The sequence below is a fragment of the Cucurbita pepo genome, chromosome 10 (genome assembly GCF_057944985.1).
Source record: "Cucurbita pepo subsp. pepo isolate OVF chromosome 10, ASM5794498v1, whole genome shotgun sequence".
NCBI classification, from domain to species: Eukaryota; Viridiplantae; Streptophyta; class Magnoliopsida; order Cucurbitales; family Cucurbitaceae; genus Cucurbita; species Cucurbita pepo.
The window spans coordinates 6,483,576-6,555,664 of record NC_141807.1 but is presented as its reverse complement, the minus strand read 5'-3'; the positions used below and the strand labels follow the sequence as shown (position 1 = coordinate 6,555,664).

At 37.7% G+C, this 72,089-nt stretch overlaps 5 protein-coding genes across 7 annotated transcripts; 3 read left to right on the top strand and 2 right to left on the bottom strand.

The window, feature by feature from the left end:
- The first annotated feature begins 31,234 nt into the window (after positions 1 to 31,234).
- Positions 31,235 to 32,982, top strand: LOC111803335 (Presenilin-1). The gene has a single exon (XM_023687687.2). It carries the CDS (start codon positions 31,350 to 31,352, stop codon positions 32,718 to 32,720), a length of 1,371 nt encoding a protein of 456 aa, XP_023543455.2. The 5' UTR covers positions 31,235 to 31,349; the 3' UTR covers positions 32,721 to 32,982.
- A 7,124-nt stretch (positions 32,983 to 40,106) lies between these two features.
- LOC111803356 (F-box family protein) lies at positions 40,107 to 42,900 on the top strand. Of its 2 annotated transcripts, none has more exons than XM_023687718.2 (5): positions 40,107 to 40,389; positions 40,614 to 40,787; positions 41,061 to 41,229; positions 41,308 to 41,448; positions 42,517 to 42,900. In XM_023687718.2, the coding sequence occupies exons 1-5, from the start codon at positions 40,163 to 40,165 to the stop codon at positions 42,544 to 42,546; spliced, it is 741 nt and encodes a 246-aa protein (XP_023543486.2). In that variant the 5' UTR covers positions 40,107 to 40,162; the 3' UTR covers positions 42,547 to 42,900. The 2 variants fall into 2 exon arrangements, with proteins under 2 accessions (XP_023543486.2, XP_023543487.2); XM_023687719.2 differs by having other exon boundaries at positions 40,108 to 40,389; positions 41,067 to 41,229.
- Positions 42,901 to 43,942: 1,042 nt separating this feature from the next.
- Positions 43,943 to 45,315, top strand: LOC111803350 (transcription factor MYB60). Of its 2 annotated transcripts, none has more exons than XM_023687711.2 (3): positions 43,943 to 44,223; positions 44,365 to 44,494; positions 44,585 to 45,315. In XM_023687711.2, exons 1-3 carry the CDS (start codon positions 44,091 to 44,093, stop codon positions 45,222 to 45,224), a joined length of 903 nt encoding a protein of 300 aa, XP_023543479.2. In that variant the 5' UTR covers positions 43,943 to 44,090; the 3' UTR covers positions 45,225 to 45,315. The 2 variants fall into 2 exon arrangements, with proteins under 2 accessions (XP_023543479.2, XP_023543480.2); XM_023687712.2 differs by having other exon boundaries at positions 44,084 to 44,223; positions 44,365 to 44,487.
- Positions 45,316 to 52,768: 7,453 nt separating this feature from the next.
- LOC111803323 (ABC transporter F family member 4-like) lies at positions 52,769 to 56,467 on the bottom strand. Its single transcript, XM_023687670.2, has 2 exons — positions 56,310 to 56,467; positions 52,769 to 55,222 (listed from the first exon to the last, which is right to left on the bottom strand). The coding sequence occupies exon 2, from the start codon at positions 55,186 to 55,188 to the stop codon at positions 53,005 to 53,007; it is 2,184 nt and encodes a 727-aa protein (XP_023543438.2). The 5' UTR covers positions 55,189 to 55,222; positions 56,310 to 56,467; the 3' UTR covers positions 52,769 to 53,004.
- Positions 56,468 to 58,947: 2,480 nt separating this feature from the next.
- On the bottom strand, positions 58,948 to 64,305 carry LOC111803352 (NADH--cytochrome b5 reductase 1). The gene is made up of 9 exons (XM_023687713.2): positions 63,917 to 64,305; positions 62,811 to 62,952; positions 61,629 to 61,719; positions 61,464 to 61,541; positions 61,115 to 61,195; positions 60,916 to 61,005; positions 60,347 to 60,412; positions 59,692 to 59,778; positions 58,948 to 59,303 (listed from the first exon to the last, which is right to left on the bottom strand). The coding sequence occupies exons 1-9, from the start codon at positions 64,032 to 64,034 to the stop codon at positions 59,211 to 59,213; spliced, it is 846 nt and encodes a 281-aa protein (XP_023543481.2). The 5' UTR covers positions 64,035 to 64,305; the 3' UTR covers positions 58,948 to 59,210.
- Positions 64,306 to 72,089: the final 7,784 nt, after the last annotated feature.

The window sequence follows — 72,089 nt, the reverse complement described above, 5'->3', positions numbered from 1 at the left end:
ATGGAGAGAGAACGGTTCCATTTCCCTCGATCTCAATGAATCTTTTGAGACTCTAGTTAGTTCTTGCAATAAAAAAAAAAAGAAAGAAATAGGTGGAGATGGATTTGTGTCATATTGCAGATCTCTTATTCTTTTATTCTAATTTCATTTTTAGGAAATTAGACACATTAGATCTTCTCTAAATTGTTGCAATTATTTAGTGCGTAAATAATTTTATACTAATTCTAGTAAATCACATTAATCAATCAGTAATGTCAGCCAAATGATCAATAATATTAGATCTGACCAAATGAATCGATTAAATTGGCTAAGATTAGATCTGACCAAATGAATCGATTAAATTGGCTAAGAATATCTATGAACATAATAACAGTGAATAATGGATTAAATTGGCCAACAATATCAGTAAACAATAAAAGATAATAAAATGGAAGATTTGGAAGAAATAATAAATTAAAATTGGCACCCAATACTATTAACAAAATTAAAGAAAAAAAAAATACAGATAGAATGCCAATATTAAAATCAAAAGAAGAAAAGAAAAAAAAAAAAGAAAGAAGATTTGAGAGTAAGACTTATTAAAAATTGTTCTAAGCAGACAAAATGTAAACACAACAGAGAATGAAATAAAAACACGAGAACAGGTAGAGAAAGTACGTAGAATTAAAAACACATAGTGAACAGACACAACAAGAAACAGAATATCTAAAAAGTATTAAATTGTTGATCCTACTGAATATAATAACAAAAATATATCTTCATTTATGAAGTAATTATAAAATATATTATGAAATTATTGTATGTTAGCAAACATTGTATTATTATACATATTTATATCCCAAGAAACATTAAATCTAAATGGAAAGATTAAGAATTTGTTAAATACTTAATAAAATTTGGTAAACATCTTTAATAGGGGAGGTGCCTTGACATAAGTGAGAACGAATTCGAGGGACGAAAGCAAGCTAATTTGGAGTTAAATAGAACTTCAGGTAAGACTATCCAAGTAAGTGGCCTTACTATCGACATAGTTATATTTGATATTTACACGTGCCCTTTGGTTCTGCACGTGTCATAGTGAATTGTTTATGGATCGATATGCTTATGATTTGATATGTGTATGTTATAATATGTGAATTGTATGATAATATTTATGCTACGACGTGTTTAATGATATGTTTGAGATAAGATACGAGAAGGATGCACTGAACGTAATGTAATGATAGGAATAAGATACGTTCATAAAACGTTAAGGTTAGGTTACGTATTGAAGTGCAATGGATATGAGAGATTGACAAAAACGATATGATCATGATCGATTGATAAAAGAATATGAAGGTTATGAGTAGAAAGGGATAGGATTATGATAGATTGATAGACCGATAGCATTAGGATACGTTCCTATAATGATATGACTAAGGTACGTTCATGTAACGTTATGACTGTGATACATATAAGAATGTTAAGGCTATGATAAGTTAGGGAATAATATGACCACAAAGTGTTTATGATATGATATGATTATGATACAACATGTGAATGACAGATATATATATGATATGATATGATATGAAACATGTTATGGTACGAGATATGTGATAATTGACATGTTTATGATATGATATATTGTGATGCAATATGTTATGGTATGATATGTATATGATGAAAATTGCTGTCTCAAAGCATGGAATGTTATGATATGATATAGTTATGCAATTTGAATGGTATAATGTGATTGACATGCAAAATGTCGAACTAGCATGAAATACACCCCCGACGAATGCATGAAAGATATGATAAACGATATGTAAAATGATATGAAAAACGATATAATCTGTACGAAACGCTAGTGGGGTTGTATTAAATGATAATTAAAATGGAAAAAATGTTGGGGTATCATGCATTATTGTGCGCTCATACATTCGGGGATACCCCTTACCCTTCACAATATTACAGACACGTACGTTACGAGGCAGAAAAACGATCATTATGGTTATCATAATGCTGTGATAACCAAGCAGGAGAACGATCATTATGTTTAACCTAATGCTTCCATGAGGGTTACTAGTTCTAACGGGTGTCCGGTCTAAGGAGCTCCCAAAGTATACTCGCCCAACAAGGAAAATGGCTAAGCAGTGTGCGAACTAACTGGTGAGTCCATACTTGCACGTATGGGTTGTGTGTAGAGTATATGGTATACATCCAAGTTACCCGTTAAGATAGTGCCGTAGGAAAATAAACTGATATGATAGGTCTTGTCATTGCATTCGCATGTTCTTGCATTTAACCCCAATAGTGGGTCACTTATTGAGTATTTCTTTAAATACTCAAGCCAAGTGTTGCTTTTATTTTAAGTTAAGGCAAGACATTCCTGTACGACTAACGACGGTATCGAAACTCGAGACCATGACACATATATATGTATAGGGTAGTCGTATTTATTTTCTTAGATTTAGGCTAGAATATGATGTTTTTAATTTAAACGTCTATTTATTTTATTTAGTCTTTTGTTGTGTCGTTTTTTAAAGTGTTTTCAAAACAAGTAAGTCTATGACTGTGTTTTAAGATAAAGGTGACGTTTTATGAAAGTTTAAATGAAGTATTTCCGCATTCAATGTTCATGATATGTATACAGTAACGACCTTAAATTAAGTAGAAAATTTGAGGTCGTTACAAAATTAATCGATTCATTTATTTAAAAACAACTAGCTTCTATATCTTGAATGAACTTTCTACAATCACAATAAAGTAGCTTGAAATGTTGGGGTAATGTCATAACATGCTTTATGAGGCTTCAAATCTCGAACTAAAAAGACGAAAAAGAAAGTTTGTCAAATAAAAATGAAATATGACAATTCGATAAACTTTAAATCAAAATAAAGAATGACAAACACCACAATTAAATATAAAACAATTTCAAATTAAGACGGTGCTACTCAAATTTGTCACAGAGGAGAAGACAAGATCGAAATACAATATGACATAGATCCAGTCAGTAAAAGAGGGATCGTTGTTAGAAGAGACCATTCTTGCAAGTAAGATTTCTAAATTTCTTTAATTTCATTAATTTTCGTTATGATTATTTTGATTTGGGTTGGAGAAATAGATACCAAAAATTCTATACGTGTTTTAGGTCATCTTTGTGATGATACATAGTAAAAAATTGGACAAAAGTCTATCAAAATTGGGCAACAAGTAAATAGGGCCCAAATAATAGGTTTGAAGTTGAACCTTCTTCACCTTTAGAACAACCCCGCACAAACTCGACCCACGTCCACTGCTTAGCCCAAAGTCCACTCCTACGTGCCCGACCCATCCTTCCTCGGCCTAGGCCCAACTCAACACCCAGTCGACAAGAAAATCAAAGAGAACTCCGACAAGAAAACCCACGACTTTTCGTTCATGAAATGGTAGCCACCATGCTCAAATTAATGTAAATGAAGTGCCTAAAACTTGGTCTGATATTAATGGATGGTGTTAATATAATACATGCGGAAGCAATTTGGATCTTAGATACTCTAAGACATCAATTATAGTAAATTAGGTAGCATATTAAAAAAATTAAAACTTAAAAGGAGCTTGAGTACTAACCTTTTATAGTTTAAATTTCTTTCTCGTTCTTCTATCATTTTCCTCACGAACTGATTTCAAACCACCACTAGATCTTCCCTACTATTCTCCGGCCTTAGAACGAAATTGTAGAATCTGGTGAGTGACTAAACGTGGAAGGAATTTAGTATATGTGAAGAGAGAGTTTTTTAGAGATTTTCTCAAAGTTTTTGTAAGAGTATTTACATGTACCTTGATTACTCCATTTACAGTCATATTTGCATGCTGATACAAATTTGAGATTACCAAATTTTGATACTCAAAATTCCACTCAAATATGTGGTTGCAAACTGTTAAACCATATATTCAATGTTCTACTCACTCAAAGTGAAGTCTAACATTTTTACTGTTTTGATTCAACAATTAATTTTAAATTAAAATAATATTAAAGGATTAATTAAATAATTTAATTAATATTTAATATTAAGTCAAATGTTAATCTCAACGAATTCCGATACATATTAATTATGAATCCGTATTCATACTTACAATATTTAAATAACCAATTCTCTCATCTTGTTTAATTCATAATTAAAACAAAATGTGGTTAAATATATCATACATATTTAGCGCATATTCCCTAATTTGAATTCAAACACTTCGAACTCACTTGTCACACTGTTCTATGGTTTAGTCCGATTTGAGCTAGTAGGGAGACCTAATGGACCAACAGATCATGTGCTCAAACGATCTGAGATTAATTTGTTAAACTCATTAACCAATATTCGTTAACTACCAGGACACTCCACTATAGCCTAGTAGTTGCACTCCCCTCAGTATAGATATATTTCTGTCCATTTGATATAACCATGATTAGTAAGTCGATCCTTCACAGGTTGTTCGTAACTAGAGCTGGGTCAATTTACCATTTTACCCCTGAAGTTACTTAGTGCTAAATTATAGTTTACCATATACATCATTTTTGATATTTTATTATAAGGAAAATATCTTACCATACCATCTTTCCATTCATTGTTATTTCCATTTATTACTCTCTCCCTATCCTTGTAATTTATTTGATTATAAATAGATAACTTTCACACCATTTACGTGTGGTGGATTAAGCAAACATTCTCATTTATGACGAGCATCCTCCTAACTTTTACAAATTTTAAAACTTTATTGGAGGTCTTAGAGAGTGATTTTCCAACTATTGTAAAGAAAAAAAAAATGCTCGGAACACGTAAGGAGCTTGAAAAAATTAAAAAACAAACCGGTGATTTATTGAAAAATTTGGGTCAAAGTCAACCTGGGCAAAGAGGTAATTTTTCCTCACCCCCACTTTGGGATCTTCAAAGACTTGCAAGGAACAGAAAAGAAAAGAGAGAGAAAGAGAATAGAGGAGTTACGGTTCTTAAGAAGAAGATGAAGGAGGGTCCTATTCTCAAATCTAAATATCAAAGCACTTTTAAGGACTCCCTCCAGATCTACTCAAAGGATCTAGAGGAGCGATCTAAGCGTTTGGATCGTTCGTTTTCGACAAGAAACTAACAAGAAAGAGAGGTAAGACTGTGACCTCTTTCGTTACAAGATTTCACTTAGATTTGTGAGTTTTTGATGATTTAGGTCTTAATAATCAATTATAATACTTTAGGTGAAAATTCTTCAAATTTTGGAAGGAAACTCGACCAAAACTCGTGTAGAAAATTTAAACTGATAATCATCCAACCTGAGTAAGAAACTGAGTCATCAAGTTAATTCGAGTCATGGATTAGAAGATATAAAAAATCTAAAAATAAATAGGTTGATATGTAATTTTACCAGAATCTTGAAACCTGCACGTCACGTGTTATGCCTAGAAAATTTGAAGGGTAAGTCTACGTCCGTTGGGGTTCGAAGCACGCCACTCCCCGCACGCTTTCCGCGTTAATCTCACGTGTGCCCTGTGTGTGGAGCCCCCTATTCTCACAATTTTTTTGGTCGATTTGCCATTTTTTTTTTGTCCCGATTCCAATATTAATCCTATCTTACTTGAAAATAGGTGCCCATAGAGAGAATTCATATTTTTTGGACTCATGTATGCCTATAAATCAATTTCAGGAAAGCACGCGACAAACTTGGGTGCTTTAAGTTTTGCATGCATTTTAGAGAAAATTACTTCTAGGTGGCTAAATCTGATAGCCCTTGCACATAGGAAGCTAATTATATATTTGATTAATTATATATTTGATAGACTTGCTACATTAGTGGAATTTCATATACTTTTTGGAATGTCCTACATGCTATATTGGTAGACGGGGGGGGGGGGGGGGGGGTATTTATGTATCTGTGCTCCGGTTGCTGATGGATGTTACTGCCTCGTTGAGCTTATGTGACTGCATGCATAGTTAATCATATATAAACTACTGTTGAATGATTATGTGAATTTATTATTGAATGATTATGTGAATTTATTATATGAATGATAAGCAGTAGTGTTGAGTGTTGAGTGTTGAGTTATGCATAGGGTGTACACTTGGGATTGAGTTGGATTTAGATAGGGGACCCTCCTAATTTGGTATCATGAGGGACGATTAGAGGGTTAGGCCCTTTAACCTTGGACCATTACAGACTTGGAAGTCTTGAATGAGTGAATCTGGAAGTCAAGACTCCTAACTCAACCATCTAACTACCCTTGATACTTGGAGAACCACTTTAGAACTCCGGGAAGAAGGGAAAAGGCCTCTTAGCCAATAGGAGTTGGGATAGCGTTCGAGGATCCTCCACTTCTCTTTCTAGTCCAGTGTGATACTGTTGAGCTAGGCGAGACGCTGGTTATGGTGGTATTACTAAGTGGGAGATTGATTACTCTACATGGTGAATCCGTCTTACATTACACATAATAGTATGATAATTTCAATCACAAGAACAAGTGTGATAATTTCAATCACAAGAAAAAGTATGGTAATTTCAATAATTTTACATTACACATAATAGTAGTCATATATACATGTTAATTTTAGACCACAACCTATACATCACCATGAAAAAATAAAACTAAAAAAATTTTAAACTAGTAACTTCATACGTACATCTAGATCTTATACGAAAGAGCATGATGTTAAAGTTTTTTCAAATTTAGGATTTTGAACGTAATAGAATTTGTTAAAATTTTGGAACAAAGTCTATGCATTATTCAAAGTAAAATTTATACTTTGAAGAAAACACTTTTATTTGACCAACACTTTACTTAACCAAATAATTCTTTTAATTTCTTTTATATTCGAAATTATCTATTAAGCTGATAGTTTGAGACATCTATGAAAACACTATTTCCGTATGTTTGAGTTTAAGAGGAAGAAGGAGGGGTACCATAAGTCTATATAAAGGTGAATGTAGTAGATAGCTTGTCCAAAGCAAAGAGTTACTTCATCCATCCGAGCTAAAGATGAGTGTTTTGGGTGAAGAGCTAGACTATTGTGACCTTGGAGATTACAAACCATGTGAGAATGAAGAAGTAGATGATTGTAACCTTCAAGTTTTCAAATAAGGTGAGAATTTAGTCGACGAACTTTTGCAGAGAATTGCACGATTTGTAGTGCAATCAATTGCAAGGTTGAAAAAGCTCGAGATGAAGTTCAAGGCTTTGGTCTCTGCTGGAATGAATCCGACTCGTCCTGTGGTCCGCTATCGCATTAGAGTGGAGTTGGAGGCTAAAATCGATGGCATATGGGTAGATCAAATCTATGATGCAATGGTTTTTGTTCCACGTGTTGGCCGTTGGGAATTAAGATCTTACAAGCTTGTCCAACCCCATCAACTTCCTCTCCCTACTTGAAAAATAGCTTGAAAAGTTGGGGTAATGATATGATTTTCGAGACTTCCAATCTCGAACCATGAATAAAAAGAGAACACGAAAGTTAATGAAATAAAAATAAAAGATGTCAATTCCATAAATTTTAAGTCAAATTAAAGATGTCAATGCCAAAAGAAGAGAAAATGCAAAAGGAAATAAGGGAAGAAATTAAAAAATTAACAATAAAAAAAATAATAATAATTGCTTCGAAATCAAAGTCTATGCTCGAACCTAAAATTCGGAAGGAATTAGGCCCAAACAATAGGTTTGGAGTTGAACCTTCCTCATCTTCGGAACAACCCTCACATACCCACAAACCCGACCCATGTCCACTAGCCCATATGCCACTCCTACATAGTTTGATGTGCGTCAAGCCCAAACCCATCCTCACTCGGCTCGTACCCAACCCCAACACTCAATCAATGACTTGATTCATTATCCAAGCTGACTCGATCCACGATTAAAACTTACTTGATCCACAACTCAAATAGACCTAATCCATGGCCTAACCCATAATTAAACTCGAACATGACCCATGTCTCGACCCCACCTACAACCTTCACCCTTCTTGAATGTTGACTCCTTTTGGCTTATATGGTTCGAATTATATAATTTGGACACCATTGAACCATTTCAGACCCTTTCTACCATTTTGGCTAATTCTAAAGTTGTTTTTGATACTTTCGAAGGCGTTGAGGTTAGCAGATCACTGTTTGGCCAATTTTTATTACTCGTTAGCAAAAAGTAGATTTTATTAATATCATTAGAGGAATTAAATCATTTATTATGCCTTAACCTAATTTCATATGCCCGTGTAGGTTTAATTGGTTTGCAAAGGACATATAAGAACTAGCACTAAGGATAAATTAGTGATTCTAGTTTAGACCAACCATATAAGTGGCTTTACTATTGGCTTGGTTGGATGAGTTGTGTGATATATGAATGACACGGGCTTGTCATGTTTTATGATTGTTTGGTGTATGTGTGTTAATACTATGCTATAAGTTTTGATACAATACAAGCTATGCTATGTTATGAGTTGTTTTAGGATATCATTGTGCTATGTTATTGAACTATATTGTGATATCAATATTGTATGATGCATGTTTCTCCATATACCACCCCATGTAAACTATGTTAACATATTCCCTCTATACTTTTGAAACATTGGTAAACAATGTATATTAATCATCAAAGGAATGACAAGTATTCTTTATGTACCCTGATGCATATGACACACAAAAATGCTTGAGATCGTCATAATTAATAATCATGGCATAAATTTATGATGCAAGTCGAACCTCCATCCATCTATAGCATAAGGAGTACGTGATTTATGCATACAATTTTTTTTTTCAAATCTAGCATAACATAACATAAAAATCCTATTTATGGCATAGAGTAAAATTACATAACAATCCTATATTTATGAAAGTTTTTTTTAGGGGTATATACTTTAACCTCCCTTTTATGTGAAAAAGAAAAAAGAATAACGAGAGCATCGATCACCGGTAGATGCGAGATTTTTGGAGAATGGCAGAATTCTAGCCCACTAGTTAAGGACACACTCCCCGTTTCTCATAGTGTGCCCCACGATCCTCCAAACGACATAGCCTCTAGCCATACACACCTCGAGCACTTGCAACATAGAACGAAAGAGAAAAACCATAGAGAGAAATCGTGAGTTTTCTAGCGAGTTTGAACCACGTACCTCGATGCCTAAAATGACTGACTCATAGCGCGAAAGAAATCCCCGACAACTGGACGACTACCTAAAGTACGTTTGCGCGCCTCACTAACATCCATTGTCGTCAGTAGCAAGAGATGAAGTTTGATTGATAGAAATCTCATCGATCTTTTGTCTTAGACATCTACAAGCCATGAGACTCCATGGAAGAGGATCCGAGGGTGCAATAGAGAGCTAGAGGAGGAAAATGACGAAGAAGAACTTTGGAAACAGACGCAGAAAGAAGAGAGAAAGAAATAAGAAAATCGAGCCGAGTTAGGCAAAGAAGACGAATCCGACAGATCTAAATCTGGGTCAGACTCAACCCGTAATCCACTGCCCATCCGTTATTCTCCTCCTAGTGTTGCACTACCAACCCAGGCATGCAACCAGAATCCTAAACCAAGCTCTCAACAGCAACCCACGCCTGCAGCACCTACATACCCGATCTTCCTGACGCCAACCGACACCTCGACCTGTGAAGATTATTGCAACGCATCACTCTCTTTGGCGACAAATGTCACGCCTACAGAAAAACACTTCTTGGCTTCACAACTCGGCTTCGTGTAATCCTTCGACTAAAAAATTGCTTAGAAGGTTTTACAAATTGGACACCAATCCCTACATTTTTTTACCCTTTCTGACCTAAGTTTGATCCTTATTAAGGTAATGGATGTCAGGATGATGCCTTATTTCACAATTATAAGTTAAATTTTGTTACAATTGTGAATACTAACAAAATGCGATGAATAACCTAATAGGAAACAAACAACGACAACACTTGGAGCAGCTTTTAAGGAACGAGAGCTTGCTATCAGGAAGGAGCTAGCTCGACTATGATGGTTCTAGGGGTGCAAACTGCCTGAGAATTCATGCTCGCACATGTGGTTCGTATGTAGGGAAGTACTACACATCCAAAGACCCCGAGGGTGATCTCGATATTGAGAACTAGAAAGATGACTCAGTTGACCAAAAAGGGGAAGCCATTTATGTGGACTCCAACTTGTGAAGAGAGCTTCCAAGAGTTGAAAAGGAGGTTTGACTGCACCAGTCCTCACATTGCACGATGGAACATGCAACCTTATTATGTACAGTAACGCCGCAACGATGTGCTTGGGTTGTGTGCAAAATGGGAATGTAATTGTGTATGCCTAAAGACAATTGAAGGACTATGAGCAAAATTATCGTAAAGTTAGCTTTTGTGGTGTTCCCACTGAAGACATGGCGACATTATCTTTATGGTGGAGAAAAATCAAAGTGTACACATACCATAAGAGCCTTATATATTTGTCAACTAGAAGGAGTTGAATATGAGACAAAGGAGGTGGCTCGAGCTAGTGAAAGATTATGCTGTTGAGATCCTTTATCATCCTGGCATGCCTAATGTGGTATTGATATTGTGGTTAAGAACATTACTATATCACTAGCTTAATTGACACTACATTCCACACTCCGTAAAGGCATCATCGATGCACATTCTACAGATTCGCTGCTCTGAAAAGTTTGTGACACCCAAGAGGCTGAGTGAGTAGAAGAATTCTCAATTTCGTTGGAGGGTGGGCTCTTATGGCAGGGACGTTTGTGTTTTCCCAAAGATGAGGAAATTCTTAAGGAGATTATGTCTGAAGCAAGATGAGGCATACCGCCTAAGTTTTCGAAGAAATACTGAGTAAGTGACCCCACCATTTGATAAGGCAACCCTAATCCTCAGCCCAACGATCCAAGCTTTTGTTTTAGCAAGAACCCTTGAATCAAAGTAATTAACACCTTCTTATACGAAATTTGGATCAACCATGTGATGTCCCACATTGGTTGGGGAGGAGAACAAATCACCCTTTATAAGGGTGTGGAAACCTTCCCCTAGCAGACGCGTTTTAAAGTCTTGAGGGGAAGCCCGAAAGGGAAAGCCCAAAGAGAACAATATCTGCTAGCGGTGGATCTGGGTCGTCTAATGTAACGAAACCGAAAAAAAAGTTGAATTTCTTCTTCGATAGTCTTTCTTGACAGGGGTCATCGGTAGAACCGAAAACTCCGGCGAACGCAGGAGTTTTTGCTCGCACGACCCACAAAGGGTAGCCGAAGGCTAGGATGCCACAGAACTCGACCCCGACCTTCAGCCACCCCAAAACGACCTGCAAAGAACAAAAACAGTGAAAAAACGAGAAGGAAAGGAAACCCCAACGAAACTCCAGCGAAGACGAACATACGAGATCGACGTCAAAACCTCTATTTTACTCCACAAAAGTAATCCGAGAACCTTTTACACACACATCAGGTGTAGATCTAGATGAATCCTTTACGTTGAACACCGTCGACAAGGAAGACGGAACGTCAGACTTTCGAACTTCTCCAGATCTGGGATTGTGAGGCCCTTACAAACTAAATCTATACCAAAAACGGGGTTAGGGGGAAGAAGAGACTCGGGAATGGAGAAAAAAGGAGAGAAAAAGGACTTCGAGACGACGTTAACGAGGAGATAGAAAGGTCGCCGACAAAACGTGCAGGCAATCAGGCGAAGAGGATGAAGTTCGACCCGAGGGACGGATCCCGCAACCTGAACCGAACCCAGTCCCCTTAGGTCAGCCGAGTACCCAACGGTTCCCACGGCCCAAACGCTTCAGCCCAAAACTCATAAGCCCAGACCGCCTGCATTTTTCCTTCACCCGCGAACGGCCCGACACCCGTAAACGACCTGTCATCTGCGAACAGCCCATCAGCCACGAATGCTCGAGACCGGCGAGCGATCCGATAACCTGCGCCTCGACCCGAGACCCTTGCACACGCGCCACTCTCTTATTGTGCCACGTGGCACGTCTGCAGTGTGGCTCCCCTCGGCTCCGGCGGCTCAATCAGCTTGGCGGCGACTTCTCGGCTCCGACGGTTTATTCGGCTCAGGAAACCTATTTCCAGCCCGTTTGTCACCGTTTCGACCCTCCCGGACTTAGTTTTGGCCCTGTTTAAGGTAAAATAGAACATTTTAAGGTCATATTTCATAAATTCAAGTTGGGAATTAATTATATTTGTGAAATACTAACGAAAGTGACGAATGAACGAATAGGAACCAACCACCAACGGAAGTGTAGAACGTTCACGAGGAGCAAGGAGCTTACATTATATTCTAGGGAATACTTCGGCTAAGGCTTACCAAGTAAGTGGCTCACCCGTTGTAGGTTACGCGTATTTTGCTGTATGCTGGCACGTGCCCGTGGATTTGCACGTGACATTAAAATTGTATGCTAGTTTAGTGTGCTTAAGTACGAATGCATGTGTACGTAAATGTATGCTATGTATGCTGCTTAGTTTGATGTGATATGTTATGCATTTGACGATATATGTCTATGAATGATTATGGCATGATTGTATGGAAATTGTGAATGTGAACAACATGAATTGTATGACATGAAACACGGTAAACTGTCTGGAATCATAACCCTGATAGAAATGTGTATGAAATGTGAATTGAAAATGAGAATGACATGAAGCATGGAACGTGACAGGGGGGTTATGGTCATTAATGATAAATGTAGAAGTAGGGGGACCTCATGAATTATGTGTGTTCATGCATCTGGGGGGATACCCCTATCCCATCACGAGGGTACGGACGCATACATCCAATGGCAGGACAACGATCGTTATGCATTGCATAGCGCTGCTGTGACGATTCTAGTTTTAACGGGTCCCGGCATAAGGGGCTCCCAGAGTATGCCCACCAGTGTGCGAACTAGCTGGTGAGACCATACTCGCACGTATGGACTGTGTGTAGAGTATATGGTAAACGTCCACGATTACCTGTTAGGATTGCACTGTAGGGAAAACGAAACGAAACGAAACGATAGGTCCCATCATTTCATTGCATGTGATTGTCGCATAACCCCGATAGGGGGTCACTTACTGAGTATTCTAGAAATACTCAAGCCTCGTGCTACTTTACTTTTGCAGATAAGGGCAAGGCACCCATGTGACAACGACGGCGGCATCGTACTCCTCGAGACCGTGGCACATGCATAAGGTAGTTGTTTGTTTTTTTTTTCCATTTCGTAGTCTAGGCTGAATTGGGTTTGCATCATTAGTATAGGTTAGTATAGGTTGAAATATATTTGCATAATAAACCATAGGGTAGAATAAAACATTCATTTTGATTTTGTTACTTTTCCTTTATTTCAATAACGTTCTTTTTTTTTCCTTGTAATCATTTTCTCTTTCACGAGGTAATAAAAGGCGAGAGTAAGTCGCATTTATGAATAGGGCCCATTTAATGTATATTCCGCATTTCAAGGTATAGTAATGACCTCAGATTAATTAGGTAAAATATTAGGGTCGTTACAGTTGGTATTAGAGCTCTAGGTTATATATCTTGTAGACTAGCCTACAGAGTAGGCTTGACATGTTCCACGGTCCAATTACCTATGCCCCGTCGTTGCCAGGTATACCTCATGTAGAATAAGGGATGTATGATATTTGTGATATATTTAATGTGGTTGGCTTTAAATGATGCATGACATGATACTGTATGAAAATGTGTTGAGATGTGATATGATGTAATGCATGTCTTTACGTTATAATATTTATGTTTTCTTCTATATGAATTATATGGTAGGATGTAGGGAATGTTATAAGTAAATCATAAACTTAGTTAGAACCCTTAATGCACCTATTGTCGGTCGGTACCACAGCAGGGGTAGACCTAGTTACGAAAAATAGAGTAAAAGACAGACAAGTGGTAATAGCTGGACAAACCATCCACGTAGACTTTGGAATAGATCTGGAACCAGGAACAGGACCCATCTCTAAGGCCCCGTACAGCATGGCACCAGCAGAACTAAAAGAACTTAAATCACAACTGCAAGACCTATTAGATAAAGGCTTCATTCGACCTAGCGTGTCCCCTTAGGGTGCGCCAGTGTTGTTTGTCAAAAAGAAAGACGGCTCAATGCGTTTATGCATTGATTATAGGGAATTGAACAAGAGGACGGTAAAGAACAAATACCTGTTACCCCATATCGAGGACCTATTTGACCAACTGCGAGGGGCGACAGTGTTTTCTAAAATAGATCTTCGATCAGGATATCATCAAATTAAGATTAAAAATGAAGACATATCGAAAACAGCCTTTCGAACCAGATATGGCCACTACGAGTTTATGGTGATGTCTTTTGGTCTCACCAATGCCCCAGCGGTATGTATAGAATTAATGAACCAAGTATTTAAGGAGTGCTTAGACTCGTCTGTGATCGTTTTCATAGACGACATCTTGATCTACTCGAAAACAGACTTAGAACACCAAGAGCACCTTTGCAAAGCCTTAACTATCCTAAGGGAGAACAAGTTGTATGCCAAATTCTCCAAGTGCGAATTTTGGCTAGGACAGGTTTCGTTTCTGGGGCACGTAGTGTCTAAAGACGGAATTTTCGTGGACCCCAATAAGATAGAAGCTGTCACAAAGTAGAAACGCCCAACAACAATCACCGAGATACGAAGTTTCTTGGGATTGGTGGGTTACTATCGAAGGTTTGTCCAGGACTTCGACAAAAAAAGTGTACCTTTCGTTTGGGATGATACTTATGAGGCCAGCTTTCAAGAGCTAAAACAAAGACTAGTACCCGCCCCAGTTCTCACAGTTCCAGAGAGTTCTGTGGGATACGTGATTTATAGTGATGCATCCAAAAAGGGGTTAGGTTGTGTACTGATGCAACATGGCAAGGTTGTTGCGTATGCATCACACCAACTAAAGGATTATGAGAAAAACTATCCTACACATGATTTGGAGCTGGCAGCGGTGGTGTTCACGTTAAAAATTTGGCGACACTACCTGTATGGCGAAAAGACCCAAATCTATACGGACCATAAAAGCCTAAAATACTTGTTCACACAAAAAGAATTGAACATGAGGCAACATAGATGGTTAGAGCTGGTAAAAGATTACGACATAGATATCCAGTACCACTCTGGAAAAGCAAACGTAGTCGCTGATGCACTGAGTCGAAAAGCAGTACACTCGTCCGCCCTCATCACAAGGGAGCCACTTGTGCAAACTGATTTCGAGCGAGCTAACATAGCGGTAGTAACCGAAGAAATGGCAGCCCAAATAACCCGACTGACAGTGCGTCCCACGCCTAGACAAAGGATCATAGACTCACAACATGGGGATCCAAGCCTAAGCAAAATCCTAGACCAATTGAAAGTAGGCCCAGTGGACGGATTCTCTAAGTCAACAGACGACGGATTGTTATGTCAAGAACGTTTATGTGTGCCACCCATGAGCAAAAATGAAGAAGGAAATCCTAACTGAGGCACAAAACTCACCCTTGTCGATACATCCAGGATGAAAAAAGATGTATCAAGATTTGAAACAACACTTCTGGTGGCAAAGTATGAAAAAGGATATCGCGGAATACGTGAGTAAGTGTCTGGTGTGCCAACAAGTAAAAGCCCCTAGGCAGAAAACCGCCGGGCTACTACAACCGCTAAGTATACCGAAATGGAAATGGGAAAACATTGCCATGGATTTCATAATAGGCCTACCCAAAATATTAAAGGGCTATACGGTAATCTGGGTGGTCGTGGATCGTCTAACAAAGTCGGCCCACTTCCTACAGGGTAAGGCAACAGTCACCGGACGATGTGCCGGCCTTCTCGCTGTTCCCCGAAGGGGGGTAGACACGAGGCGGTGTGTCAGTAAGGACGCTGGGTCCCAAAGGGGGGTGGATTTGGGGGCGGTCCCACATCGATTGGATAAAGGAACGAGTGCCAGCGAGGACGCTGGGCCCCGAAGGGGGGTGGATTGTGATGTCCCACATTGGTTGGACAGGAGAACAAATCGTTCTTTATAAGGGTGTGGAAATCTTCCCCTAGCAGACGCGTTTTAAAGCCTTGAGGGGAAGCCCGAAAGGGAACGCCCAAAGAGGACAATAGCTGCTAGCGGTTTATCTCTTAGGATTGAAAATCTAGAAGAAAGATTTGGAACCTTGTTCTAAATTGAGTCACTCCACAATCTAACTTGATCAAGGCTATCTGAATTACATTCATCCACGAATCTGAATTTTACATAACATATGAAATTGAAAATAGTTCTTTCTAACAAATGTTGATGTGCATGAGTGCCTAATGTGAAATTGAAAATAGCTCTTTCTAACAAATGTTGATGTGCATGAGTGGCTAATGCGACAAGTTTGAAATCAATTGAGTTCTTTGTTCTTTGCGCGTAGGTTCTAATTTCGTTGTTGACATATTTTTTGAATATTCTATTTCTATCTCATACTAGGGGTGGCCTCTAGTCCAAACTAAATATGTATGTGTAGTACTTCCTTAAAAACGACCCACATGAGAATGTGAATCTCCTGGTGGTTCGCTCACCCTTACCCTCTCTGGTCAAGCTCGCTTTCTGTAACGATGTCCAAAGGTCAGTGGACCCCAGGTGTCATGCTCACCATTAACACCCTCTTCATCATACTGTGCGCGTTCGCACTCAGCGTCATATAGGAGACATGCTCAGGGCATGAAGTAAGTGACCCCACTGTAGGGTCCATACTACATGCAAACACGTGCAAATATCCTCTAGAGACCTATCTCTATCTCATACTAGGAGTGACCTCCAGTCCAGACTAAATATGGATGTGTAGCACTTCCCTACACACTATCTACACGTGCGAGTGTGAGTCTCTAGGCAGTTCATACACCCCCTGGACCCTTTCTATTCAAGTTAGCTATCTGTAGCGACGTCTTAAGGTCAGTGGACCCCTCATGTCATGCTCACCATGAACACCCTCCTTATCATACTGTTTGCAGTCACAGCCATTTGAATCAAGTATTAAAGGACTTGCTTAGGACGTGTGTAATGGATTTTGTTGGTTCTTTGGATTAACACCTACCCCTCATGGAGTTTGCTTATAACAACAATTATCAGGCAATGATTCAGATGACTTTGTTTGAGGCCCTGTATGGAAGGAGGTTTCAGACACTAGTGTTTTAGGAAGAGGTTGGAACTCAACAACTTATGAGACTGGAATTGGTTCAGGCCACCAACTCAACAGTCCAGAAAATTATATCAAAGATACTAACTGCAAAGAGCCGACAAAAGAGTTACTTAGACACTCGAAGAAGGGATCTCAAGTTTGCAGTGGGCGAACATGTTTTCTTGAATGTAGCACCCATGAGATGGGTGTTGATGTTTGGGAAAAAGAGTAAGCTTAGCCCCAGGTTCACAGGTCCCTTCGAGATCCTTGAGAGGATTGGTTTTGTGGCGTACAGGTGGCGTTTCCACCCACTCTTGCCGTTTTGCACAACGTTTTACATGTATCCATGTTGAGGAAATACACATCGGACCCCACCCACATCATAAAGCAAGAAACACTTCCACTAGAGGATCTATCATACGAAAAGGCCTCAATCTGAATTTTAGCTTGAGATTTTAAGTGATTGTGAAACAAGGAGATTCCCCTTGTCAAATCATGTGGGGTAACCATCTAGATAGCGATGCTACATGGGAACGTGTTGATGACGTTAGGAAGTCTTACCTCGAACTTTTTCAGGAACATCTAACTTTCAAAGTCTTACAAACTCACACTTCCTTGTGACAAGCATCCTCCTAAAATTTACAAGCTCCTGAAATTTATTGGAGGTCTTAGCGCATGATTTTCAAACTAGCGCTGAAGGAAAAAATGCTCGGGACGCCTCAAGGAGCTTAGAAAAATTAAAAATAAAATTGGCGATTTGATGAAAATTTTGGGTCAAAGTCAACTGGGTAAAAAGGTAATTTTACCGCACACACTACTTTCATGAGATCTGGAGAGATCGAGAGAAAAAAAAAAAAAAAAAAAAAAGGAGAGAGAGGCAGAGAAAAGAGGAGTTAGGGTTTTTAAGAATAAGAACAAGAGGAAGGAAGGTACTATGCTCAAATTTGAACATCGAAGCACTTTCAATCTAAGGACTCCCTCCAGATCTACTCAAAGGATCAAGAGGAGCGGTCTAAGTATTTGGATCGTTCGTTTTCAGCAAGAAACGGGCAAAAACACGAGGTAAGTCTACAACCTCTTTTGTTTGAGTTTTTCGCCCTAGATCCGTGAGTTTTTTATGATTAGATCTTAAGAATCAATTACAATACTTTAGATGAGAATTCTTGCAAATTTTGGGAGGAAACTTGGCAAAAATCGTGTAGGAAATCGAAACCAAGAATCGTCCAACTTCGGTAAGAAACTTAGTTTTTCTAATTTTCAAACTCATTTCTTAAAGTCTATAAGTATAAAAAACAAAATGCAATAAAAATATATCTGGATAGGTGGATTTGAAGTCTTAAATTTTCGTAAAGGAATCTAGTTAATTCGAGTTTCAGATTGGAAGATAGAAAAAAAAAAGTTGATATGTGATTTGACCAGAATCTTGAAATTATTGAATTCAAAATATTGGCAACGGGCACGCGGCAGCTAGAGGGGGAGGGGGGGGGGGGGGGGGGGGGGAGACGCGTCTACCAACTAGAAGGACACGTGTTGTGCACGCATTGACGGAACACGCTCGACATCGTGTGCTGACACGCGTCCAACAACTGTCCTAGAGTCTCCATACATCTGAAATTTTCCCACGCGCCGCGATTTATTGGCGACCCACGGTCCAACCCAAATCCTACTTGTCAATCCTTGCATGCCGCATGTCATGCCTAGAAAATTCGAAGGATACCAATACTTGCATGCCACATGTCATGCCTAGAAAGTTCGAAGGGTAAGTCTACTTCCGTTGGGGTTCGAAGCACGCCACTGCCCGCGCGCTTTCTGCATTAATCGCGTGTGTGCCCTGCATGTGGAGCCCCCTATTCTCACCAATTTTTTGGTCGATTTGCCATTTTTTTTGTCCCGGTTCCAATATTAATCCTATTTTCGTTGAAATTAGATGCCCATATCGAGAATTCATAATTTTTGGACTCATCTATGCCTATAAATCAATTTCAGGAAGGCACAGGAAAGACCGGTAAGTAACCTTACGAAATTAAGAAATAATACTTGTTGGATGCACCTAGTTTTGCATGAATTTTAGAGAAAATTACTCCCAGAAAGAGTGGAACGCAAATAAAATTCAAATGGTTTTATCACAATCTATAACGCAATTAGAAAGAGTGGAACAATGAAATTCACCTTTCAAAACTTTTCTTTTTCTTTTTTATTGAATTTGTATATTTCTAATAATAATAAATTTAATTTTATCATCTAACCAAAAATAGATTTGATTAAAAAATTAATTACATTTAAATTATTTTAAATTTTACTTAAAATATTAGCTCCCAAATATTTAATATATATATATATAGGTTAATTAAACCATATATAAAGCATGATATTGATTTTTATTTTATGAAGGTAGAAAAGGTGGTTTACTTAAAATTCACTCCAGGCATCTTTATTTTTTTTTTTATATTTATTTAAAAAAAAATTAACCAAAAAAATTAAAAGATAATGTATTTACATCAATTATATGGGTAGCTCAAATCTATGAGGTAGTGGTTTTTGTTCCATTTATTGGCCATTGGGAATTTTAAGATCTTACAAGGTTGTCCAACCCAATTAAATGCCTCTCCCTACTTACTCTAATACGAAATAGATGAGGCATACTTCTATATGCTCTCTCATCAAGCAATGAAATAAACTTAGTTACCTATATCTATTTTCCAATCCATTCTGTCTATCCTTAGGTCATTTCTTACCAAAAATAATAATAATAAAATTTAAAAAAAAATTATCAATTCATATATTTAAAAACAACTAGTATCTATATCTTGAATAATCTTTCTCCAATCACAAAAGTAGCTTGAAAAGTTGGGGTAATGATACGATATGATTTTCGAGACTTCCAATCTCGAACCATGAATAAAAAGAGAACACGAAAGTTAATGAAATAAAAATAAAAGATGTCAATTCCATAAATTTTAAGTCAAATTAAAGATGTCAATGCCAAAAGAAGAGAAAATGCAAAAGGAAATAAGGGAAGAAATTAAAAAATTAACAATAAAAAAAAAAATAATAATTGCTTCGAAATCAAAGTCTATGCTCGAACCTAAAATTCGGAAGGAATTAGGCCCAAACAATAGGTTTGGAGTTGAACCTTCCTCATCTTTAGAACAACGCTTATACCATCAAACCCGACCCACGTCCACCACTCAGCCCATAGTCCACTCCTACGCAGTTTGATGTTTCATACCCAATCAATGACCTGATTCATTATCCAAGGTGACTTGGTCCACGACCAAAAACTTACTCAATCACAACTCAAATAGACCGTAATTCGACTCGAACATGACTCATGCCTCAACCCCTCCTACAACCTATACCCTTCTTGAATGTCGGCTCCTTTTGGCATATCTGGCTCAAATTACATAATTTGGACCTTGATGAACCATTTCAAACCCTTTCTATCATTTTGGATAATTCTAAAGTTGTTTTTGACACTTTCGAAGGCATTGAGATTAGCATGATCACTATTTGGTCAATTTTTATTACTCTTTAATAAAAAGTAGATATCATTAATATCATTAGAGGAATTACATCATTTATTATGTCTTAACCTAATTTCATGTGCCCGTGTAGGTTTAATTGGATTGTAAAGGACAGATAAGAACTAGCACTAAAGATAAATTAGTGATTCTAGCTTAGACCAACCATATAAGTGGTTTTACTATTAGCTTTGTTGGAGAGTTGTGTAATATATGAATGACACAGGCTCTATGGCCCCTATACGTGTCATGTTTTATGATTGTTAGGTATATGTGTGTTAATACTATGCTATAAGTTATGCTATAATACAAGCTATGCTATGTTATGAGTTGTTTTAGGATATTATTGTGCTATGTTATTGAACTATATTGTGATATTAATATTGTATGATGCATGTTTCACCATATGTCACCCCGTGTAAACTATGTTAGCATATTCACTCTATACTTTTAAAACATTGGTAAACAATGTATATTGATCATCAAAGGGGTATATTTTAACATGCCTTTTATGTAAAAAAGAAAAAAGAAAAAAGCGAGCATCGATCTTCAGTAGATGCGATTTTTGGCGCATGGCAGAATTCTAGCCCACTAGTTAAGGACACACTCCCCGCTTCTCTCAGTGTGCCCCGCCATCCTCCAAACGGCATAGCCTCTAGCCATACACACCTCGAGCACTTGCAACATAGAACGAAAGAGAAAAACCATAGAGAGAGATCGAGAGTTTTCTAGCGAGTTTTAACCACGTACCTCGATGCCTAAAATGACTGACTCATAGCGCAAAAGAAATCCCCCACAACTGGACGACCACCTAAGGTACGTTTGCGCGCCTCACTAACATCCATTGTCGTTAGTAGCAAGAGATGAAGTTTGATTGTTAGAAATCTCATCGATCTTTCGTCTTAGACATCTACAAGCCACGAGACTCTATAAAAGAGTTTCAGAGTGTGCGCAACAGAAAGCTAGAGGAAGAAAATGACGAAAAAGAACTTTGGAAACAGACGCAGGAAGGAGAGAGAAAGAAATAAGAAAATCACGTAGAGTCAGGTAAAGAAGACGAATCCAACAGATCTAAATCTGGGTCAGACTCAACCCGTAATCCACTGCCCATCTGTTAGTCTCATCCTAGTGTCGCACTACCAACCCAAACATGCATCCTACTAACCAGAATCCCAAACCATGCTCTCGGCCAAATCCAATTGCAGCAGCCCACGCCTGCAGCACCTACATACCCGATCTTTTTTACCTTTTCTGACCTAAGTTGGACCCTTCTTTTAAGGTAATGGATGTCATGATGATACCTTATTTCACAATTATAACTTAAATTTTGTTACAATTGCGAATAGTAACAAAAGGCGATGAATAACCTAATAGGAAACAAACAACGACAACACTTGGAGCAACTTTTAAGGAACGAGAGCTAGCTATCAGGAAGAAGCTAGCTCGACTATGATGGTTCTAGGGGTGCAAACTTCCTGAGAATTCATGCTCGCACATGTGGTTCGTGTATAGGGAAGTACTACACATCCAAAGACCTCGAGGGTGATCTCGATATTGAGAACTAGAAAGATGACTCAGTTGACCAAAAAGGGGAAGCCATTTATGTGGACTCCAACTTGTGAAGAGAGCTTCCAAGAATTGAAAATGAGGTTTGACTGCACCAGTCCTCACAGTGCACGATGGAACAGGCAACCTTATTATGTACAATAACGCCGCAACGATGTGCTTGGGTTGTGTGCAAAATGGGAATGTAATTGTGTATGCCTATAGACAATTGAAGAACTACGAGCAAAATTATCCTATCCATGACTTGGAGTTAGCTGTTGTGGTGTTCCCACTGAAGACATGTCGACATTATCTTTATGGTGGAGAAAAATCCAAGTGTACACATACCATAAGAGCCTTATATATTTGTCAACCAGAAGGAGTTGAATATGAGACAAAGGAGGTGGCTCGAGCTAGTGAAAGATTATGATGTTGAGATCCTTTATCATCCTGGCATGCCTAATGTGGTATTGATATAGTGGTTAAAAACATTACTATATCACTAGCTCAATTGACACTACAATCTACACTCCATAAACACATCATTGATGCACAGTCTACAGATTCGCTGCTCTGAAAAGTTTGTGACACCCAAGAGGTTGAGTGAGTAGAGGAATTCTCAATTTCATTGGAGGGTGGGCTCTTATGGCAAGGACGTCTGTGTTTACCCAAAGATGAGGAAATTCTTAAGGAGATTATGTCTAAAGCACACGACACGTTCAACATATTTCACCCCGGTAGTACGAAAATGTATCAGGATCTGAAGATCAGTTATTGGTGGCCAAGCATGAAAAAGGATGTCACAAATTTTGTGGGACGTCGTCTAACATGTCAGCAAGTCAGAGCCCCCAGACAATGCCCTGCAAGGTTGCTACAACTCTTACACATACCCCATTGGAAGTGAGAGAACGTGAGCATGGATTTCATATTAGGTTTACCTAAGACTCGACGAGGTTTTGATGTGATCTGAGTCATTGTTGATAGACTCATCAAGAAGAAAATGGCAAGAGACATGGTCCTGAAAAAACCTTGAGTCAAGGATGAGAGGAGAGTTGCGAATACAGCCATTGGGCAATACTATGCACAGTAATGTTCTTAGTTGTGTCAATTTCTTTTAAGTTGCCGAGTTCACTACGAATTCTATCTTTGTACATTACCCACCTATTTTCTCTGACTTTTCCTTTGTTCCAGTGATGTCTTGTTTAACGACCCTAAACTTATACTTACTTAGAGTCGCTACTAACATCTCATGTTCAACTCATATGCAGAATATAACTCTTAAAGGAAACATCATATTATAGCATAAATGTCGAAAACATTAAAAACAACTTCATCAATGAAAAATATTGTCATGGTCTTACGTGTATCATACGAAATACTAGAAAACAATTAAAATAAATACTAAATAAATAAAAATAACATTAAATGCAAGACAACTTATTCTATCCTAATTCTAGAAATTTAAATATGCATCTACCCTATGCACGTATCATGGTCTCTACTTTCGATGTCGTCATCATTCGTACATGGGCATCTTGTCTTTACTTGAAAAAAGATGTGGCATACGGCCTAAGTATTTCGAAGAAATACTGAGTAAGTGACCCCACCATAGGGGTCATGCTAAATGCAAACACATGCAAATATGCAATAGAAACCTATCTCTATCTCATACTAGGGGTGGCCTCCGGTCAAGACTAAATATGTATGTGTAGTACTTCCTTACAAACGACCCACACGTGAGAGTGTGAATCTCTAGGCGGTTCGCACACCCCTAGACCCTCTCTAGTCAAGGCGCTGTCTGTAGCAACGTCCGAAGGTCGGTGGACCTCCGGTGTCATGCTCACCACTAACACCCTCTTCATCATACTATGCGCGTTCGCACTCATCGTCATATAGAAGACATGCTCGGGGCGTGAAGTATGTGACCCCACTATAGGGGCCATACTAAATGCAAACACGTGCAAATATGCTCTAGAGACCTATCTCTATCTCATACTAGAAGTGACCTCCAGTCTGGACTAAATATGGATGTGTAGTACTTCCCTATACACAACCCACACGTGCGAGTGTGAGTCTCGAGGCGATTCACACACCCCCTCGACCCTTTCTGTTCAAGTTAGCTATCTGTAGCGACGTCCGAAGGTCAGTGGACCCTTGGTGTCATGCTCACCACGAACACCCTCATTATCATACTGTGTGCATTCACAGCCATCTAAATCAAGTATTAAAGGACATGATCAGGGCGTGTGTGATGGATTTTGTTAGTTTTTTGGATGAACACCTACCCCTCATGTAGTTTGCTTATAACAACAATTATCAGGCAACGATTCAGATGAGTCTGTTTAAGACCCTGTATGGAAGGAGGTTTTGTTGGCAGACAGGGATATTTGTGTATCTACGCTCCGGTTGTTGATGGATGTTACTGCCCCGTTGAGCTTGTGTGACTGCATGAATAGTTAATCATACATAAACTACTGTTGAATGATTATGTGAATTTATTATATGAATGATAAGCAATAGTGTTTAGTTATGCCTAGGGTGTACACTTGGGATTGAGTTGGGTTCAGATAGGGGACCCTCCTAATGTTGCATTCAGGGGTATCGTGAGGGACGATTAGAGGGTTAGACCCTTTACCCGTGGACCGTTACAGACTTAGAAGTCTTGAATGAGTAAATCTGGAAGCCAAGACTCCTAACTCAACCATCTAACTACTCTTGATACCTGGAAAACCACTTTAGAACTCCGGGAAGAAGGGAAAATGCCTCTTAGCCAATAGGAGTTGGGATAGCGTTCGAGGATCCTCCACTTCTCTTTCTAGTCCGATGTGATACTGTTGAGCTAGGCGAGACACTGGTTATGGTAGTGTTACTAAGTGGTAGATTGACTACTCTACATGGTGGATCCGTCTTCCATTACACATAATAATAATCACATACATATTAATTTTAGTCCACAGTCTATGCATCACCTAAAAAAAAAAAACAAAAACAAAAAATAAATAAATAAATTCAAATTTTTTTGAAAGTTAAGCTAAATGTTTTTTTTTTTTTTGTTCATCCAAATTATTTTGTCACCATCTATAACGTAAATAAAATAATGAAATTCACCAAACTAAAATAGATTTAATTAAAAAATTTAATTACATTTAAATTATTTTAAATTTTACTTAAAATATTAGCTCCCAAATATTTAATATATATATTAATTAAATCATATATAAAACATGCAATTAATTTTTACCAAGGTAGAAAATTGAAAATGTGGTTTACTTAAAATTCACATCATGTCATTTTTTTTAACTCTGTGTTTGGTTGGAAAAAAATTAAGTGGTAAATTTTTTTATGAAAGTGTTCATTTACATAATTTATATGATATATATATTACAATATAATTTAAAATTACATGTTCCAAAGACTAATTTTAACCGAGCTCACTCCAAACATCAAGTTATAAAATTTATTTAGATTTAAACTAGCAACTTCATACGTACATTTAGATCTTATTCGAAAGAGCGTGATGTTAAAGTGTTTTCAAATTTAGGGTTTTGAACGTAATAGAATTTGTTAAAGTTTTGGAACAAAGTCTATGCATTATTCAAAGTAAAATTTATACTTTGAAGAAAACACTTTTATTTGACCAACACTTTACTTAACCAAATAATTCTTTTAATTTCTTTTATATTCGAAATTATCTATTAAACTGATATTTTGAGACAGCTATGAAAGCACTATTCCCGTATCTTAGAGTTTAAGAGGAAGAAAGAGGAGTCCCATAAGTCAGTGAAGGTAGTAGATAGTTTATTCGAAGCAAAGCATAACAACTCGTTCTCTTACCTCATTAGAGTGGAGGTGTGGTCCAAAATCAATGACATATGGGTTCTTCAAACCTATGAAGCGCACGTTTTCATTCCACGTGATGGCCCTTGGGAATGCAGATCTCTCGAGCTTATCCAACCTAATTAACTCTCCCTCCCTACTTACTCTAATACGAAATGGATGATGCATAATTCTATATGCTCTCTCATCAATTAATAAAATAAACTTAGTTACCTATATCTCTTTTCCAACTGAGTCTGTCTATCCTTTTGTCATCTCTAACTTCTGTATATATATATTAGTTATAGAATATATCTTCGATATTATATCTTAATATTTTTTTTTTTATGATTTCATTTATAGTATATTTTATTTTATTCTCGTTATTTAATTAGTTTATATTTTCGGGAGGTATTAGTTGCTAGCTTGTATCCTATTCAAAGCTGATGAATATCAATGAGAACACACCTTCAACCCAATGCTACTCCTCATTCTTAACTATATATATATACATAAAAACATAATAGAATTAAAAACACTTATGGAGAACCGAGAGAAAGAAAAGGGAAGATCAAGTATTAAAAATTGTTGATCTCAGTGAATATAATAACAAAAATATCTCATCATTTATGAAGTAATTATCAAATATATTATGAAATTATAGTATCTAATAAATCGTATGTTAGTAGACATTGTATTGTTAGATATATTTATATCCCAAGAAACATTAAATCTAAATGGAAAGATTAAGATTTTGTTAAATACTTAACAAAATTTAGGAATTAGAATTACAAAAAAAATTTGGTGAACATCTTTAACAGTGGAAGTGCCTTGGCATAAGTGGGAACGAATTCGAGGGACAAAAGCAAGCTAATTTGGAGTTAGATAGAACTTCAGCTGAGGGTATCCAAGTAAGTGTTCTTACTATTGGCATAGTTATATTTGATGTTGACACGTGTCTTGTGATTCTGCACGTGTTATATATATTGATATGTGAATTGTTTATGGATCGATATGCTTATGATATGATATGTGTATGTTATAAGATGTGAATTGTATGATAATATTTATAGTACGATGTGTTCAATGATATGTTTGAGATAGGATATGAGAATGATGCACTAAACATAATGTAAGGATAGGAGTAAGATACGTTCATGAAACGTTAAGGTTTGGTTACGTATCGAAGTGCTATGAATACGAGAGATTGATAAAAACAATATGACCACGATTGATTGATAAAAGAATATGGTTAGATTATGGGTAGAAAGGGATAAGATTATGATAGATTGATAGAACGATCACGTTAGGATACATTCTTGTAATGATATGACTAAGGTACATTCATGTAACGTTATGACTCTGCTAGATATAAGAATGTTATGGCTATGATAAGTTAGGGAACGATATGACCACAGAGTGTCTATGATATGATATGATTATGATACGACATGTGAATGACAGATATATATATATATATATATATATATGATATGAAACATGTTATGGTACGAGATATGTGATAATTGACTTGTTTATGATATGATATATTTTGATGCGATATGTTATGATATGATATGTATATGATGAAAATTGTTATGTCGGAAGTTTGAAATGTTATGATATGATATAGTTATGCAATTTGAATAATATAATGTGATTGACATCAAAATGGCGAACTAGCATGAAATACAACCCCGACGTATGCATGAAAGATATGATAAACGAAATGTGAAATGATATGAAAAACGATATCATATGTACGAAACGCTGGCAGGGTTGTATTAAATGATACTGAAAATGTAAAAAATGTTGAGACCTCATGCATTATTGTGTGCTCATGCATTGGGAGATACCCCTTACCCTTCACAATAGTACAGACGCGTACGTTACGAGGCAGAAAAACAATCATTATGGTTATCATAATGTTGCAATGACGAAGCAGGAGAACGATCATTATGTTTATCATAATGTTGCAATGATCAGGCAGGAGAATGATCATTATATTTAACCTAATGCTGTCGTGACGGTTACTAGTTTTAATGGGTGACTGGTATAAGGAGATCCCAAAGTATGCTCACCCGACAAGGAAAATGGCCCAGCGGTGTGCGAACTGACTGGTGAGCCCCATACTCACATGTATGGGCTGTGTGTGGAATATATGGTACACATCCAAGTTACCCGTTAAGATAGTACCGTAGGAAAATAGACTGATATGATAGGTCCCGTCATTGCATTCGCATGATCTTGTATTTAACCCCCAACAGTGGGGTCACTTATTAAGTATTTCTTTAAATACTCAAGTCAAGTGCTGCTTTTATTTCAAGTTAAGGCAAGACATTTCTATATAGCTAACGACAGCATCGCAACTCGAGACCATGACACATATATAGGGCAGTCGTATTTATTTTCTTAGACTTAGGCTAGAATATGATGTTTTTAATTTAAACGTGTATTTATTTTATTTAGTCTTTTGTTGTGTCGTTTTTAAAGGTGTTTTTAAAACACGTAAGTCCATGGCTATGTTTTAAGATGAAGGTGACGTTTTATGAAAGTTTAAATGAAATACATTCAATGTTCATGATATATATACAGTAACGACCTTAAATTAAGTAGAAAATTTCGGGTCATTACAAAATTAATTCATTCATTTATTTAAAAACAACTAGCTATCTTGAATGAACTTTCTCCAATCACAAAAGTAGTTTGAAATGTCGGGGTAATGTCACGACATGATTTACGAGGCTTCGAATCTCGAACCATGAATAAAAACACGAAAAAGAAAGTTAGTCAAATAAAAATAAAAGAATGACAAACACCACAATTAAATATAAAACAATTTCAAACTACAAGAGAGTGCTCTTCAAATTTGTTACAAAGGAGAAGAAGAGATCGGAATACAATATTACATAGATCCAGTCAGTAAAAGAGGGATCGTTTGAAGAGACCATTCTTGTAAGTCAGATTTCTAAATTTCTAGTTGTTGTCTAATTTTATTAATTTTCGTTCCGATTATTTTGATTTGGGTTGGAGAAATATGTTTTAGGTCATTTTTGTGACGATCCATCGTAAAATTTTGGACAAAAATCTACCAAAATTGGGCAACAAGTAAATAGCGCCCAAACAATAGGTTCGAAGTTGAACCTTCTTCAGCTTTGGAACAACCCTACCGTACGCACAAACTCGACCCATGTCCACCGCTTATCCCAACGTCCACTCCTACATAGTTCAATGCGTGTGAAGCCCAGGTCCATCCTCCCTCGGCCTAACCCCAACTCCAACACCTAATCGACAATCCGATTCACGATCCAAGCTGTCCATGACCAAAACTGACTCGATCCCCAACCCAAATAGACCTAATTCACTACCTTACCGATAATCCAACTCAACCCATGACCCATGCCTCGACCCAACTCATGATCCGCACCCTTCTCTAGTGTCTCATTTTGACTTGTTTGGCTTGGATTGCATAATTTTTACCCCGCTCGACCCTTTCCGACCATTTCTATCATTTTTTATTCTTTTTATACTTTCAGAGGTGTTGAGGTTAGTATGAACATTCTTCGGTCAACTTGAATTACTATTTAGTTAAAAGTAGATTTAATTGATACCATTAGATAAATTAAATAATTTATTATCCCTTAACTTGATGTTGTGTGCCCATGTAGGTTGAATTGGATTGCAAACGACAAATATGAGCTAGCACTAAGGATAAATTAGTTACTCTGGCTTAGGCCAACGATGTAAGTGACTATTCGTTTGGTTGAATGAATTGTATAATGTATGAACGATGCAGACTTTATGGCCCCGGTACATGTCATGTTTATGCATTGTTTGATGTTTGTTATGCTAATACTGTAACGACACCAAAAAAATAATAATAAAAATAAATAAATTAAATTTGGTCATCGAAGACTCGTGAGAATTCTTGCGACACCAAAATTCTCGTTCCCACCTTGACCACGCCTTCCCTCGACTCCTCGACACGCCAAACATGAAGATAAACGACCTCCTGTCCCACTCCAGAAGCTCACCTGCAAGGAAAAGAGAAGGAACGAGAGAGAGAAATAGAACGAGAAAGAGAGAGAGGGTCTAAATTTTTCCAATGAGATAATCGAGGAGATTTGACGTCGAAAAGACCGGTGCACACTATGAAAAGGACCACCGACAACTACACGTACACAAATTGTAAGTTCCCACGCTTTAACAACGTCGCTCTTTGTTGGAAATGAGATTTGGGTTTGGATTTTTGGAGCCTTATACATCTACGTGTTATAGGTGCTTACAAGCCATGAAATGTTGTGGACCGAAGAAAGGGGACAAACATAAAAGAATCGAAGGAAAACGACAAGAAACAGACGGTGTAGTACAGTTTACATTAGAGAGTAAACGTTCAGAGTTTTTAGCGTGAACCGTGTAAGAAAGACAAGTCTTGTAATTCAGCATTCATCATGATCCATGCATAAGCGTTTTACCTTTACCTGAACAATATAAGGGTAGCATGTGACTAGAGTATTTTAAGAAATATTCAGTCAGTCACCCCACTGTTGGGGTTAGTAATGCAATCACACACATAACATGATTGAGACCTATTCTTTAAAATCATATTATGACCTTAGGCTCCTTCCAATTCCGGGCAGGATTGAATGTGCAATACTTCCCCACACACGACCCACGTACATGCATGCACGTGGACCCACTAGGCAAGCTTGTATACATACCCTCTAGGCCTAACTTGATCGGGCACAACGCGTTAACGCATCATCGAACACCGTAAAAAAGGAAAGACCCAACAATATCATGGTGAACATAAATATCGAAGGTATATGCGTCCGTACTAGCATAACATAAAAGTATTGCGATGCACATGACATACATGCATGTATGAGGTCCCTATGATTTTCATTCATAACATAACATTAACATCATTCTCTTTTTCCTTTTCTGGTACATATATGCATCATGTATACATGACAGTCATCACATGATCCATCACATAGCTTTACATGGCAATATATAACATGATGTAACATGCATACATATCATAGCATCATATGTCATTACATAGAACACATACACATAACATAAATTATATAGTGCATGCAGGGGCCACGGGTATGCACCATCATACATATATATGTATGTGCCTATATATATATATATATATATATATATATATATATATATATATATATAAAATAAAAAGAAATTTAAAAAAATTAAAAAAAAAAAAAAAAAAAAAAAAAAAAGGAAATAAATTAAAATTTAATTTTCCAACAAGTCTACACCCTACAGACAGAAATTTCCCCTTTCTTCCTCCCTCCTCGGAAGGCGTTGAAATGGCACTGGAAACTCAGAATCTCTGATTTTATCCCAACTGCTCGGCGTCGCCGGAATCCACCGTCATGGAATCTAGCGTACTGGAGACGATCGGTGTCGAGATCATCGGTGTCATGTCTCCGGTTTCAATCTGTATGCTTCTCGTCGTTTTATTGGTCTATTCCCTATCTTCCGCTGACCCTCTCGCCTCCGCTCCGATTCGCACCGCCGCGAATCTCGTCTACCTCGAGAGCCCTTCCGATTCCGCCGCTCAGAAGCTAGAAGGTGCCCTTCTCAATGCTTTGGTCTTCGTCATTCTCATCGCTATTGTTACTTTCCTTCTCGTTGTTCTTTATTACTACAACTTTACCAATTTCTTGAAGAATTACATGCGATTTTCTGCGTTTTTCGTGCTTGGTTCCATGGGAGGCTCCATCTTCTTGTCTATTATCCAACATTATTCTATACCGGTTGATTCGATTACTTGTTTGATTTTACTGTTCAACTTTACGGTGGTGGGAGTGCTCGCGGTTTTCTCAGGAGGAATCCCTATCATCATGAGGCAATCGTACATGGTGTTTTTGGGTATAATTGTGGCTGCTTGGTTCACGAAGCTGCCTGAGTGGACTACTTGGAGTTTGCTCGTAGCCTTGGCTCTGTATGATTTGGTGGCTGTTTTGGCACCTGGTGGACCTCTTAAGCTGCTGGTGGAGTTGGCCTCGAGCAGGGACGAAGAGCTTCCAGCTCTGGTTTATGAGGCTCGGCCTACAGTCTCGAGGGGTCCAGAGAATCGGGGGGGATTGGGACTGTTGGTTGCTGGAGTCTCAGATTCTGGATCAATAGAGCTTCAGGCACCTCCTGATAACAATTTGAACCGTACTGGGAATGAAAACCGACATAATTCTGATCGCCCTGCTGCAGACTATCAGAATTTTCAGAATGAAGAGGTTGAAAGAAATGGAGATGAAGGGGAGAGGTCGCCGTTAGTAAGTTACTTGCGAGAAAGACAATCATCAGAGAGCGGATCATCTGGTTATTCAACTGAAGTTCTTACTCCAGATATGCGTCGACACTTTGGCAACAGAGAAACTGAAATCCTTATAGCTGAGGAATTGTCTCCTCTGGTTGAATTGCCACCATCGCGAAACCAGAGAGAAACGGCAAGGGCTGCCCATACTGAGGTTATGAGTAGAGGTATTAGGCTTGGTCTTGGGGACTTCGTGTTCTACAGCGTCCTCGTGGGTAGAGCTGCAATGTATGATCTGATGACAGTCTATGCTTGTTATCTTGCTATCATCTCAGGACTTGGATGCACTCTCATTTTGCTATCCGTTTGCCATCGAGCTCTGCCTGCACTTCCCATATCCATCACTTTGGGTGTCATGTTTTACTTCTTGACTCGGTTAGTTATGGAGCCGTTTGTTGTAGGGACTGCCACAAATTTAATGATGTTCTGATTCTACCTTTTTTTCGAGAGTTTAAATACCATAGTAGAGAAATGTGATGATTTAATAGGCACTGGATTGAATGACAGTGGAAGTGCATATATTCGTATAGAGTCCCTTTTCTCCTTGTGCATCTGCAAGTGTTTCAATGGTAGATTTTAAGCTCAGCAATGCTCACAGGTCACCATTTCTAAACTGTTTAGAGAAACTATTATATGTCATCATAGTGATTTTTCAAATTCTCGATTTGATTTCAGTTACTCTTTCTTCGTTACTTGTATTCTTCGTATATTTGCATTTCATTCTCTGTTCATACAAAATTGAGACGGTGCTGAATCTAAATTTCACATACTACTTTTATGTTTGACTGAACGAAAAGTGCAGGAGTAGAAAATAATGGGGAATGGGGTGAGTCTTTCGAACTTTCGTTCGAATATGCCTATGCAGGAAAATTACATGACTGACTTCCATCTTGGAGCTATATTGTTATTTATTTATTATTGTTGTTGTTATTATTATTGTTTATTTAACATTTTTTTGTTTATTTTGTTGATGAAAAACAAATGTTTCATTGATATGATGAACTATTCAAAAGGGGAGAGTTACAAAAAGGTCCTCCAACTCATCAAGAGATCATTTAGACTATAATTTGTAGAAGGGGTGAAAAATATTCCTGTTCTTCCTTATCTCCAAATACACCAAAGGGAGGCTCTAATGAGTAGGGCCAGAGAATTTCCTTTTCCTTCTTGAAAGGCTGCCTCCGATAGCTCTTGTAGAAGGTCGTTAGTGTCCCGTCGAATAGGAGTTGCCATTCAATTATTCCAACATTATGGCTCCAGAATTTGCTAGCAAATTCGCATGAGATAAACAAGTGTCCCTGTGTTTCTGCTTCTTTACAGCACACTTACAGCAGCTGAGGCCTGAGGGAAATGGTTAGATGAGGATGTGGCTGCCTTCTTTGGATTGCCTCTTGAGTATTAATGGTTATGTGGCTGAGCGCCCAACAAGAAAAAGTTATCTTCATGGGATATTTGTCTTCCCACATTCCATCATGAAAAGAGCTTCTGTGAGTATATTTAGATTTTTTAAGCTCCTTGATCATGAATTTGAAAGAAAAACTAGTTATGAATTCGTGGGGCCATGTCCATCTACCTTATGAGGAGTGGGAGATGTTGAGTAGCTTTTATGGAAAGATGTTACATTCGGTTAATTCTTCCTTCAGCAGAGTCATTATTGTCAATGACTTGATATAGTGTTATCCTCCTTTGAGCTTGACTTAGCAAAAGATTATTAACCTAGAGCAATTTTAGGATAATTATTCAGTAGTTATTGATTTGAAAGTTTATGAGATCGATTAGGAAGATTTAGTAGATATTGATTTGAAAGTTTAAGAGATGAGATTGAGTAGTTATTGATTTGAGGAGGAAGTATAGGAGATCGATTGTGCAATCTCCACTATGAATACTCATGAGATGTATGTTATTTAAACAACAAAAAAATAGAATTAATAAAGCATAAGTGCTTAAGGTTCCTCCATTCAAAAGCTCTCTCCCCTCAAATTGTTCTTCCGCTTCCGTTATTTGTTTCGACATATTTCGATTGTAGCCTACGTAGATTAGGTTGTTGCCTAGTATGGCTTGAGTTTTCTCAAGCTCAAGTAGATTTAAGCCGTGTCTACATCAAGGAACTGATGGAATAGGCATGTTTTCTCGAGTTTGCTCTTGCCCTGGAACTCAAATCCTAAGTAAAAAATTTAAGAATAGGCTTTGGGTATCTTTTAAACATCAAAAGTGCATTTGAAATGATCTTTTGTAGTCTGTGTTTTCCATAGGAAAAGAAAACCAGAAAAGGAATCAACTTGTGTAAAATAGTTGTTTTCTTCCACTGTTTTTTTGTTTGTAGCAGCTAGATCGATTTCTTTGCAGAACAATAGATTTAAGGTATCATATAATTGGTTTCAAATATAGCATTATTTGTCTTTGCAACATCACTTCACATTGTCTGTGAAACCTTGCATCACACAACAGGAAAAAATTGTTGATAGTAATGACTTCCATGTACAAAACTTTTTGTCTTCCTTTATTGTGGTTTGTCATGGAATATGAGCAGGCGTGGATGTTCTTATCTTGTTATTTCAAAATGGTATAAACTCTCTCCACCTTTGGGGACATTCCTATATTTGCTTGTACAGATGAAAGAAGATATTTGCAAAGCCGGCTTATTTTCAGGTTGGTATACCCTCTTTTTCTGATTCTTCTGTTCTTTTTGGTTGTTGGGTCTCTTTTCTTGCTGCATTGTGTTTTAGACCCTTTTACCTTCTTTCATTCTTCTTAATGATTTCTGTTTGTTAAAAGAAAGTCTTCTGTAACGGTCCAAGCCCACCATTAGCAGATATTGTCTTCTTTTAACTACATGTGTCATTATAGCCGTTGTTATGTTCAGTCATTCCCTGTCTGTTTAGGCATTGTTGGTATTTGCTACTAGTTTTATAATGGTCCAAGCCTACCGCTAGCAGGTATTGTTCTCTTTTAACTACATGTGCCACTATAACCGTTGCTATGTTCAATCATTCCCTGCCTGTTTAGGCATCATTGGTATTTGCTACTAGTTTTGTAACGGTCCAAACCCACCGCTAGTAGATATTGTCCTCTTCTAACTACATGTGTCATTATCATTCCCTGTTTGTTTAGGCATGGTTGGTATTTGCTACTAGTTTTATAACAGTCCAAGCCTACCAATAAATATTGTCTTCTTCTAACTACATGTGTCATTATAATCATTGTTATGTTCAGTCATTCCTAGTCTATTTAGGCACGATTGGTATTTGCTACTAGTTTTGTAATAGTCCAAACTCACCGCTAGCAGATATTGTCCTCTTTTAACTACATGTGCCATTATAACCGTTGTTATGTTCAGTCATTCCCTGTCTGTTTAGGCATTGTTGGTATTTGCTACTAGTTTTGTAACAGTTCAAGCCCACCGCAGCAGTATTGTCCTCTTTGAGCTTTCCCTTAAGATTTTAACACGCGTCTGCTAGGGAGAGGTTTCCAGACCTTTATAAAGAATGTGTTTCGTTCCTTTGAACCAATGTGGGATATGTGTAAATTTATAAATAAATATTACAGCGGACGGAAAGTGGATAATCTCATTTGGGTAGCTTCTTATTACTGCAGGACTCTTCTACCTCTTACCAATTCTCTGCATCAGGTTTGTTTCTTTTCTTCTTCTCATCTTTATAACTTAACTTAGCTGCCATTTTGTAAACGGAGTATACTAACTTTTTGTAACAGTTTAAGCCTACCATTAGTAGATATTGTCATGAGTTTTCTCTAGGTTTTTAAAACACGTTTGCTAGGAAGAAGGGTCCACATTCTTATAAAGAAAGTTTCATTCTCCTATCCAATTGATGTGGAATCTCACGCTCTTTTAAGTTACTCTAGGTTATAGCTGCCATTTTGTAAATGGAGTATACTAACTTTTTGCAACAGTGTAAGCTTACCGCTAGTAGATATTGTCCTGGATTTCCTCTCAAAGTTTTTAAAACACGTTTGTTAGGGAGAGGTTTTCACACCCTTATAAAGAATGTTTCGTTCACTTCTCAAATCGATGTGGAATCTCACACTCCTTTAGGTCACTCTAGGTTATCGGAGTTAAGTATATTATGACGTGTGAAGTACCAAAAGTTGAGTAGTTTTGGGTTAAAATTATATTTTCCATCCCGACATTTAGAAGCAACATATCAGATTGCTTTTATAGGCCATGTTAGTTACCCTAGTCTTTTCTGATTAACAGCTAACATTTGTCTAGAAGGCATGTCAATAAGGAATCAAAATTTAAAGTTGAGAATTTATAATATAAACTTCTCTTATGGATGACCATCAAAATTCATGAACAAGATCTCTTATTTAGTATATGCAGTATTACTTAATATGTTTTATAGGCTTTGTATTACTGTTTATGTCTAGGTGATTATAGGATAACGTTTCAGGTACGATGGGGGTAAATATCAATGTGGCAACATCGAAAAGTTTAACGTATAAACGGGCGAGCTCACACGACATTCTTCCTACCATTGCTCTCTTCCTTCTTTTTATTTGTCCTTCAATGTTCGATCACACTTTTTTTTTTTCAGGTTAAAAGACACTAATGGTCTCTGAATATTCGTAAAAATAACAATTTAGTCTTTGAATTTTAGTTTGTCATGATCGTACTTTCAAATTTATAACACTTTAGACTTATGAACTAACAATTTGGTGGTTTCTATACCTCAAATTTGTAACAATTTGCAGTCATTTTAGTGTTGGGGTTAATAATGCAATCACACATAACATGAATTGGGACCTATTTTTTAAAACCGTCACATGACCTTGGACTCTTTCCAGTTATGGGCAGGGTTGGATGTGTGGTACTTCCCCACACATGGTCCACGTACGTGCACACGGACCCATTAGGCGAGCTCGTATACGTACCCCTAAGCCTAGCATGGTTTGACACAACACATTATATGTCGCCGGACGCCACAGAAAAGGGTACGCCTGCATGATATCATGACAAACATAAATATCGAAGGTATGTGTCCGTACTAACATAACAAAACGAGGAAGCATCTTGATGCACATGATATACATACATGCATAAGGTCCCCATAATTTACATTTATAGCATCGCATTATCATCATTTCCTTTCTCCTTTCATCCATGACATATTACATATATGCATTATGTATACATGACAATCATCACATTACCCATTATACAACTTCACATGGCAAGGCATGACATGACATACATAGTATTTCATTTTATTCATAACATATTGTATTGGATATCACATGTATACATTACATAGCATCATATGTCAATACAAATATCACATAAACTTAAGGTACAATAATATGGTGCATGCAGGGGCCATGAGGCATGTACAACCATACATCATTCAATTATCTAACTCCAACAGTAAGGTCACTTACTTGGTTGGCAGTAGTCGGAGTCCCTAATTATTTAATAGCTGCTTCGAAACTACGCTACAACCTTTAACTTCAGTTATATCAATCCATATCACATTCATACAACACATTAATATCTTAGACTAGCTAAATTAGGAAGATTATTTCCAATATAAGTTCTCAAGCTACCTAAAATTGAGTAAAGGGAAGTTTTACTAACTTCAAATGCCTTAAATAAAAAAAGTTTCAAAAGGGTCGAAAATTTAGGAAAGTGTAAAAATTGTATACCAAGCCACCTAAGTCCAGAAGACACGAGTCAGTCGAGATGCTATGCAGGCCGATGCCAAGTCAAATTTGAGCCGCGACTGGGGGAGATCATGCGTAGGGCACGTGTGAGCTAAGGGAGACGCGGGTTGTCATTGGGTCGAGGCACGGGTGCATGGGTCGTTGAGCTGGGTTGAAACAAAGCGAACTAGTTAGTTGGGCTAGGCCAAAACGAGTGTTGTGAACAGTTAGGCCTACACCTTAAGCTGACGCAATAAACGTTTTTGTGGGCTGTACTCAGGTCCAAATATTTGGCTTGACGACTCATCTCTGATAAGAATCATGGTGTCCCAAATGTTCCAACTGGACCTATTACACGTACAAGGCCAAGAAGATTCAACAAGCATTCATTCTTCATCTACAAAATTGGATAGACTCGGTTCAACCATCATTTCATGTGTTACAAGCCGATTTAATTGAGGAATGACCATTTGGAGCTTCAGAAGTAAATATTTGCTCGGTTGAAGTAGCGGATGAAGTTGCAAGCATAATTTCATGAGTTGTTAGAAAACTTTATTTATAATTTTTAATTTCATAAAGTTTGTAATGATCAAATTGACTTCGTCTTTTGTGGAGATTGAAGGAGATCGGAATTAAATCACGACCGCTAATTTCTTTTGTGCGGAGGCTATAAATACCTACAAATTATTAGGTAAAAATCAAATTTGTGAGGAATGAAATTGATCTCTCAAGTTGAGACTTTCCCCCTTAGACATTCGAGCATCATCGCCGTTTCTAAGTTTCAAGCAATTATTGTGGTAAATTGCATCTGGGTCATTCAATCAAATCTTTATCAAGTTCGATTGTGGAGTGACTCAATTTAGAACAAGATTTCAAATCTTGCTTCTAGATAAGAAGTAATCTAATCCTAACCTTATCTCTTGGTTGATTCTTTGCTCGAGTAGTACTAAGAATGAGGGCTTCAATTTTCTTCTTTTTTGGCGACATTTTCTCCGTCGATTCCTCTACCCACGACGACTGCAATACTCCCTGTGAGGTACTATATCCACCAAGACGTCAAAGTGAGGAATGAAAGGATAACGTCGTCGTCGTAATTTTCCGTCGATGGAATTTCCTTTTTTTTTTCTCAGTTTCTCTCTCTCTCTATTCCATTTTCTCTAGGTGTGTCTGTGTTGCAAAATGAATGTGGAACGGATGGGATGGATTAGAGCGTGCTACTAGGGGATTTATGGGGGCGTGGAGCAGTTTAATTCTACGGCTTCAATGCCTCGCTAGAAATCTCGCAATTTTTAGCGAGGTTTCGAATAAAATGCATTAAAAGCTTTAAGATGTTGTCCCTACTATTGGGGTCAGAGAATGCAAATACATGAAACATGAACGAGACCTATCATTTAAAATTGTCTTTTTTTAGACAGCTCTCCCGTCAAGACAAATTGGATGTGTATTTACTTCTCTACACATAACCCACACGTGCAAGCATGAGCCATCAAGTGGGCTTGCACACCCCTACGACCTGCTGCGGTCTAGCGTCTCTGGTGCTGTAGTCGACCGTCGTAGAATCATGATAAACATGATGATCATTTCCATTTCATAGTGTACGCGTCCGTACTCATCATAAGGGGAAGTATCCCAATGCACGTGAACATACAATTATGTATGAGGTCTCAACATTTTTCAACCTCCATTCCTTTCTCACATATTATACTCGGTAATATGCATACATAAAATCTTACAAAATCATTTCATTCATAACATAACCTTTAAATCATAGCTTAAGGATTATGCATCGTAAATCTTCTTATCTCGAAACATATCATGGCCTAACACAATCATATCATAGTATATCATAGCATAATATGACATTTCATTTATATCTCAACCCAAATCGTACGGGTTGGGTTAGATCATATTTTTTTTAAAACTCTTCAATAGTGTTACCAATATACGACACAACTTTATTATTATGCTATATCTGTTTGTATGTCAAAATAACCTTGAATTTTTCATATAATAAATAATATCAACTTACAAATAAAATAATTAAAATTATTATTAAAAATTAAACAAATAATTACAAATAATTGTCAATATAATTAATATATTAAATAGAATTTTAATTTTTATGAATTAATTAAATCTCCTATAATATGTATGAACACACAATACATTGGATTTTAGGGCTTTGTACGATCGTTCCTTTCCATCTTCGCGAATCCGAAAATGTCAGAATTGCCAGACGAGCTATGGAGACAAATTCTGGAAATTGGTGTTAAGAGCTGTGATTTCACTTACAGAGATCTCTGTTGCATCTCCATCTCTTCTCGCCGACTTCGCCGCCTCTCCGACGACGAATGTCTATGGTCTCACCTTCTCTCCTCCGATTACCCTTCCTCATCTTCTTCTTTTTCATCCTCCGACGCCTCTTCGAAGTTCCTTTACAAACTCAGGTACACGGAACAATTTGTGAACTGCACCATATCTCTGATTTTTTTTTTTTTTTTTTTTTTTTTTTTTTTTTTTTTTTTTGTGTGTGTGTGTCGTGTAATGGCGTTTGGTTAATCTGATTACGATCGGACGAATTTGTATGTTCGTGTTCCTTTCCTCTTCTGGACGATGATTCTTTTTTTTTTTTTTTTTTTTTTTTTTGGTTTTTGGTTCTTGTTCTGGTCAGGTTGGAGAGAGATAGGTATAAGAAGGCAGAGAAGCATAGGAGAGCAGTGTTTAGAAAGAATAACCAAATAAAGGCGCATTTTAGAAGGCTTGAAGAATTAGAGGAAGGTTTGATGGAGGAGACCAAGAAATTGACAAGGACCTTGACGGAATTGTCTAATTTACGCACGGTCAGGTAGTGTTCAGCAATTAATTCAAAATTTCAGTTATATTTTCTGTTCTTTCCTCGTTTGATGCTTTAGAAGCTGGTGGAAATGAGGGCAAAATGAGTGCTGGAATCCTAAATCTTCCTTGGAAAATTCTTGGAACTTGTGTGCTTCTGCAACTTAGTTGATTGCATTTAGTAAAATCGTTGATTGGAATTGTTGAGTATTATTCTGGGCAGTGAGTAAAATGTCAAGTTTGGTTTATATTCAAAAATTTTAGATATGATAATTATGTTTGGTAGTCACAGGGAAGCATCAGTAGCTTTGAGAGTCTGGCAGCCAGAGGTCATTAGGGCAAGGCAAAGGCAAATTGTCGAACAATGCAGCGTGTCTGTTGATTCTCGCTTGCGGACTCTCGATATGGAGCTCAAGCTTTGCGAGCTACAAATTTCCATTTCTAGGAAAGCACTTGTAAGTTTTAAATGTGGAAACGTTATTTTCCCATTTGATAACAACTGCAATTTTAATTTGTAACACTGCTCGCTACAGAAAGCTGAAAAACGGAGACTCGACGTAGCTAAAGAAGAGTTAGCTTCATTGAAGTACCACCCTCTAAAGTACTATCATAGATTTGTAGATAGCAGTAGTAGTGAACCTGGCATCAAGAGGAGGTCAGAGGATGTAATAAATGTAAGATCCTTGCTTGTTGCTTATACTTCAAATTTTCTGATTTTGTCATCTCCATGATGGTTTTGTTACCACGAAATCTAACTGCTTGTCCCCTGTTTGTTCTTGAATTCTAATGTGTGCACTGTGCTCTATTAGCAATTTTCTTCGTCAACCATCGTCACTGTTTTCACGTTGTGTTAGAATCTCTCCCAGTTCTACTAGATAAACTTGTTAGGATACTTGGTATTTCATATAATGAAAGTTTCCTATTGTGACCATGTAACGGCGTTCGTTATTCGTTGGTGAATTATCCAATATCGTCTGGAACTTGATGTTTTTTTTGAACTTTGACCTCCATAAGTAACACATATATTGAGGTGGGAGGAGGCTTTTTTCTTGTCATTGATTTGTAATTAGGTTGGATTGTTACTTGTTCTATATTTTATATACATGATCGGTTAAGATGTAGACATGTATATACTGTAACCGCCCAAGTCCACCGCTAGCAGATATTGTCTTATTTGGGTTTTCCCTTTCAGACTTCCTCTCAAAGTTTTTAAACCGCTGTCTTTCAGAGTTGCACAACGGGATCGGTACTCATTTGGGGAGGAGAACAAAACATTATTTATAAGGGTGTGGAAACCTCTCCCTAGCAGATGCGTTTTAAAAACCTTGAGGGAAATCCCGAAAGAAAAAACCCAAAGAGAACAATATCTGCTAGCGGTGGGCTTAAAATAGATTTGGAGACAAAATTAGCTTAGTTTTTAGAGTTCACCGTGAAAATTGTGCCTTAACTCTTTTCGTTTAATCAAACTGTTGTCACATTAACTGGTTTGTTCTCTTGTGGTCATTTTTAATCTCTAGCAGAAATTTCTACTTGTAACTCAACCTTCATGATTCAGTATTATTTATGCCTCAACTTTCACGTGCCCTACTTAGATAATCTATTCTCCTTTCTGGCCCATATCGGTACCGTTTCTTTATTAGCTAAGTCTCCATATGTACGGTATATGTTGCATGTTTGCTTAAAATCGAAGTGCGAACCAGTACTGATCGATAAAACATGCTTGATTGTCAATTTTTTCTCAGAGCCAGGTAAAACAGTTACGGAGCTCGTAACTACCAGAGATAGCATTGCCAGTTGAAGAACGAGCCCGCGACTCATAGACTGTGGCTTGGTTTGGAACTACTAAAGACTGGCTATGCATTAACTTGAGTAGCTGAGATGAGTGTAACTATCAGGTGTTCTGCACTTAATAAGATTGAGTCATACATTTTAGTCAAATGGGCAATTCTAGAAATAAGTAGGAAGAGTTTCATTAAGTTTATATCATTATCATGAAGCTATAGACAAAGGGAATCTTTTGTTTCAGGTTCGATGTATGAGCAGAAGATTCAAATCTTTGACCTCTTGATTGATGATATATGTCTTAACTAGTTGAATTGCGTTGAAGTTCAAGCTTCTTTAGTGAATCTTAACCTCTTGATCGATAATATACGTCTTAACTAGTTGAGTTATGTTGAAGTTCAAGCTTCTTTAGTGAATCTTAACCTCTTGATCGATGATATATGTCTTAACTAGTTAAGTTATGTTGAAGTTCAAGCTTCTTTAGTGAATCTTAACCTCTTGATCGATGATATATGTCTTAACTAGTTGAGTTACATTGAAGTTGAAGCTTCTTTAGTGATTTTTATCGTTGATCTCTGTTGTTTACACCAGCTATGATTCCATTTCGAAGAGTATGAATCCTATTTTAAGAGTATTGAATATTGTATATAAAATTATTGGCTAAACTACGTATAAAAAATAGTCGAGAAGATAGTTTTATAACATTTATGAAGTTGGAGAAAAATATCGTTTTATTTTATAAAGAATAAAGGGCAAACTTCAATAGTAATTATTTAATTTGATAACTATTTAATTTTTTGTTTTTAAAAATTAAACTTATAAATATTTTTGTTTTGTTATATACTATTTTACAAAAATAAAAAAATAAAAACCACAAATTTTAAAAACAAAAAACAAAATTATTATCAAACGAGTTCATAAAAGCTTATATTGCAAAAGAAAGACTACGAACAATTTCATAAACTAAGATAAAATTTTAATTAATTAATCTCGTAAATTTTAAAATAAAATAAAAATAAATAAATAGAAAAGATTTGATTCGATTACCACGTACAAAAAAAAAAGAAAAATATATAAAACCCGTTTAAACATAGAGATAAACTAAAAAATTTTAAACTCAATGAAGCTCAACTCGCTCCATAAAATTAAATCAACGTCGAAATTCACAAATAATTCATACGAAAATCTTAAATTATAAGTTTAATTTAAAATTAGTATACACTAAAATTGAAAGAAAAAATTCTTTTAAAGACGAAGACTATGAACAAAATAAATGCAAAAAAAAAAAAAAAAAAAAAAAAAAAAAAGTTTGGGTTGGAGAGGTGAGTTAAGAGTGGTGTGTATTTAAGCAATCACATGCTGACAACAACACACTGTTTGGAGAGAGAAACATATATATATATATATATATATATATATATATTTATATATATAACAAAATAACATATGAGTTCTTGAAGCCTCCATTTCAGTTGGGGGAGAGATTGGGAGAGACAGGCGGAGAGACAGGCGGAGAGAGAGGCAGAGAGAGAGCATGGGAAGGCCTCCATGCTGTGAGAAAGTGGGCATCAAGAAGGGTCCTTGGACTCCTGAAGAAGACATCCTTCTTGTCTCTTACATTCAACAACATGGCCCTGGTAACTGGAGATCTGTTCCCACCAACACCGGTATCTCTTTCTCTCTCTACTTTCTCTCTCCTTTCCCCTTTTTAGATCCCGGGTCCGATCTCTCCGCCGTTCTTTCTTCTTTCTCTCCGAGATCGAATGAGTTATGGTAAATCTAATCTTTTTATTCATATACGACGATAGGTCTGTTGAGATGTAGCAAGAGTTGTAGGCTACGATGGACCAATTACCTGAGGCCCGGAATCAAGAGAGGCAACTTCACGCCCCACGAGGAAGGAATGATCATCCATTTGCAAGCTTTATTGGGTAACAAGTAATTCTCTCGTTTCTTAAACAAAGTTCAATTCTTTCGAGATTCGAGCGAGCGGATTGTTATATGATAAATTCGATCTCGAATTTGCAGATGGGCTGCAATAGCTTCTTATCTTCCCCAAAGGACGGATAATGATATCAAAAACTATTGGAACACGCATTTGAAGAAGAAACTCAAGTCAGCTTTAGATCACTCAACAACCTCGGAATTTTTCTCAAAGGGTTTCTTCAATGATTCTTCCACATCCACAAGGACTTTGGATTTCGATTCTTCCTCCGCTTCCGTCTCTGCTTCCTGTTTTTGCCCGAATCGATCCTCCGCCGCGTCGCCGTCGTCGTCGTCGTCAACTTATTACTCAAGTGCCGAGAACATCTCGCGCCTACTTGAAGGATGGATGAGATCGTCTCCAAAGACTAACGACAACGACAACGACAATCCATTCCATTTCGATGAGAAACAAAGTCATCATGGAGATTCCGTGGTTTCTAACCAATGTCGAGAGGTGAAAACCGAGCAAGACGGGAACAGGGTAGCATCCATGAAGGAGATCGAGTCGATGGTATCGCTCGATAACGTGGGGGCGTCTTGTGAGAATGATAATAAGCAAAATAGAAGCGAGAATAATAATAACAACAACAATAATCCTCCATTGTCATTTCTTGAGAAATGGCTACTTGATGACACTTCTGTTCAAGTAGAGGAGATGATGCCATTGTCACCAATGTTCTAACGACTTCTTTTTCTTAGTATTCAATGAATTCCCGACCTTTGTAATTGTAATACTAATTACTTTCATCAACGTTCGGTCATCTTTATACTTACTTTCTTCTAATTTTTTAATCACGAGTTTCGTCTTTCCCCAGTAACGATTTGACCTGAATTCACGTTCGATAAGCAAAACTGAGTCATATCGTCATTTTGACCTAGGAATCGAGTTTTTTTAGTACAACAATTGGTTCTAAATTGTCACGGATAAGTATTTTGAAATTTACGAACCAATTAGACAAAAAATTGAAAGTTCATTAAGAACGACCCATATCTAAGATTCACATCAAAATTCGGAACCAGATTGAACCTATTTCTTCTTTCTCCTGAACCTGAACCTCTATTCCCTGAGCTACTTCACCTTCTTTCACTCTTTTACTCGACTGTAAGAAACAAGAATTCGACAGAACTCAATCACTTGTCCCTATTTATTCACTGTAAACGAAGGAAGAAAGACGAAACCTTCACCTATTTATTCTTTCACGAGGGTTGAACTATTCTTTCACTCGGTTTAGCATTCCCTTGTAACATGATAATGTTACCTACTCCTTATTTTTTAGAATGAAAACTATCCCCACAAATCAACACGAGCCTCGTTTTCAGCATGTTTTATTTTCGCTCACACTCATCTTGCGAAAAATTTCTAATAGATCACTCAACATAGAATTACTTTAAGTAAAAACACGAAACTACCGTGATTGAACCACAAAAAAGGAAGGTGTCCTTGTTGATATAAATATTGAGTTTCGGTTCTTTTAATTATTTTTTAGCTATCATATTATCCACGTCACTTTCATTCGATGTGGTCCTAGGGAACAGTGAAGCTTCATAGGGTCTTTCTGTCCAGGTGTAGGTAGTCTGCATCTTCACAAACATGTCTATTTCACCGAGCCTCTCTCCAAGACAATGCCTAGATCGTTACGCCTTTCGTGCGGGTCAGAACTTACCTGACAAGGAATTTCGCTACCTTAGGACCATTATAGTTACGGCCGCCGTTCACCGGAGCTTCGGTCGCCGACTCCCCTATCATCAGGTCACCAACTTCCTTGACCTTCCGGCACTGGGCAGGCATCAGTCCCCATACATGGTCTTACGACTTTGCGGAGACCTATGTTTTTGGTAAACAGTCGCTCGACCCTGGTCACTACGACCCCCTTTGTGAAGAGGCACCCCTTCTCTCAAAATTACGGGGCTATTTTGCCGAGTTCCTTAGAGAGTTGTCTAGCGTTACGTCTGTCTTACCAAAAAAAAAAAAAAAACTTATTAAACATTTTTTTAAAATATAAAATTGAAAAAAAAACATTAAATTGTATTTATTACAATAACATGCAAAGGACACCTCTCATTTTTTCTCTTCTTTATACATTATTATTATTATTATTATTATTATTATTATTATTATTTTAATGGTATAAAAGAAAAAGGTTGTCACGAAAATCATGGAAGCAAAAAAAAGAGAAGGGGAAAAGGGAAAAATGTATGAGAAACAACCAAAGAAACTTGTGATCTTTTTTTCACCTTTTTCTTTTCTTTTTTTTTTTTTTTTTTTAATCATTTTTTTTTTCTCGTTCTATTTTATTATTTTTCTGAAAAAATAACTCCAAGATTACGTTTAACTCTCAAAATAACTTCAATAATACACTCATCACTAATTTTAGATAGAAATTATTGATATTTTATTTTAAAAATACTCTTCTACCCCTTTTAAATCTTTAAATTTTAAAAAATTTCATTAATATCTAACTATATAAAAAAGAATTTTAAAAAATTATTACTGTCCGTATATTTGGAGAAATTGTCTATTACATATTTTAGATATCTCGAAACTTTAAGAATATTAATGTTATTATTATTATTTTTTTTTTTGTAAGTTTGTAGGTATTTTTGAAACGTGATATTAATGGTTCTGTTCATATACTAACCGTAAGAGTATTTTTAAATTTTATATAAAAAAAAAATTAAGTATTTTTGAAATTGTTACCTTTGAATGAGTTTTTTTTTTTTTTTTTTTTTTTTTTTTTTTAATTTTAAGGGTATTATTGAAATTTTTGAAAGTTATTCAAAAGTAATTTTTATTAATTTTGGAATATAAATGGGATTTGTCAAACTCGGTATGATCAACCAATTAAAGTATATTATATTCTTGATTAAAATACCATAGTATATACTAAAAATTTCAACTTTTTAAGCTTAAAATTATAATATGAACTTTTTAATCGAAAACATCTCATTGAAAAGTCTAAGCTCGCCGTATAAAAAGTTAAAATAGACGTAAAATTAGAAATTAGTAAAATATGTCATCCGTAAAAACGGTGAGATCTCACATTGGTTAGAGAGAGGAATGAACCATCCTAAGTATGTGGGAATCTCTCTTTAGCATACACGTTTTAGAATCGTGAGGCTAATGTCGATACATAACGGGCCAAGAACACCGTTCGCATGGGATTTTGCCTTTCTCGCTCCTAAATATATACTATTTGATTGCATTTGACAAAGAGTCTAAAATTAATTATTTAATTATTTTTCACAAATAAAACTATTTAAAAAAAATAATAATAATAAAGGAAAGCCATATTTTCATATAATTATTTAATAAGGAAGTTCTATAATTTAAAAGTAATGAGAAATAATAAAGTTAGTATTGAAAGGATGCCATTATTGATTTCTATCATTAAATGAAAACTTAAAAATGAAGGAACAATAAAAAAAAGACTTTAATATTCAATTTTTGTAATGAAACTACATTTTTTTTCTCCTTCCAAAATTAATATTTATGTTTTCATAAATTATTACCTTATTTATTGCATTTTATAATTCTTTAAAAATTATATATACGACGTTTTCAATTTATTTTTGTGGAGATCGAATTAGGATTATTTGTGGAAAATTTTCAGGGATCGAGTCTTTTATGTTTTCTGTTCAATGTATGGAGCAGAAGATTCAAATATCTGACCTCTTGATCGATGATATATGTCTTAGCTAGTTGAGTTATGTTGAAGTTCAAGCTTCTTTAGTGAATCTTAATCCCTTGATCATTTTAATCGGTTTCTTCTAAACGATGACCATGTGTTGAAAAAATCATGACCCTGAACCAACCAATCAAACATTCAAACATATATTGTGTGTCGAACAACCAACTGCAAACTGAAGTGGAGATCGTGAACAACCAATTGCACATTGAGACATAGACCGTGCGTTGAAAAATAAACCAACTACACGTCAGTTGTGATCTCCCCATGTGCATATACTTCCCAACTAATCACGTACAATTTTACCCTAGTAGTCGCGGTGCTCATTGTAGTCAAACTTCACAGTTGTGCTAACTCCTTCTAATGTAAACTTAGATGATAAGGCTAAAGTCATCGATCCATATGGCTGCACAATTGTGCTAAAAAGGTGGATCGATTGATGTTGTAGATAGGATGTACCCAGACGAGTGCCAAATAACACTATGAAGGCAAGGTACGATTGCAACAACAATGCACAAAACCAAACACTCGACGACGCAAGGCACAAAATTAGATTGAGCTAAATTTGACTATTTTTTTGTTTGAGATGTGAAGCCAAAGCGAGATTTTGCTTTTATAGGCCGAACTTCAACTTAACGAACTTTTGTCCTAAAAAACTTCGTTTATCAAACTACGCTTAACTATGCAACGTATTCATCCCCTCTTCATAACTTGCACAGGTCTTATCTCATATTTCAAACTATCATCCAAATGTAGGGACTCAAAATCAACTACACAAGACAAATTTGTAGTTCTAAATCTCTACGACTCACATTAGCACAACTCTTTTGTTTACTTTGTAACGTACATCATCGTTCTACTCTTTTGAACAATCGTCTCTATGTTTGATTTACATCGGATAGTATAATATTTTCATATCATAATCTTGCCTAATTTCAACTACCTACTTGACTCATATTAAGTTTCTTCTATGTGAATAAATATCCAAACCTTCAAAGCAAATACCGATGTTACCCATTTTAGATTGTGTATCGGCTAATCATGTTCACAACTCTTCATTTGATGGGACCCATGCACAATAACATTTCCATGTTGCAAAAGAACACAATTTAATATTTTTTTTATAACGTCATTGTACACCACAAAACCTTATGTCCCTGTTGGCATAGTAAGCACTAGTGCTGAAACCACACGTTATTAAAACATATAATGTTAGTAGCAAATCTAAAACTAGAGGTTGATGCCAATATATAAATTCCAAATAAGATACAGATTACCTTTTATTAAAAGTTTGGTCCCTCGTCCCACCTTTTAAAGAAAAACAATGTTAAAGATTTATAATTTCTTGAGAAACGGCTCATTTATCAATCTAAACTACTGTTATAAATATACATCAACTTCAGCATCTCATCTATATTTTATCAACCTACCTATAAAATCAAGATATCAATAATTTAATCCAGGTGAAGATCTAAATTCTAGCAAGGGATTGGAAAGTTTGAATGTAATCTAATTGCTGGTTCTAGTGCAGATCCTCCGAGTACACCATTATGGCGCACAATTTCATCTGACCATTTCATTAACAGAAAAAACTAGACATACACCCTTTCCGTGTAAAGACTAAAGAAACTTTGTCCTCTGTCATGGCATAGTACTTTTCTAGTTATATGATATGCAATACAACTCTCCCTCTCCCTCTCCCTCTCCCTCTCCCTCTCCCTCTCCCTCTCCCTCTCCCTCTCCCTCTCCCTCTCCCTCTCCCTCTCAAGGTTAGAGAGAGAGAGAGAGAGAGAGAGAGAGAGAGAGCTATCACATCAGTTCTTGGACACATTACTTCCGAACCCCACCTTATCAAAAAATAGCAATGCATAATGAGAGTGAAATAAAAGCCACCAATGGCTATGATCCTACTAACTCAGCATTAAACAGCCAGCCTTCCTTCTTCTTGATTACAAATACTGTTGCATAGGACCACCACAGCCACTATGATTTTAAAATCTACTCTCGGAGTACACTAATTTAACTTCCACCTAGGATGAGCTGGTAATATGTGACTCGTGTGTGTGTTAACATCGTGCTGTCACTCTAACTTTATGATTGGCTACGTCCTGATCCAAGAGTGATTTTATTTTTTTACCTTCAAATTTAACTTCAAAAGATTTATAAGATTATTTGTGGTGATTGGGTCTAGATAATTGTTTCTGAGAATATTTGCTAAAACTATCTTACATAAATGGGGTGAAAGTTCTCTATTTATAATCATTTAGAGAATCAAATAAATTACAAAAGATACCGAAATAGCAATAAATGTATACAAGATATTTGCATATAATAAAAGGAAAATGTGATACTTATGGTTAGAAGGTAAATATCTAGACATTTGCTTATAATAAAAAATCAAATATGATATATATGATAAACTATAATTCAAGACTAAATATTTTTACCAGTTCTCTCGTTATTATCATTGTAAAGTTTTTTTTTTTTTTTTTTTATAGGATTTTGTCATTTATTCTATATATTTCGATCCTATAATAAGAAAAGATGGATTAAAATGCCTAAACTTTAGACAAATCATATTATATTTTTATCTTATAAGCCCATACTAAAATAGAATAAGACAAAAGATAGGACTGAAGTATTTGTGAACCAAATAACACGTAAGTTGAGACAAATAAAGCCTTATCACATGACTGGAGCTCCAAGAAATTATTCCCTTACTAAAATTTGAGCAATTATCATTTAATTTCAAGGGGGAAAAGGAGTAAAAAACTTACATGATTCCATAAATGACCCACTTATTGTCCACGGATGAGCTGATCCCACAGCCTTGAATGCAATTGAATCCTGTCCAATTCATAAAACAGCTTTTAAAACCCTTTCTTTCTCTCTCTAAGTCAATATCTATGTAACAATGGCAAGGTAATTGCTAAACGCAAGTCTACAGCATTTAAGTAACCTTATTTATAGCCTTCAAATTAGGACAATTACCTGGACCCAGTTATTACAGAAGAAAAAAAAGCAACCCATCTTTCTCAAAGGCCTGAGAGGTCATTAGAGTCAATAAAATCTTGAGTTTTGTTTATCTAATATCAATTTCAATAATAATGAACCTTCCAGAATAGTGTCATATCGCCTGTGATAGATAGATAATGCAGGGAATAGATGGAACCCATCTCAACTACAAATCAGAATGTAAGACTAAAAGGATCTTCTAATGATCTTTTTCTTTCTTAACAAACAAAGGATTCTTTGGGGACCTGGGGTTGGTCAGGTTTCTCGGTTGGGATGAGACTAATGGATTCTGATCATTCTTTTGTCCAATAAATTCTAAGTGGACAATGTTTTTATCTTGTTTTCATCATTTGGAAAAAAAAAAAAGAAAAAACTTTTATCAGAAGGGGTTCTTTATCCACGGGCGTCTGTGTTACATCTCTTATTAATTATTGATATAATCTAATACCTTATTTCTTTTGGTTTGGATTAACCTTTTTGTAAGGGGATGGACAAATATTGTCTTTTTTTTGGCCTTCCCGTTTTGGGCATCCCCTTAGGGTTTCTAAAACGTATCTGCTAGGAAGAGATTTCCACACCCTTAAAAATAATGCTCCCTCTCCCGCTCCAACGGATCTCACAATCCACCCCCTTTAAGGCCTAGGCCCACCGCTAACAGGTATTGTCCTTTTCGAACTTTCACTTTCGAGCTTCCCCTCAAGGTTTTTAAAACACTTCTGCTAGGGAGAGATTTCCACTCTTATAAAAAAAAAATGCTTCGTTTCCCTCTCCAACTAATGTGAGATCTCACACCTCTTCTCCTTTTTTCTCTATAATTATTTCCTAGGCCCCAAACCCATTCTATTCATCATGGAAAGTGTTTCCTCAAGTTTAGATAGAATCTCAACGATTTTTAGAGTTTTTGTGATTTACGTCGGTTTCATTTTATGAAAGATTCATTGACATCAATACTTAATTGACAGTTCCACAAATTTAACAGTCTAACATTTCTATACTTATTTCACTATGGTGAAGGTACACTAACCTTTATAACTACAGGGTATTAAGAAAAAGATTGAACCCAAAACTTCTAATTTATAATAGTGCTCATGGCTAATGGCTTTCCAAGAAATCATTAATGCCCAATCCGTCAGGATACTGATTGCATTAAAAGACATGCTCCATTTGTTTAAACAAATCCAATATACCGTAATACTAAATTCAACGGAAAACTTTCCTTTCCCAAACAAAAATGAATTGCAAGTCTGAGAGTAAAAACTACTGACCCGTGTCTTCAGGAGTAGGTCTTTCTTCTCCTGATCCAGCCTTCTTCCGCTAACAGTGACTTGGATAGTTGACTTCGTTCAATTATTCACACCATATTCCAAGCAAGCCTGCTTGTTCAAAAGCCAAAGAAAGCTTTATGATAATTATTAGTCAGACAACAGAGAATATATTCCATATCAAATAACTGAACTTCGTGCAGTTTCGGGAGTCGAGAAATATAATCTGCGAGCACCACTAGAGACAATAAACAAAGAGCAAATATTATGAATACTGTGAAGTTTTCCATAGAATATAGTACAGTAACTCAAGCAAAACTCATGACAATTTTCTCACTAATTGTACATACCCGAATTATAAGTAATTAACGTACGAAGAATTACAGAATTAGAACACATCGATCTGAATACTTGAGATGCAAAATAAACCTCAGAAACCAAAAGGGATGAAGTAGGACGTGCTACTTGAAAATCCAACACATTTCTCATGATCACTGATCTAATCATCAACCTCAGCTTTAATCTCCTTTTGCAATTCTTCCTTGTATTCATCGAACGTTCCGGGGAAAAACTCCACAGTGCCATTTTCAACGACCCAAATTTCACTTTTTTCTTCATCCTCGCAGACACGTGATATGAGCCGAGAATCATGACTAACCAGAACAACTCCACCAGTAAACTCATCCAAGGCATCTGCAAGTGCATCAATACTCTGCATGTCCAAGTGATTCGTCGGTTCATCAAGCAGTAATATGTGTGGCTTGGACATGGAAATTGAGGTAAAAACAACCCTGGCCTTCTGGCCCCCAGATAATTTAGCAATTGGCGTGAGGTGATTGTGGCTAGGGAGTCCAAACTTCCCCAACTTGGCACGAACAGCCTCCTGCTTACTTAGACCCTCTTGATCAGGATGAAGACGAAGAAGATATTGAACTGGTGTTTCCTCCATTGTCAGAAGGTCTACAAAATGCTGTGAATACCTCCCAATCCTCAACTTCTGACTCCTCCGAACTTCACCTTCTGTAGGTACCAAATCACCTGCCAGCAGGTTCAGAAGAGTAGATTTCCCCGCTCCATTGGGCCCAACGATAGCAACCCGCGTTCCCATATCAATACCCACATCAACGTTAGAAAGTCTAAAATCTTCTCTATTTGGATAACTAAAGCTTACTTCAATCAACTGTAATAATGGTGGGGTGAGCTCGGTGGGTTCAGGGAAGTGGAATTCTACACTGTAATCTCTCCACTTTCTGGGGGCCTCTGGTAGGGGATCATCTTCATTAACCTTTCCCTTGGACTTGTTCTTTGAGGCTTCCTTAGCAGCAGCAAACTTTGCTCGGTCTTTTACCTTCTCTTGTTGAGCCCTGCTTCCAGACCTCTTAGCTGCTTTCACCTGTTTATCATATATCTCAAACTTCTTGTTCATTTCTTTCCGACGCTGCTCATATCCACTTTCAAAACCATCAAAATTCCCACGATAAAAATGAAGCTTAAAGTCATGAAGATGAATAATTTCATTGCAAACACTGTTAAGGAAATCTCGATCATGCGACACAACAACAAGAGTTTTCTTCCACCGACAGAGGTACTCCTCCAACCAGAGAACAGCCCTAAGGTCTAGATGATTTGTGGGTTCATCTAGTAATAGAAGTGTTGGCTGAACAAAAAGAGCCCGAGCCAGTGAAATTCTCATTCTCCATCCACCACTAAATGAGCGGGTAGGCCGTGCTTGCATATCCTTGGTAAAACCCAGTCCAGCAAGAATCTTGGAAGCTTGAGCCTCAGCTGCATCTGATCCCAAGAGTTGCAGCTTTTCATATAACTCAGCAAGCCTCTCTCCTGCATCATCCTCATCATCATTTTCCTCTTGACCAGCATCAGAATTCTGCAAATCAGCAACTTCTTGCCGAAGCTTGACCAGCTCCTCATTAGCAGAAACAACTGCTTGAAGTGCAGTTCTATCATCACCAACCACCTCTTGTTCAACCAAAAGAACATCAATATTTTTAGGAACGGGTATCTTCCTCCAAGCAAGGAGCTTTAATAATGTAGACTTTCCCATACCATTAGGCCCAACTAAACCATACCTCTTCCCGTGAGATATCTTCACGGATGCATTTTTTAAAAGCTCTTTCCCTCTAGCTGAAACAGAGAAATTATCAATAGTAATGTCTTTGACATTTGCATCAGCTTCATCATTTCCATCAAGAACCGAAGCTCGGCTACCAATTACAACAGTGAAAGCATCATGGTCATCTTTTAGAGCTTCTTGTCTGGCCTGTTCTACAGCATGGGCAGCAAACATATCTTTCCTCTCTCGTTTTTTCAACTCTTTGTCACTTACAGCCACCTCCAGAGGCTTCGTCTCAGCCCTGTCCTGCCAGGGTAGCCGTTTCTGGGAACTGGTACTTTGCTGCTCCTCGTCAGACACAATTTCTTCTTCCTCATCATCTGAGGGAGGGAGATCAATGCCATCAGTGTATGATGCAACTTTTTTTGGAGCTTTTGCTTGAGGTTTAGCACCACCACTCAAAGATGAAGATCCCTTTCTCGGTTTATCAGATTTCTGATCCATACTGGCAAGCATTTCTGACACTGAAAGCTTCTCTCTCTTCCCGGAAGCATCTTTACCAGGCTTGACTTTGGCGTTTCCACCACCTTCTTCTGATTTCTTCCTTCCCATTGCACCAATCAACCTGACAATGGGGGAAAATTACCTAGCATAAAAGAAAAAGCCATTAACATGACCATCTGTTCACGTCTGACATTTAGTAGAAACATTGACCATCTATTTTCTGCAACACGAGGATCAGATAAAAAAGTAAAATCATATTAAAATCTAACAACACAAAGACGTGGTACACACATACTATCACATCATGTTTCCCCAAAAAAAAAAAAGTCATATCACAATCACACGAATTACAAGCAAAAAAAAAAATACTATTTTTTTTTTTGCACAGGTACAGATTCAGCACTCAAACATATGACAATTTAGAGCATCTGAGGAAATTTATATATAGTGAACAATAGAAAGATCAATATCTACTCTCAAAAACTATAACAGAGCTTTGATGCCTTATGGAGCTACAAGAGATCATCAACCACAATATAATGCCTTATTTATGCAGAAATGAAGTTCTTTCTTTAAAACATAACTGAACACATTATTTACACCCAATTTTCTGTGTAAGCAAAATGGAACCTAAAAGTTCATTTCAAATTCATGTATTAACAACTAAAATATTATGAGAAAACTATATAAAATTAGTGTCAAATGAATTAATTAATTTTTATTTGAAAACCCGAAAGCATAAATAAACAAGACAATCTAGTTTGCAGTTTTCACAACAAAGCGTTGGATTATCATTGCAAATAATAGAAACACAAACACACGGTCGAAAAAGCACAGAAATAATGATTTTTCAAAATTAAATAGTCCCAAACATGAATAATTTTAGGGGTTAGTTCAATTGACCTGGGAAATGTCGCAAGTTCAAGCCTCAACAGTCAGTAGCCACCAAACCAATACTTAAGGTCTAAATTTAATTGGTCAAGTGTCATGAAACAAACAAGCAGAAAGGTAAAATCAGAAAAAATAAACAGAACAAAAACAAAGCGGTTCGGATGAGGCAAAATAGAAAAGTAAACGAAAAACATTGCAGCATAACAAAGAATAGAATTCGAAATCCAGTAGGATTCGAAATATTGTCTTAGTTAAATTCAATTGAAAATTGACCTAATTCCAAATTTACCCTATTTTGAAGTTGATTAAATAAGAAAAAACATTCGATCCGAGCAGACCTCAACGGCGATCACCGGAGAGATGGAGGAGCTGCGATGACGGAGCGAGGTTGCTGCAAAGACAGAAATGGATAGAGACGAAAGAAATCAGAGCGGCTGCCGGAGGGAAACGGAGAAACCAGAAGAGACCAAAAGAATGACGCAACGAGTTAGGTTCTCCTTTTTTTACTTTATTTTTATATAATTAAAATATGAGTACTAGGTTTTTTTTATTTATTTATTTATTTATTTATTTATTTATTTATTTATTTTATTTTATATAATTAAAATATGTATAATTTTATGTATAATTATTTAAGTCTCTTATATTTTTTTTACGAGTCAAGTTTGTAAACGATGTTATCGATGCACTTGTAACATGGACCGTGCATAAATATATTTTTTTTAAATAATTAAAAAATTAAACAACTTTGATGATCCAATTGAACCCGCTAGCAAATATTGTCCTTTCCCTCAATGACATAAAACGCGTCTGCTAGGGAAAGGTTTCCACAGCGTTATAAAGGTATTTTGTTCTCCTCCCCAACCAAGGTAGGATATCACAATCTACCCCCTTTTAGGCCCCAGTGTTCTGGATGGAATTCGTTCCTTTCTCCAATCAATGTGAGATTCCCACCAAATCCACCCACCTTCGGGACCCAGCATCTTTACTGGCACACCGCCTCGTGTCTACCTCCCTTCGGGGAACAGCCTCCTCGCTGGCATATCGTCTGGTGTCTAGCTCTGATACCATTTATAATGGCCCAAACCCACCGCTAGCAGATAATGTCATCTTTGATCTTTCACTTTCGGGATCCCCTCAAGGCTTTAAAATGCGTCTGCTAGGAAAAGGTTTCCACACCCTTATAAATGATGTTTTATTCTTCTCCCCAACCAATGTGGGATATCACAACACGGATCAATCCATACAACTCAACAACCCTAAAACTTGAGCTCGCCACTACAACAGTCACACAGCTCTACTACCATTTAAAAATGAAAGTAATAAGAATTGAGTATAAAATATTCAGTAAGTAGCATGCTTGTAAGTCCTTAAACTATATTTGTAACTTAAAATCTTTCGCCAGTCATTTTAACTTTTCTTGAACCCAAGACCATGAAACACGTTCAAGACTTGCCTAAGCTGACACTTGGACCATATAGTCCAACGAAACTTATTTACTTTTGCTAACTTGTGAGCTCAAGGCTAAGGTTATAATGTTGCTTACTTAGGGCTAACTAGTAAGGTTGCATCACTTGTAACGACCTTAGTTTTTACTAACCTAAAGTCGCTATCGTATGCATGACGTACTTTTTATGTAGAAATATTCATTTAAAACATCTTCATAAAATAGACATAAGTAAAAATAAAAAAGAAATGTCCTATACTAACCTAAAGTTTATGAAATTAAATGCAACTACTCTACGCATGTGTCATGGTCTTCAATTGTGATGTTGCCGTCAGCCGGATAGGGGTGTCTTACCTTTACCTAAAATATAGAAGTAGTACATGACTTGAGTATTTTAAGAAATACTCGGTAAGTGGCTCCACTATTGGGGTCGAAAATGCAAACATATGTAAATATGATTAGGAACCTATCATTTAAAACCATTATAGAGGTGGACTCTAATTCGGATAAATTGGATGTGTAGCACTTTCTTACACACGGCTCACACGTCAACTCGTTTAGCCCGATGAAGCCAAGCCCAGGGATACGTATGCGAGCCCGCCTAGTGGGTCCATGTGTTTGTGTGTGGCCATGTGTGGGGAAGTACCACACATCCAACCCTATCCGGTCTGGAAAGAGTTCAAGACCATGTTACGTTGTTTTAAAAGGTAGGTCTCATCATGTATGTGTGTTTGAATTACTTGACCCCAACAGTAGGTTATTTACTAGAGTTTTTCTTTCGTATTATGTCAATCCCTTTCAGAAGTCGTACACACGTGTACAACGATTTTGAAGGGTGTAAATTGATACACATCATACCAAATGTTATTTGATGGATACATATTGTAGTTATTTGACAGAATTGTATATATAAACTAGCCCAAAATACTCGCAATAACAAATGAAAAAGATGGCAAATTTCTTAAAATTATACCTATATATTATAAACTCGTAAGCTAGCGATAAAACCATGTTGATATGACAATCAGATCATTTATTTTAAAAAAGAATATCTCAAGTTGCACAATTTCTACTCGAGTATGCGCATGTTTATATCGACTTTCTAGGTGCTTACAAAGGTGTTGTAAGATCCCACATCAATTAGAGAGTGAAATGAAACATTCTTTATAAACGTATGAAAACCTCTTATTAGTAGATGTGTTTTAAAAACTGTGAGGCTAACGACAATACGTAACGAGCCGAAATAGACAATATCTGTTAGCGGTAGACTTATAAATGGTATCAAAGCCAGACACTAAGCAGTGTGCCAACGAGAATGCTGGGCCTTAAAGGAGGGTGGATTATAAGATCTCACATCGGCTGGAGAGGGAAACGAATAATTCTTTACAGGAGTTTGAAAAACTCTCCCTAATAGACACATTTTAAAACCCGTGAAGCTGACAGTACGTAATGGGCCAAAGCGGACAATCTCTCCCACCAGTAGACTTGGGCTTTGGCTTTTAGATGCAAAGAAAAGCGTTTTCAAGCACTTAAAAAGGTAATCTAAACGGTCTTATTACACTTCGAGAAGAAAACCATTCTAGAATTGTTACATGAACAAACAATGTGAATGAAAACTAGTCTAGACTCTCACTAGCTCTAAGAGTTGGAAGTTATTGATGGCATCAAAGTTCAACAACATTGCAAAGTGAAAAGAGCTAAGGCAACATCCTCTCAGTGCATAATGTTCAAAATTTAGAAGGGGGAAGAAAAATAAATGATGCTTAGCTCTAGTGTGGAGGTTGAGGAAGGCTCAGAACATGAACAGCATCTCAGGTGCATATCCAAGAGCTTCAAGATGAGCACCCATGGCCTTGTTCATTGGTGGTGGCCCACATCTTAAAACCTGCTTACAAAACAGGATAACACTTAAAATTTGGTTGTTTTATGAATAAAAGATCAGACAGCAGCAAACAATCCTACTAATCTCATAAATGCGCAGCGAATGATCCAATGAGTAAATGCGTACGAATGGTGAAGGTAGTGTTTATAAGCTTAATTTTTAAACCTATTAACACGGACAAGTGAATGATCCAACGGTCCTACTCCGATCCAACTTATTGTGCACATGAAAGAACATCTTCGTTAGCTTTTGGAAACAGGTCGTTCGTAAGAATAAATTACAAGAAAACAAGAGAACAGACTTCGGACAAAAAGAAATCGTTCAAACATGGTTTCGAAAACAGATCCAAAGCATTCGTATTATTTGAAACCATAGTCGTAATCGAATATACCTGAATATCAGAAGCAGGAGCGGGGCAGTGGGTTTGAATCATCTCCTTCGATACGAATCCGACGCCACCATCCCATTCTTCAGGAGGCTGAGTAAGCAATTGATATATGAATGGTTGATTAAAAGATATGACATTGCAAACCATTAAACAAAGTACATAATCAAGCAAGCATAAATGAAGCTCCCAAGGAGATCCCCATCATGGCCTTAGAGAACCCAATTCCATCCACAATGCACAAGTTTACGAATCCGAAAGTGTTCACTAGCTCGGGGGACTCTAGAGCACTCACAAGAACAAAACAACTTTCCGAGAACAGTCGACTAAAAGTAATTTCATTTATGTTTTAACTTTTACGAAGAATCTTCGACCCTGCTACAAAAAATGGACTTCAAGCCAATAGAACAAGATCGAGCTATGATAACTTTTAAGAACGGTCAGATTTGAAGAAAGAGATCTAATCAGATAGTATACCAATCAGTTTAATTCACTAGATTCGTCGAAGTTCATATCGATCACTTAATATCGGTCTAGACAACAAAACAAAATAAACATAATACGATTTCCCGTCATTTGACATCGAGATCTTGTAATGGTAAAAAGTTTAACCACAGAGAAAAGGATATATTTGGGGCTGTGAGTGAAGGAGAAGACTGACCTGGTTTAAGACATAATAGAGCTTGAAGCTATCTCGGTACCTTTTGGCAAGAAGATCCAACTCCTCCTACAACCACACAAGTTTCTTTTGGTAAGGAAAAGTGATGAAATTACAGAGAGATACACAAATCATAGAAATTGAATTATTATTATGAAAGCAAAAGTGGAAGCCCAAGAAGAGGCTACAAAAATATTAAGATCCTTCACTCTTCAATACCCAAAATCGCACATGACAAACCCTGAGGATATATGCCTTGACTAATTAAACTATACTTAAGTTGATAAACGATCTCCATACACGTGTTCAGCTAAGGAGTTCAAACATGAAAGTACCGAAAACATTTTCATCAAATGACTCGGCAGTTGAAATTCATAGCACTGAGAAAGGAGTAGATTGATTACGATACCACTCAGAGTATCGGTCACACCAGTTAGCCTGGTTTATCTCTCTCCATTAAGAGAAAAACTAACCATCAACATGTTTCGAAATGAGAGGATCAACTGGTATCCAAATTTATGGTCAATACGAGGACGAGGGGTAAGTTTATTGAAGAAAGATGACAACATTACCTTTAAAAGAATGTCCTCATAGGTGACATTGGCATAAATGAGGTGTACCTTCGTCTCGTCGTTCGGATTTTCTAATATTGCTCGAGCAACCTAAGGAGCAGAAAAGAAAGCGAAGTATCGATAACAACAATCAAGTCGTCTGAATGATGGTAAGTTGAGTAACTAAAATGATCAAGCCAAAAGAAAAGGAAATTCGTACTTGATACATAGGAGTAATGCCGGAGCCTCCAGCGAGCATCCCAAATGCTCGGACCTGCCCAGGTTGATACCTGAAACGCCCCTGCAGAAATATTTTCGTTGTGAATTTTGAATATTCTCAGTGTTTTCAAAGGTACCATAAAGTTCTTTGTTTCTGTCTCACTAGAGAAAGAATAAGAGGGGTCTTTGTGTCTGAGACAAACAAAATGTTTCATTAAATTCTTCAAACAAAATGTTTCATTAAGTCTGCAGCCGAACCTGAAGGAAGCTGAATGCTCGAATCCCAAAAAACATCAATACTTAAAGCATAAAAAACATGACTTAAAGCTGTCATTATTGATTGAACATACCTTGGGCCCCTTTACAGCAAGAAAATCGCCAACACGCATCTGTCGGAAATGATGCGACATCCTTCCTTGGGGATACATCTGATTAAACACATTACAGAGTTCAGATTAACAAGTATGCATACCATTAAAATACTGCTCATCAAATAAGAATCAGAAAATACAAACCTTTATGACGAGCTCAAAATAACCAACATCAGAATCTAAAGTAATCGGTGTGTACGGTTTGATGACCTCTTCACCTTGGCCATCCTTGCCCCTGTAAGATGAATGAATTATAATTTCTCAGGGACAGTAAATGATCCAATATGGAACAGTCATCTTCGAAACAACACCAGGTGAAGAGGGCAATAAGGCACACATCCCCACTCAAACCGAAGGGAGAGTCCGGAAATCATTTCTGGTTAGCATATTTAAAGAATAGAAAAGTTTCTCAACGATGAACACAATCAAGCAGCTAAGAAACACAAGATACTCCACCGTAACAAAGTTTTAGAAGTTTTCTTTAAAGTCCTACAATATCTCTCAGGCGAAAAGACCAGTCGTAGCCTAAATAATATAATTTCAAGTGACCTTATCCAACAAAAGTTGTGACCGGCTATGAGCTGAATCAAAAAATCTATAATGAAGAAGAGGCAGGATTGACCGTTATGTGAGATCCCACATCGGTTGGAGAGGAGAACGAAGCATTCTATATAAGAGCGTGGAAACTTCTCCCTCGCAGACGCATTTTAAAAACCTTGAAGGGAAGCCCAAAAGGGAAAGCCCAAAGAGGACAATATCTGTTAGCGGTGGGCTTGGGCCGTTACAGTTGGTATCTGAGCCAGACATAGGGCGATGTGCCAACGAGGAGGCTGAGCCCCGAAGGGGGGTGAACACAAGGCGGTGTGCTAGCAAGGACGTTGGGCTTCGAAGGAGGGTGGATTGGGGGGTCCTACATCGATTGGAGAAGGGAACGAATGCCAGCGAGGACGCTGGACCCGAAGGGGGTGGATTGTGAGATCTCACATCGGTTGGGGAGGAGAACGAAATACCCTTTATAAGAGTGTGGAAACCTCTCCCTAACAGATGCGTTTTAAAAACCTTGAGGGAAAGCCCAAAGAGGACAATATCTGCTAGCGGTAGGCTAAGGTCGTTATAGTTTAACAACTATCTTTAAAGGAAACTTGCTTATTTCAGGATATCTCTCTAAGTGTTACCGAGTTAACACAGGAGAGTATAGTATTGTGATTCCTACACCATATAGTGTCAAAATCAACATTGTTTTTTCAATCAGCTACGTATCCATAGCCATGGCGAGTAGAAATCCAAATAATCCTATGAAGAATAAATAAGAATCAACTACTAGACCTGCAACTGATATGTTGTCCAATGGGAAGACCCAAAACTGAAGTAGGATTTGGGAGTGTAAATGTAAACTTCGCCACATTATGGCTCAGCTGCACGCGTTTGATAAGTTTAAACTCCTTGAATACCTCTGGATCCAAGCAACCTGAATACACAAAACCATATCATAATGAAAACAAATTAAACTTTGAGGAAACATAAACCACTTCATTAATAAAAGAGTGTCCTATAAGAGGATAATTACAAACACAAAAAACACCTCCACTGTGATAAGTACAAAATGGAGAAGGTAATTCACTCCAAGATAAAGCTAGAAAGGATGCAGCCTCAATAAAAGTATGGATGCTTTCGTGCTTACCCAAGAACATACGAGCACGTCTTTCCAATCATAAAGTAAACAAATTAAGTAAACGAATCAAATAAAGCACCAATAACAGACAATGTTCTAATGTATCATCACAACAAAACCACCAAAAGCACTAGAATCCTGCTAAAGGGTTGAGTGAACACCACATTTGATCCACACATTACTGAATCGAGCCTTCTTATAACCGAACGATATAATATTTTCATGGACAACTCTAACATGAAGCCCTGTTTATGTGATGTTTCTCATCAAATCTCCTTAACTGATATCAATTTAAAACAGATCATCAGTCGAATTTGAACTGGAATGTCCATTACAGATCTAGACAGAAAATGGAACCATGTAACATAGATTACTTAGCTTCTACAACTTCAAGAAAGTTCAAGTTACTATAAGCTAGCTCACTTGAACAGAGTTCAAGCTCAAGTAGACAGCATTGACCCACTTAATGGGTAGTGAGTTCAATTTATCTCCTCTTTATATGTAATTTTCACAAATAAGATTTAAACTATGAGTTGATACAAAGAGATTAACCAGATAATATAACAACATCCAAAATAAGAACAGATATGGATCCAATCCTTAATCTATATCGATTTCCAACTCAAAAACTCCACTTATTCACGAAATGACATGACCGGAATCTCAAATTTTCATAAAAGAGAACAAATCAAAACACAACCGATCCCAGAAATCGAAGCAATGGGAACTACAGAAAAACTGAGATTCAAGAGTAGCTAACCTCTGGATTTGCCTTTTTTAGACGAGGATAATACATAGAGAGCACCAACGGCAAGGGCTAAAACAGCCACAGCCAAACCCAGAAGGACTTGCGGATCTAAAGACTGTGAGAGATCCATCACCGATTCTTCCCAGAAAAAAACCTCAAGAAAAATCAAATGGGTTTTCGATATTTGGAGTGGAATTTAAAGGATTTCTAGAATGGATTACGATTCACCTAACTTTTTCCGGCCCCACGCCGCGACACCCGCTTTCACCAACCCCAGCCACAGCCACCACAACCACTGAAGAAAAATGAAGTGACGCCGAATTAGGTGAAGCCTGAGGCAGGTATTTGGAAGTCCTCCAACTAATGAAAAACAAATGGATGAGCTAAATTCATCGACTGTGATACACAATTTTTCTTGAATAACCAACCAATGGGGAAGAAATTAACTTTTAGCGTTGGATTAGATGAAATTTATAAATTTATTGTGAAATGGATAAGTTTAGAAATAAAATTAACTTTTTTATAAAAAAAATATTTTTAATATTTTTAATTTTTCTATTAAATAACCTTCTCATTGAATACCAAACATAATTATTTAATTATTTAATAGATATCTCATTTCTAGACATCCTAAATACATGTTTTTTTTTTTTTTTTTTAATTTTATAATTCTATTTTCATTTCTAATTTTAAAATAATTTTAGTCTATTTAAAAAAAAAAATACTATTTTGATCCTTACTTTTAATTTAGTTTTAACAATTAATGGCAACACGTGAATTTGTGTATGATTTCATATTAGACTTCAATTGGAAGCTTTATCTAAATTCACACCGGTAGGTGTTAAAATTGGTATTAGGTTTAGTCACCGAACAGTGGAAGGCACTGGTCGGAGTAGGGCTAGACTCTCTCTATAATAGATACGTTTTAAAATCGTGAGACTGACAACGATACATAACAGGTCAAAGCGGACAATATCTATTAGCGGTGGGCTTGAGCTATTACTATGGTATAAGAGCTAAGTGTCACGGCCATGCTCGTCCAAGGCGTGTTGCCCATGGCCACATGCCCATGACAAGTCAAACCCTTTATGTCTTTCCATGTTCTAGTGTTTTACTTTTGTATTTCTAGGAAGTATGACGTTTTGGAAAAATTATGTTTAAGCCTGCCAGACATGAAATGCCTCAAAATGTACTATGAGGGGATATGACTAGTTGTTAACTTCTCCCTACCAATAGTTATATACTGTGAGTCGTTGTTGTTACTCTCTTGGTTGCATATATAACACCTCTTGCAAAATTTCTCTTTCAAAAATCTCTCTCTGCCCTCGGTTTGGTGGCATACGAAGGTGCAAGACATCAAGAATGGATTGTGCACCATAGACTCATGGGAAGACCTCAAGAGAGAGTTGAGGGACCAATTCTTCCCCAAAAATGTAGAATATATAGCAAGAGAAAAACTAATACCCTAAAACAAACTGCAAGCATAAGGGATTATGTCAGACAGTTCTCTACGCTGATGCTAGATATCAGGGGCAAGTCAGAGAAAGACAAGGTATTTCTCTTTATAAATGGGTTAAAACCGTGGGCCAAAACAAAAATACACGAAAAAAAGGTTCAAGACCTAGCACCGCAATTGCCAACTCCGAGAGACTCCTAGACTTTGGAAACGAAGCGAGTTTCCAAAGAAGAACAACACAGGCCCCAAACACTGGGGGCAAAACATATAAGCCACCAGGTCATCGAAATGAATGCCCTAATAGGCCAAACGGAAGTAACGACAGACCAAGTGGGTGGACAGATAGACCTCCCCAGAATAACCAAGCGGGCACATCTCGAGGACCTTACCCTCAAAAGAACTACCCGACGACACCTTTACAATGCCTGTTGTGTAAAGGCCCCACAAACTGTCCTACTGTCCTTACTAGGCCTCTCTCAATGCACTCCAAGTGTCCATTCAAGAGAGCAACGACACAGGAGTCGAGACTATGCAAGACAAGAGGGAAGATCAAGACAACCCCCGAATGGGTGCGCTTAAATTCTTGTCAGCCCTCCAACGGAAGGTCGACCCAAAGGAGAAAATAGAGAAAGGGCTTATGTTCATAGACGCAACAATAAACTCTCGACCGAGCAAGAGCACCTTGATAGACTCAGGTGCGACCCACAACTTCATCGCCGACCAAGAAGCACGAAGATTGGGACTCACCATAGAAAAGGACCCCAGAAAAATGAAAGCTGGCAACTCCAAGGCCTTGCCTATCGTGAGAGTCTCCAAAAGAGTTCCCTTGAAATTAGGGGCCTGGTCAGGAAAGATGGACCTTGTTGTGGTTCTCATGGACGACTTCGACATGATACTTGGGACGGACTTCCTCCTAGAACACAAAGTTATCCCAATGCCATTGGTGAAATGCTTGGTGATTACCGACCACAACCCCACAGTAATACCTGCAAGCATCAAGTAATCAGGTAATCTTAGAATGATCTCGGTCATACAATTGAAAAGAGGACTCGCATGAAAGGAACATACATTTATGGCTATACCCATGATGGAAGAAGTGACCACTGAGGAAACTATTCCAAGCAAAATCAATGGTGTACTAGACATTTATGCTGACATAATGCAAGAGAGTTTACCACAAACATTACCACCCCGTCGAGACATCGATCATGAAATTGAACTCCTCCTCGGGGTTAAACCCCCAGCAAAGAACGCATACCAGATGGCTCCCCCTAAGCTAGCCGAATTGAGGAAACAACTAGATGAGTTGTCGGCGATAGGATTCATCTACCCTGCAAAGGCACCTTACGGAGCCCCCGTACTGTTTCAGAAAAAGAAGAATGGGACGTTGCGTTTGTGCATAGATTATAGAATCTTGAACAAGGTGACTGTACACAACAAATACCCATTGCCGATAATATCTAACTTGTTTGACCAACTTCACGAGGCCAAATACTTCACGAAGTTGGACTTACGATCAGGGTACTACCAAGTACGTATCGCCGAAGGGGACGAGCCCAAGACGACGTGCGTAACAAGGTATGGGGCTTTTGAGTTCCTGGTAATGCCCTTTGGCCTGACAAACGCCCCAGCTACGTTTTGCACGTTAATGAACCAGGTCTTCCACGGATACTTGGATCAGATCGTCGTAGTATACCTTGACGACATAGTTGTATACAACACAACCCTAGAGGAACACAAGGTGCACCTGAAGCTAGTGTTTGACAAGCTGCGATAGAATCAGTTGTATGTCAAGAAAGAAAAATGTGCCTTCGCACAAACATGTATCAACTTCCTTGGACATGTCATCCGTTGTGGACAGATCGGTATGGATAGCGACAAGATAAAAGCTATCCAAGAGTGAAAAATCGCTACTTTCATATCCAATGTACGATCCTTCCTAGGATTGGCAAGCTATTATAGGCGGTTTGTCGAAGGGTTTTCACGACGAGCTGCCCCATTAACAGAACTTCTGAAGAAAGACCACCCTTGGTCGTGGTCAAATGAATGTCAAATGGCCTTTGAAGATCTGAAGGCAACCATGACGAGGGGTCCTATCCTCGGCTTAGTGGATGTTGCTAAACCATTTGAAATAGAGACAGATCCTTCCGACTTTGCCCTAGGAGGTGTCCTTATTCAAGAAGACCACTCCATCGCTTATGAAAGTCGAAAGCTCAATGATGCTGAGAGGAGGTACACTGTCTCTGAAAAAGAAATGCTAGCCGTGGTCCATTGCCTACGAGTCTGGAGACAGTACCTCTTGGGATCACATTTTGTTGTGAAGATGGATAACAGCACCATTTGCCATTTCTTCAATCAACCGAAATTGACGGCAAAACAAGCCCGGTGGCAAGAGTCGTTAGTTGAATTCGACTTCAAATTTGAACACAAGGCAGGAAAGAGTAACCAAGCAGCCGGCGAGCTGAGTCGGAAGAGCGAACATGCGGCCGTGTTCATGTTAGCCCATATCCACTCAAGTAAGATCGATGGATCGATGTGCGACATCATCAAAGAACATTTACATAAAGACCCATCGGCCAAAGCCGTCGTTGAACTAGCCAAAGTTGGGAAGACACGACAGTTTTGGGTCAAGGGAGACCTTCTAATGACAAAGGGAAATAGATTATACGTTCCAAAAATAGGAGAACTGAGGAAGTAGCTCTCATTCAAGAATGTCATGATACTTTATGGGCCGGTCACCCTGGGTGGCAACGAACTTATGCCTTAATAAAAAAGGGGTACTTCTGGCCAAATATGTGGGACGACATAATGCAGTACACCAAGACGTGCCTCATCTACCAACAGGACAAAGTCGAGAAAGCCAAAGTCTTGGGACTCTTGGAACCTCTACCCGTGGCAACAAGGCCTTGGGAAAGTGTGTCTCTGGACTTCATAACACACCTCCCAGAAGTCGGGGAATATGACGCCATCTTGGTTATCGTAGATCGATTCTCGAAGTACGGGACATTCGTTCCCACCCCCAAATTATGCTCGGCTGAACTAACAGCCCAACTATTTTTCAAACACATAGTAAAGTTATGGGGCATTCCGTCAAGCATCATCAGCGATAGGGATGGTAGATTCATTGGCACATTCTGGACCAAGTTATTTGCCTTCTTAGGAATGACTTTAAACATCTACTCGAGCTATCATCCTCAAACCGATGGACAGACAGAACGGTTCAACTGCTTGCTCGAAGAATACTTACGTCACTTTGTCGACGCTCGCCAGAAGAACTGGATATAACTGCTAGATGTCGCTCAATTCTGTTTCAACTGTCAAACGAGTTCGTCTACGAGAAAGTGCCCCTTCGAAATTGTAAGTGGACGACAGCCAGCCTTGCCCCATATTATTGATCATCCTTATGCAGGAAAAAACCCTCAAGCTCAAAACTTCACAAGAGAATGGAAGCAGACAATAGATATAGCCCAGGCATACTTGGAGAAAGCTGCCAAGCATATGAAGAAGTGGGCGGACAAGAAGCGTCACCCCCTCCAATTTCGAGCAGGAGACCAAGTCCTCATCAAGTTGAGGCCAGAACATATCAGATTCCACAGTTGAAAGGACCAGAGACTAGTTTGAAAATATGAAGGCCCGGTTGAAGTCCTTAAAAAGATCGGGGCTACTTCTTACAGAGTTGCGCTACCCACATGGATGAAAATCCACCCAGTAATTCATGTGAGCAACTTGAAGCCCTATCACTCTGACCTAGACGACAATCAGCGAAAAGTAATCACTAGACCAAGCATCGATCTGAAACAAAGAGACACCAAAGAAATAGAGGAGATCCTAGCCGACAGGGTTAGAAAGATAGGAAGACTTGTACGGAAGATTCGCGAATTCCTTGTCAAAAGAATCTCCCTACCGAAGATCTGGACTCCGCCGTCACCCACATCGCCAGGTTTGAAAGTAGTCGATTGATAGAGACGTCAACTAATTAGGTGGGGGATGATGTCACAATCATGCTCGTCCAAGGCGTGTTGCCCATGGCCGCATGCCCATGACAAACCAAACCCTTTATGTCTTTCCATGTTCTAGTGTTTTACTTTTATGCTTTTAGGAAGTATGACGTTTCGAAAAAATCATGTCTAGGCCTGCCACACATGAAATACCTAAAAATGTACTATAGGGGGATATGACTAGTTGTTAACTTCTCCCTACCAATAGTTATATACTGTGAGCCGTTGTTGTTACTCTCTTGCTTGCATATATAACATGTCTTTCAAAATCTCTCTTTCAAAAATCTCTCTCTGCCCTCAACTTCTTCTTAAACCAAGGCTAGAGGCTCGAGCATACGTCGCTTGGCAGTAGGCGACGTAAGAACGAATTGGCTTAGCTCACTTATTGCTGGAAAGTAAGTGTCGCACAATCGCAAGTCCGCTGCCATCAAAAGTGCGATTGTGACACTAAGCACCAAGCGGTGCGCCAATGAGGATGTTGGGCACTGAAGGGGGGGTGGATTATGAGATCTCACATCGGTTGGAAAGGTGAACAAAACATTCTTTATAAGGGTGTAGAAACCTCTCCCTAGCATACGCGTTTTAAAACCGTGAGGCTGACTGCGATACGTAACAGGTCAAAGTAGACAATATCTACTGGCAGTGGACTTGAGCTATTACAAATAGTATCATAGGCTAGCCACGGGGGTACCCCAATATCTTCTACCATGCCCACGCCCTAAGTGTTAGGATCGCACAACAACGCACACGCTCGATCTAGATGATCACAAAGAAAAGGATAGAGAGAATTGCAAGGAGAACTCTGGCTAAAAGGATTTTTTATTGATGACTTCAGGCATGTACAACAAGAGAGTACAGAGAATAGAAAAGTACATTTCAAAGCTTTACTGGACGGGATATATATATGGTTCAGTCTACTAAATATAGCTTTACCAGATTTAACCATCTACTATATATAGCTATGTACCATATATAGTTTTACCGGATATAGCTTCACCATATATGGCTTTACCAAATATAGCTTTACCGGATATAGTCATTGACCAAGCTATAAATACAGGGAGCAGACTCCATAACTCAACACTAAGCACTATGCGCCACACATGGGCATACGCTTGGGGCGTAGGGGTGGTGGTCGGAGGTCAAGGGCGGTTGACAGCGGCGACGCAGTGGTGGAACGGCACGGTGGGGCGATGTTGGAACGTTCCTGTGCGCTCGCCTGCCCCACCAATGTGCTCCCGTGCGCGCGCCCCGCCCCACCCCAATTTAGCATAATTTTAAATTGCTCCATGTAATTTTTGAAAAATTCAAACGGATATTTATAATTTGAATTTACTTTCAATAATATGTTGGTGGAGGATTTGAACATCTAAACCTTTAGTCGAGAATTTGAAATTTATATCACTTGAGACTATTTTGTTAGCCTTAAAACTTTGACTTGTCTTTCCTTGGTCCTTGAGCTATGTATAGCGTCATTATAGATTTTGTGTGTTGGTTAGTACTATGTAAGGATGATTAGAGTACAACCCCTAACCATGAACTTGTCTCGATTGGTGAGGGTCTACTTTGTATGTAGGAATGCGATGCCATCCACTTAGAACTTGTGACATATTAAACGGTACTGAATGTGTATCATCCAACACTCCAAAAGTGTGCATTCAATCAAAGCTGAGGCATACACAAGGTTCAACGAGGTGACACGAGTGTCGAAGACAAGCTTGAAGAGGGTCGGCTAGTCCATCTATGTGAAAGATGAAAGCTCACCAAATTTGGTATCAATCGGATACTTGATGGACGCTGCATAGGGCCATATGACTGCTTGTCAAAATGACGTCTACTCGAGAAAGATTGAAAATGCCTCAAAATGTACTATTGTGGCCTAAGCCAGCTACTTTGTGGCACATATGTGTGTCACAGCATGGGCGAGAGTTGCGGGACGAACGTCAGGGCGTCTTTTCTTTGAAAAGGTCTTTCAAGGACAATGTCACCTGTGCTAACATTGCGCCCCAACCCATGTGTTGGAGGTTGGATTATGCACCCGTTATCTGGAATGGTGTAACGACCCGGGAAAGAAAAAGAAAAAAAAGAAAAAGGAAAGGAAAAAGAAAAACAAAATGAACAAAAAAAAACTCAGTCGCCGGAAAACTAGCGAGTTTTCCGGCGACCGCCAAGTTTCGCGGACCCCACGCGAAACGACAGCCACACCACGCCCAGCCTTCAGCCCACGACTCCCAGCACCTATCAGAATACTTGCGAAAGGAGAAAAGAAAGAAAATATGAGAGAGAGAGATTTCGGATAAACGTCGGCGAGTTTCCAATTTCTCCGATGAGCCCCCAAACCACCCAAAAACCGACACTAAACGATCAGTTACCACCACGAGAAGGATCCCTAACGAAAGCACAATAACTCAAGGTACGTTTTGTGCGTTTTCATTAGCGCCGTCGTCGGTAACTAAGGTCAGAAAATTGGATTTTCCTAATCGTTCTTTAGGAACTTTTAGGCCGCAAAACTCCCAAAAAAGAAAGAAGGATGACAAATAGAGGGGAAAAGGAAGAAAGAGGACCGAAATCGGCAACAGAAATGCTGCGGGAAGAAGAGAAAAAACTCGCTGGAAAATCGGCCGAAGTCGGGTACGGAAGATGAGATCCACTGATCCGGGTCAACCAGAACCCAAAACCCGAGAAAGCCAGCCCATTCTTTCCCTCGGCCTCTGCCTTCGGCCCAGCCCAA

What these genes read in the sequence shown, in the direction of transcription:
- LOC111803356 (XM_023687718.2), top strand. Translation starts at nt 40,163, where the DNA reads ATGTCAGAATTGCCAGACGAGCTATGGAGACAAATTCTGGAAATTGGT. An exon ending in TCTAATTTACGCACGGTCAG is followed by an intron (nt 40,788 to 41,060) that starts GTAGTGTTCAGC and finishes TATGTTTGGTAG; the next exon opens with TCACAGGGAAGCATCAGTAG. An exon ending in CCATTTCTAGGAAAGCACTT is followed by an intron (nt 41,230 to 41,307) that starts GTAAGTTTTAAA and finishes TGCTCGCTACAG; the next exon opens with AAAGCTGAAAAACGGAGACT.
- LOC111803335 (XM_023687687.2), top strand. Translation starts at nt 31,350, where the DNA reads ATGGAATCTAGCGTACTGGAGACGATCGGTGTCGAGATCATCGGTGTC.
- LOC111803323 (XM_023687670.2), bottom strand. Translation starts at nt 55,188, where the DNA reads ATGGGAAGGAAGAAATCAGAAGAAGGTGGTGGAAACGCCAAAGTCAAG.
- LOC111803352 (XM_023687713.2), bottom strand. Translation starts at nt 64,034, where the DNA reads ATGGATCTCTCACAGTCTTTAGATCCGCAAGTCCTTCTGGGTTTGGCT. An exon ending in TAAAAAAGGCAAATCCAGAG is followed by an intron (nt 62,953 to 63,916) that starts GTTAGCTACTCT and finishes TTGTGTATTCAG; the next exon opens with GTTGCTTGGATCCAGAGGTA. An exon ending in TCTATTATGTCTTAAACCAG is followed by an intron (nt 59,779 to 60,346) that starts GTCAGTCTTCTC and finishes TTGCTTACTCAG; the next exon opens with CCTCCTGAAGAATGGGATGG.
- LOC111803350 (XM_023687711.2), top strand. Translation starts at nt 44,091, where the DNA reads ATGGGAAGGCCTCCATGCTGTGAGAAAGTGGGCATCAAGAAGGGTCCT. An exon ending in ATCTGTTCCCACCAACACCG is followed by an intron (nt 44,224 to 44,364) that starts GTATCTCTTTCT and finishes ATACGACGATAG; the next exon opens with GTCTGTTGAGATGTAGCAAG. An exon ending in CAAGCTTTATTGGGTAACAA is followed by an intron (nt 44,495 to 44,584) that starts GTAATTCTCTCG and finishes TCGAATTTGCAG; the next exon opens with ATGGGCTGCAATAGCTTCTT.